This window comes from Salmo trutta, chromosome 6 (genome assembly GCF_901001165.1).
Source record: "Salmo trutta chromosome 6, fSalTru1.1, whole genome shotgun sequence".
NCBI classification, from domain to species: domain Eukaryota; kingdom Metazoa; phylum Chordata; class Actinopteri; order Salmoniformes; family Salmonidae; genus Salmo; species Salmo trutta.
Genome location: NC_042962.1, coordinates 54,860,253 through 54,930,924, shown reverse-complemented (window position 1 = coordinate 54,930,924; position 70,672 = coordinate 54,860,253). Strand labels below are relative to the sequence as shown.

General features: G+C 44.1%; 5 protein-coding genes and 1 long non-coding RNA gene across 12 annotated transcripts in view; 3 read left to right on the top strand and 3 right to left on the bottom strand.

Annotated features, from left to right (window-relative positions):
• Positions 1-5,593, bottom strand: part of LOC115195160 (histone deacetylase 4-like) — a 67,146-nt gene extending 61,553 nt beyond the window's left edge. The window contains exons 1-2 of the mRNA XM_029754959.1: positions 5,453-5,593; positions 3,703-4,047 (exon numbers count right to left, since the gene is read on the bottom strand). Of these exons, the coding sequence (XP_029610819.1) occupies positions 3,703-3,724 (22 nt within the window). The 5' untranslated portion in view covers positions 3,725-4,047; positions 5,453-5,593. The remainder of the gene's footprint in view (positions 1-3,702; positions 4,048-5,452) is intronic.
• Positions 5,594-15,012: 9,419 nt separating this feature from the next.
• On the bottom strand, positions 15,013-15,918 carry LOC115196339 (late histone H2A.2.2). Its single transcript, XM_029757080.1, has 2 exons — positions 15,809-15,918; positions 15,013-15,517 (listed from the first exon to the last, which is right to left on the bottom strand). Exon 2 carries the CDS (start codon positions 15,505-15,507, stop codon positions 15,088-15,090), a length of 420 nt encoding a protein of 139 aa, XP_029612940.1. The 5' UTR covers positions 15,508-15,517; positions 15,809-15,918; the 3' UTR covers positions 15,013-15,087.
• Positions 15,919-16,545: 627 nt separating this feature from the next.
• On the top strand, positions 16,546-23,885 carry LOC115196338 (angio-associated migratory cell protein). Its single transcript, XM_029757079.1, has 11 exons — positions 16,546-16,896; positions 17,151-17,294; positions 17,558-17,677; positions 17,850-17,989; positions 18,139-18,283; positions 18,392-18,475; positions 18,774-18,889; positions 22,146-22,243; positions 22,364-22,454; positions 22,600-22,754; positions 22,930-23,885. The coding sequence occupies exons 1-11, from the start codon at positions 16,806-16,808 to the stop codon at positions 23,003-23,005; spliced, it is 1,260 nt and encodes a 419-aa protein (XP_029612939.1). The 5' UTR covers positions 16,546-16,805; the 3' UTR covers positions 23,006-23,885.
• Positions 23,886-29,294: 5,409 nt separating this feature from the next.
• LOC115196336 (intermediate filament protein ON3) lies at positions 29,295-46,490 on the bottom strand. 6 transcript variants are annotated; one of them, XM_029757071.1, is made up of 9 exons: positions 46,195-46,490; positions 44,748-44,956; positions 43,415-43,571; positions 42,529-42,693; positions 41,363-41,488; positions 40,682-40,902; positions 40,450-40,475; positions 39,537-39,587; positions 38,770-39,472 (listed from the first exon to the last, which is right to left on the bottom strand). In XM_029757071.1, exons 1-9 carry the CDS (start codon positions 46,393-46,395, stop codon positions 39,117-39,119), a joined length of 1,512 nt encoding a protein of 503 aa, XP_029612931.1. In that variant the 5' UTR covers positions 46,396-46,490; the 3' UTR covers positions 38,770-39,116. The 6 variants fall into 6 exon arrangements, with proteins under 6 accessions (XP_029612935.1, XP_029612931.1, XP_029612933.1 ...); XM_029757073.1 differs by having other exon boundaries at positions 38,770-39,409; XM_029757075.1 differs by lacking the exons at positions 38,770-39,472; positions 39,537-39,587 and adding an exon at positions 29,295-29,502.
• Positions 46,491-46,711: 221 nt separating this feature from the next.
• On the top strand, positions 46,712-53,397 carry LOC115196337 (keratin, type I cytoskeletal 18). 2 transcript variants are annotated; one of them, XM_029757077.1, is made up of 8 exons: positions 46,712-47,146; positions 47,351-47,433; positions 47,714-47,870; positions 48,030-48,191; positions 50,752-50,877; positions 51,758-51,984; positions 52,220-52,254; positions 52,891-53,397. In XM_029757077.1, the coding sequence occupies exons 1-8, from the start codon at positions 46,811-46,813 to the stop codon at positions 53,118-53,120; spliced, it is 1,356 nt and encodes a 451-aa protein (XP_029612937.1). In that variant the 5' UTR covers positions 46,712-46,810; the 3' UTR covers positions 53,121-53,397. The 2 variants fall into 2 exon arrangements, with proteins under 2 accessions (XP_029612937.1, XP_029612938.1); XM_029757078.1 differs by lacking the exon at positions 52,220-52,254.
• Positions 53,398-57,812: 4,415 nt separating this feature from the next.
• LOC115195234 (uncharacterized) lies at positions 57,813-59,076 on the top strand. The gene is made up of 2 exons (XR_003878623.1): positions 57,813-58,138; positions 58,272-59,076. It is a non-coding gene; the product is annotated as an uncharacterized LOC115195234 (long non-coding RNA).
• The last annotated feature ends 11,596 nt before the right edge of the window (positions 59,077-70,672 follow it).

Below are 70,672 nucleotides of genomic sequence, written 5' to 3'. Positions count from 1 at the left end.
TGGATTGGATAGTGTGGTTTAACCCCTTCACCTCTAGTTGGATTGGATAGTGTGTGGTGGGAGGAGAGAGATCTTCATAATGGACAGAGAGGGGATGACAGGAGGGTAAGGAGACAAAAACAGTGTTCCGCCGTCACACATGCACACTCACTCTTGTGAACACACACACTCACGTTCACACACACAAGCTCAAATTGACACACACACACACACACACACACACACACACACACACACACACACACACAAGCTCACATTTAGACACACACGGTCAGTCTACTCGTTTCACCACTTATTCTCTGAGGAAGAAGAGAACATGAAGATCAAACCCTCTGTAGCCTAGACCAGTCTACTCTGATCTGAAGCAGTAAGCCACAACCAGGTGTGCTGCTGTAAACCATATGCCTTTTATCAGAGAGCCAATCAGCACCTTAAAGTTGTATAATACTTGAAACCATTTCCTCTCCGAACCCACATCAACAGGACAAGGAGTAGCATGTTGAGTTCACTGGTTCAACCACATAAAAACCCCATAGAAACAGAGATAGGAGAGAATTGAATTACAGTAGGTTAAAGTCCTTTGTCAACGTGAATACACTGGACCAGCTTCACTTGTCATCTGCTGGGCCAAAGATGTATTAGCTCAAAAAACGACATCTTTCCCAGTTAAAGATCAAGCTAAAAAAAAAACACCGCCCAATCACTTACCGACCGTGCCTCTGCTCTGAATGGAACAGTGTGTGTGTGTCATGACTCAGTGCTGGGCCAGCGCTAGCTATGGTAAACATGTTTGCGGTGGTTCCAGGAAACCCTTAGAATCACTGAGTGGGACAACGTAAAACCTTGCCGGCTAGAGCCCACTGCTATCATTTCCCAACACTATCAATGTGCTGCTTCCTACTCTGCTGAAATATTAAGCCTATTTATGAGGTCCGGTGGGATACTCGTTCAATATCTCTTCACGACCGCAAAAACAACATTAGTCTGTGTGCTTAGACATTACGTTCAGTAGATGGTTAAGCAATCTCTGCACTGCAGGCATCCAACTGTTCCACGAGGAAGCTCTAAAACCTAGGAACAACACAGGATGTAAGGGCTAGGGCAGGGGTACAAATCGGTACCAGATTAGAGGGAAACAATGACAATATGCAGTGGAACTAGCTTCGAGGTCCAGAGTTGAGTTTGAAAGGCTTAGGGCCTATGTTTTCCGAATGCGCGTACATGCTTGCTTTGTGTATGACGAGTATTCAGACTTTTGTCAAAGTAAATCATTAGAAGACAAAATCTCGGATATGTTCTTCCTAACAAATGGAAGAATGGAGGAAGAGAAAACCAATGGGACAGCTAGAGCGCTAAGGGAGTGACACCCACACAGAGTTGTGATTGTGGGCAGGCAGGTCTCTTATCTACTGCAGCTAAACTGACAGGCACTGCATCGCCATGGGAACTGATGATAAGCGTGCCTGTGTGGCCAGTGACCACAACCACAGAGGGGCCGCCGCCGAGGATCATGGGAAAACCACAGGACCGTGACGGAGAATACTGACAGGTGCTGGCAGAGAACCACTGGGCAGTTTTTTATGTGGGAGAACCTGCAGCAACAGTCTGAAATACCTGGTAACCCCACTGTTTACACTAGGCCTGCAGATCCATTTCAGAGGCCTGCAGATCCATTTCAGAGGCCTGCAGATCCATTTCAGAGGTCTGCAGATCCATTTCAGAGGCCTACATGTCATATTCAGCTGTGTGAAGAAGGTGTGCTCACCATGTGTATTAGTAGCTCTAGTCTAGCGAAGAGCCACAAATCACGTTGTTGAATGGGTATGGACTGACTTTTAATGTGTGAGGACACACAAATGGATCTCTGTGTCACTCGTCACCATCTGCATCAGCTGATGGTCACCAGGCCAGGCTAAGTAGATGTGCATATTGTTAACTCTTTTTTTTCGAATGTAGCACTAAGCATCTTTCAATAAAACTAGGCTACTGTAGCCTGTGTGCGTTAGTGCAAGTGCAATGTTGAGCAGATGTCAACAGCTAATAAGCTAAGCTCTCCGAGCAGATAATCACTTCTATGCAAACAGTCATATTTGTTTTCAGATATACACTCATACAGACTGCACAGTGAACCAACTATCTGGCTGATCCTATTCCTGAGAACTAGCCTATAGCCCAACTTGTAGAGAGATTGGGGGGGTTTCTTAGAAAAGATTTAGAGGAAGTATAATATTTAAACTGAAGAGCCTGCAATTCCACAAATGATCGACAAAAAGGAGCAGTTATGGTAGGTACGAGCAAACGCTTGAGTGTTTGATCAAATCAAATGTTATTTGTCACAAGAGCCGAATACAACAGGTGTAGACATTACAGTGAAATGCGTACTTACAAGCCCTTAACCAACAATGCAGTTAAGAAAAAAAGTTAAGTATTTACTAAAATAAACTGAAGTAAAAAAAGCAGCTGGAAGTAAGCTCATAATGGACTCAATGTCCATGCAGATCATAGACATGGGTACAATCACACACACACACACACACATCTACAGTAGTTGAGTTTAAAGTGAAAGAAGAATGGAGAGAGAAAAAGAAAGGGTTGGTATCACACTATATTCACAGAGAAAAAGATGGAGAATCTCCAACAAGCATTAGACTGGATTTAAAACTAAGTGTTGAGGCTAACTAATCCAGGCATCAACTAACGATGTAATGTGCTTACTTTGGCTTGGCTTCAGCTCGGCTGGGGAGTGGGGACTACCTAGTATGGTGTAGACCTACCTCAAGGTTTCTCACAACTTAGGACAATCCTATAATGGCACCCTATTCCCTATATAGTGACTGTCAAAAGCTAGTGCACAAGGCCTATATAAGGAATTGGGTGTCACTTAGTACGCAGACCAGTACATATTCAGGTCAAATTTAAACATCATGGACGCCACATGAATTAAGTCCAGCTAACAAGACTCTTGAAATAAAATGGCCGATATCATAATATTTGAAGTACTCCAGGTACTGTAAGCCTGCCTTGGGCTCCTAGCAGATGTGGTATAGGTGTGATTCCTGTATGAAACATTATGGAGTCTTAAAAGGAAGCCTGTGTAAGGCAAAAATGTCATAAATATGCCAACTTTGATTAATTATTTCTCAATTATGCTTTTATATACAAATGTCAAATATGTATCAGCAATCCTTCCTCCAAAGGACCATCCTATGAATACAAGTTTGAGAAAATCATAATATTTTCTTGTCCTGGTACCTTCTGGAATCATTCATAAGATATACTTTATGGGGTTACCTCTGAGCCTTTGCAGGGGCACTCCAGTTGTTACCTGGGCGATGATATTTATAGTGCACACATCCCCCAGTGTGTTAGGTAAACACGGCCAATCGCACCATCCACAACAGTAGAGACCTTTAGTTAGCCTAACTGTTTAACGTGGACGCAATCTGACGAACACAGGCGGAACAGTAGGACACTTCACAGCATCATACTGTATAGTCAATCATGTGCACAAATGACGTTTTCTACAGGACAAGCCAAAGAAACAGAAAAGAACCGAAAATATTATTTTGGGTAAGTCCACGTCATGGTTTCTTATTGACTTCAAGAAGATTTGACAGGGAGGTATTCTGAGATGGCACAGCTATACAAAGCACACATTAGGCCTACGTGAGATGGATCTAGTGAGCATGGTAAAGGGCTTACCTTGGTGACTGTGTGATGTCATTGTTGACAGGATGGTCCTTGGAGAATCCACAGTGAAGTTTTAAAATATACGGCCTGGAGAGGAGGAGGACAGAACAGGTGGAGTGTGTGGGGGTCAGGGGGGTTATAGTGTGTGTGTGGGTCGGGGAGGGGTTAGTGTGTGTGTGTGTGTGTGTGTGTAGGGGGCTGGTCTGATGTGTACCAAGATCAGGGCCACAGTACTCCTCAGCAGGAAACACAATCACCCACAGGTCTCTTCACTGGTCAGCAACAGGAAACAGTACTCCACCGGACAGCCTACTGTTCAGGTAATCCAATCAGAGACACCCGCTCACTTGTACCAGCCTTTCAGAGAGAGAGAGGTAGAGAGAGGGGCGGTAAGTCAGGATGACGCATCAGCAACATAAATCTGAGCTGGATTCAGAAACAATCATTATTCATTCTGAATCCCCCTACACTAACACATCATTAAGTGTACAGATGGAATGAATACCCACAACAAACAGACTACTAGACCACCCATCATGTGTAGGGCTAATGGCCTGGAGGGAGGGAGGACCATGTGTGTTGAGAGAGGTGGGGTGGAGGGTTGTGGTGAGGGCTTCTCAAGACAGAGGGGCAGAGAGTGGAGATGCGGGACAAACCTCCAAAAGTCGGTCACGGCTGGCACGCATTCACGCTTTGTGATGGAAAGAGGTTTGTGTGCGTGTGTGTCTGTGAAGAGGAGGGGGTAAACCCCTGGGGCGCTATGCCCCTGCTCTCTCTCTATGGGCTTTGCTTGGTGTGTGTGTGTGTGTGTGTGTGTGTGTGTGTGTGTGTGTGTGTGTGTGTGTGTGTGTGTATCCATGCTTGTCTGGCCCCATTGTCCCCAAACTGGTTGTGTGATACAGGGTGACAGATTTGGAGAGACAGTCCCTCTAGCTCAGAGAAAGTGACCCAGGGCGTATAGCTCTACGACCAATCTACAATATCATTTTGTTACTGATCTTCAGTACCTGGTAGATTTTTAACACGCTACATACACATCTACACATTCTATAATTATGTTTACATTTGGCATGAATGTAAAAAAAACTTTTCTGGTGAATAAATAAAACGTAGGCATACTACAGTATTCAGTGGGATGTTGTATTAAAACACAATAGCTAAAATGCACTCCGTCTTTCCCCCTCTCTGACCACAATTTCACCAGCACGCCCCCCATTCACAAAAAAAGGTTGACGCATACAGCTACTTCACCACCGCCCATTGACAGACACAGCTGACTTTCACACTCATTTCTCCTTTAACATTGCGTAACATTACGATCTAGAACGGCAAAAAAATAAAAAAATGTGCTGATACACTATCCCTATCAACATTTATGTGTATAGCACTATCCACCGCCATGTTCTAAAAATAGAACACAGGAACAAATCAAGGCAAGTCAGAGACGGTGCGTAGATAAATATGTAGCGCGCCAGAGGCATTTAGCGATCTAACGTACATATTGTTCCCGCATGCAGCACGTCGGACAATAATAATAAGCACTCTTTCTATATCCAACATATTGTGCTAATTCTATTTATTTTTGTGAGAATAAGTGTATTATTAGCGCGAGCAGCTCAACTGGAAAGTTCAGGCAGCAGACATTGTTTTGATAGGATTGTCCCCGCGCCCGTAATCGATGCATCATTGCCTAAGCAACATCCTGAATATTTCCCGCACTTCAACAAGCTAAATTTGTCGAAAAGATAAACGATATGCTCACCTAGAAGCTCCAAGAGGCGGCCCCGTCCCGAGAAAGATGCAGAATAAATATATTGACTTTATCACTCGGGAAGTCTACAGGCGAAAGAACCGTTTTGTGACAGATTCCGCCATACTTGGTTTTGGTTACGGAGTCACGTGGCGCGGCCCTGCATTTATCCAACTATTGAGAGGCGTGGTTTGATATCAATATCAAATTGTTACAATGTTGCAATAGTGAGCATTTAGAACTGTTCTAATGATATTATATTGAAATTGTTTATATCTTTAATGTTATGGATTCACTGCGTAGTGAGTCTCATACCCTAAAAGCCTACTTGTGTTATGGGTTGATACGAGAAAGGGCGTGTCGTGTGCCATTGACCACGTATTGTTATGGTGCCAAAATAGCTAGGCCCCTACATATCATCTATTGATCTATGGAATTGTAGCCTTTCTATACAATTACGTTTATTCATACTTTGTCATTAGATTCATATAATCGATATGTATTCAATATGCCGACTAAACCAGTAGCATAACGACGTTTGTATGACAGCATTGTTTAACAATATTAGGCTATAACAGCTGGCTACCGGGAAAGTCTAGTACACCCCCCTTCCTCTAATATATAATACGGGAGTTTGTTTTATTGCAATAAAGGTTCCATAACCTACATGGAACCTTACTCTTGACGATAACACATCTCTCCGTCTACCTCTGGGATATTGTGTACAACAACATTGTGCCGCATTTGACAGCATGAGCAATATGAGTTGGATGATTTATCCAATTCTGGCTCATTGCCAGATGAAAACTCTTTCTCTCTGTAGCTGTGTAATCTAATAGTGTTTATTTCCATTACTTAATTCTATTTAGCGTCTCATCCACCCACAGACACAACACAAGGAGCAGTCAGCAGAGTTAACCACATTGCTGTTTGACTGTTAAGGCGGCTGCTACTGAAACTGCCAACTTGAATCGGTCTATTACCCATCATCAGACAATTGAGATATAGGACTGCTCAATCAGTATCTGTTTCCAGGTCAGTTTTTATGAGATGGGGAATAACAGCCTATAATCCTTATTTTCCAGATTAGTTGATTTTGTTTAACCATTTAGGTGCAGTCCATATAATGTGCATATTTAAATAACCCTTGTCTACGAAATATTTACAGTTGTTGGGCTCACTAACATGATTATATCATATTCTTCAAAATAATCAAAGGTTGGGCATATTATAACTAATTTCAAAACACTATCAACAATCAGCAGATGGAAATCGAACAGATTGTACCTTTAAAAAAATAATCCAAACCATATCCATTCTTTCATGAAGACACATTGTGTTATTCCATCTTTAACCCCACATTTCCGAACACCAGTGATTGAATAGAATAGGACCCCTTTAGTTCAAGTAATTTCTCCCGCCCAGCACAAATGAAGGCCTGTTGGGAGGGCTGTATCCATAGTAACAGAGGATTATAATTTCTCTGGATGAGCTACAGTGCATCAGTTATGTAACTGAGCGGTCTTGGAGACATGTCTCATGTTGGCGAGCCTGAGAAAGATAAGCTCTTTAGGGGAAAGCCACAGGGATATTTTCCCCAGCCTGAGAAAGTAGATATACCAAAAGGGTTCTCCTTGGAACCAACAAGGGTTCTTCTATGGGGACAGCTTATGAATCCTTTTTGAATCCTCTTTTCTAAGAGTTTATGCTAGTCAATACTAGCCATCTGGTGGCATTTTACTCACAATTTGCAAGGCTTGAGTACTATTAGCAGGCCTAATAAAAATAGATTCTTCATGCACCTATCATTGTTTATCTGTCATCGATGGCTGCACTGGGTAAGGTTAATCATTGTCCTGCTACTGGTTTACCTCAACATCGTTCACATATCTATGCTGGGCATTCTCCACATGGTAAATCAGGTATTTCAAGCAAAACAAGACCTACATGTGAGAACATTTACAATAGCATTATCTTTCAGCACTATCTCTGTGAGATGTATGGAGGCAAGCTGTACTGTATCCAACCCATGTGACAGTGTTTTCCCTATCTGATCATGAGCTCAATCTTATCCTTTCAGAGCACTGGCATTAACATTACTGGCAGTAGTAGCCCTGCTTCCTGGAACACACTGGTGAAGAATGAAGTGTGTGGAATTAAGTGTGTGTGTGTGTATATATGTGTGTGTGCCTGTGGAACTACCTATACATGTGTGCCGTTTTGTAAGTGAGTGAGTGCATGCGCGTGTAAGTATATGTGTGCACGTGTGTGTGTCTGGGGTAATGCCTCCCAGGTGTGTTGGAGACGTACAGATTGAGAGCAATGACGTCAAAGGAGCATCAAGATTGGTGTATACTATCCGGGGCTCCCTAAACTCAATGAACATCTGATTAGCATTTTGGTTATTAGCGCATTAGCTGCTGTAACTGGGACTGCATGGACAACTCCAGCTCTCACCTGGGAGTTGATTGTCTACAATCTTCTTGTTCAGTGGTCCCTTAAAAAGAGATCAGCTGTGCACGTTATTCATATAGATTGTGTAAATGCCTTGGAGGAAGATGCGTGGACTCATTTGCAAGTTCAGTGACATGCTAGAATTATTATAACATATTCTTACACAAAGTCTGTCAACATGAGAATATTTGTGAATACGAATCTTTGTATAACAAGCTTTCCATTGTTTTATCCAACGTCAACTTTGACATCTCTCTTTACACTGACACACACATACATTTGTAGGACCTTAATTTGAGCCAGTTTGCTAAAACAGGAAAATAGTCCTGCAGCAACAGGACATGTGAATTATTATGTGGATTATAATTAATGACATTTTTTGTAGGGGTTGATCCATTTTTCGTTAGGGCAAATCAAGTCTGACATTTTAAAGTGGAAATTGCTAACTTTAGAAGCCTTTTTTTTAACCCTCGAATAGACTACAAGATTGCATTCCCTGCTGTGCAGCAACAAAAGACTGATCAAATGAAGATACTACATCTGTAAACAACCTCCACTTAGACAACAGTGTAAAAGGATCTGCCATTTCTTCTGACAGCTAAATTACTGCATGACACAAAAAAGCAGACAGAGAGACACTCCCCAACATGTTCTCTGGCCCTGGAAACTAGGCACTCAGGAAAGCTTTACTGTTTACACGTGTGTGGGAGCCGAGGTTATAATAGTAAACTAAAACTGAAACTAAAAGTAATCATGAAAAAAGAATAATTAACAAACCCATTCGAAAAAAAAAAATTTGACTTCAAAACGAACAGAAATAAAATAAAAATCATCATGAATTATGTTCAGTTTTAGTTGTTTTTTTCTAAACTTTGGGCAAAAATTGAAGGGGGTTTTCAAGCGTTTCAAATCAAATCAAATTTATTTATATAGCCCTTCGTATATCAGCTGAAATCTCAAAGTGCTGTACAGAAACCCAGCCTAAAACCCCAAACAGCAAGCAATGCATGTGAAAGAAGCACGGTGGCTAGGAAAAACTCCCTAGGAAAAACTCCCTAGAAAGGCCAAAAACCTATGAAGAAACCTAGAGAGGAACCAGGCTATGAGGGGTGGCCAGTCCTCTTCTGGCTGTGCCGGGTGGATATTATAACAGAACATGGTCAAGATGTTCAAATGTTAATAAATGACCAGCATGGTCAAATAATAATAATCATAGTAGTTGTTGAGGGTGCAACAAGCACGTCCGGTGAACAGGTCAGGGTTCCGTAGCCGCAGGCAGAACAGTTGAAACTGGAGCAGCAGCATGGCCAGGTGGACTGGGGACAGCAAGGAGTCATCATGCCAGGTAGTCCCGAGGCATGGTCCTAGGGCTCAGGTCCTCCGAGAGAAAGAAAGAAAGAGAGAATTAGAGAGAGCATATTTATGGGGTGTTTTCAAGCTACTGAATCTGTCGGGTCGAGCCGGCAAGGAGATGGCGATGTTTCAAATAGGCTTAGCTTGTGCATCACTAGCTATCACCAAAGACAGTACAGTATGACGAAAGGCAGAAACTGCTTCTCCAATAAAAATCCCAGGTCACACTTGTAGGCGATGTCATGTGGACGTTAGCTAGCTAAGATCATGAGCAGAACCACACGGTCTAACGGTCATCTCGCGCCGAACTGTGCATATGCAGGCCGTCAAATCAAAGGCACTCCTTCAATATAAAGTCGTTTTTTGACGAAAATGAAAACGTTTCAGTTTGTCACTTTCATAAGGTCTGAGTCATAACATGTTTAACTACTGAAAACATTGGCTCGAATCTAGGCTGTGCCTTTAGATTTTGATATAATCAACAACTAAGGAAGATTATTTTTCACTTCCCTCATTTACTTCTCAAACCCCAAACCCATGCCTGTTCTGCTTGGTCTGTTTCACAAGCATTCCCGGAAGTCTCACGATGTTGCGCCTCTGGGTTTAAAGAAACTCTGTGCTTTTTACTGTGATGAGATTTGTCCTACAGGCAGAACTGAGCGATTTCCCCTTAGGCCAAGCTGCTAAGTCAAAATTGGCTATATTGTAAAACATTTATGAAAACAGAAATGCATTTTTTGGTCATCATTTAAGGTTAGGTTTAGGCATTTGGGTTAGCAGTGTGGTTAAGGTTAGGTTTAAAATCAGATTTTATAACTGTGTGGCTTTGCTAGCTAGTGACCACTCCACAGATCTGCATCCAGAACAAGATTCATGACGAAAAATGCTAACCTGTGAAAAACACGGCTTGGTAGCTAACTTGATTCTTCTTACATACTGTATATGTACCACTTAAGTTAAAAAGCATTGGACTGGTGGCAGGTAGCCTAGCGGTTAAGAGTGTTGGGCCAGAGCGACTAGGTGAAAAATCTGCCGATGTGCCCCTGAGCAAGGCACTTAACCCTATTTGGTCCTCAAAGTCGCTCTGGATAAGAGCGTCTGCCAAATGACTAAAATGTGTAAACATGGGCGAGAGAGTTTCCTCCCATCATATTTATTGCATCAGTCTCTGCACTATTCCTTTAAATTCCAAGTCACAAAAAAAAACTGTACAACACAAATGGCTCCTAGCCTCCCACACTTGCTTTCTGACCATAACACTAAGACTAAATAATATAAAAACTAAATACAAATATTTTTATACAACTTAAACTAGAAGAAAATGAGCAAATCAGGTCTGACAACTAACTGAAATTAAACAGAATTTAAAATCATTTAAAAACAATTAGAAAAATTCTAACTAATATAAAAACAGAACTATAATAACCTTGGTGGGAGCTATAGAATTAGCTATCAAAGTTAAGAACGACCAGCGCTGGTACAGTGGTAGACACATTTCAACTTGGCTGTTTCTGTCATGGGAGTTGAGGCCATACTCCTATTCAGTTAAATGTTGATTTTACAGACACGACCGTAGGCACTTTGAAAAGTTTTAGAGACCTTTTTATTTGGAAGAAAATGCGTTCTAAATGCATTAGAAACTCTCAGCTCTTATTAAATATAACAACTGACTTGGGATCAGTTCTTCCCACCACAGCTACGCCAAACCACACTGAGTGAATAGACCCACAGTGTTCCTGGACCTGTGGTTATGGCTTTAGCAGTTAACCACAGCACTGAGAGCAGAGTGTATGGAGAACACAAGGCCCCGTTTTAGTCTAACTGGCTATAAGTGGTTGCAAAGGGAAGTCTGTTCCTCACCCAACATCAGCCACAAATCACTGTCCCACTGCACACAGACCTCACTGACACTACAAAGGAGTTTACAGCTGAAAAAAATACCTGTTTACATACCCTGTTAATATGTCAACTTGTCTTGTTTTACAGAGTATGTTTGGCCCAGGAAATGAATGTTGAATGAGTATAGTGGATCTCCAAAATACCTATGTCTAGCATTGATGGGCCGGTCAGAGTCATACAGACCCATATACACTATGTAAGACTGGTGTGAATATGTTTCACACCAACTAAGACAAGGGTTCTAAATTCCACCAACAACTCTCAACACCAGCTTCTGGCCTGTTCACTGGCAAAATGTTTTCTGTCCAGACATCAACTTGGCTATGACAGCAGTGAAGCAAAGAAGCCACAGTTTGTGAACTAGGCCATGCTCATTATTTGTAGCATGTGTCATACAGAACTTCATGTGAGTGAAAAAAAGGTGCCCTACATCAGTGGTGGTCAAACCTCTCCTCAGGGACCCCCAGCCGTTCCATGGATTTGATCTATTCCAGAGCTAGCACACCTGATTCAACTTGTCAACTAATCATCAAATCCTTCCTTAGATGAATCAGGTGAGCTAATACAGGGCTAAAACAAAATTGTGAAACGTCTGTGGGTCCCCAAGGAGAGGGTTGAGAACCACTGCCCTACATAACAAGAGAAAATGAAAAAATCTATCACCTATATGTTTGCAAATGGAAACTAGGTTTAGGGAGAATGAAAGGGAAATGGGGGGCTGTAATGTGTTGAAACGGCCATAAAGTGTTCTCGTTAAACGAAAGCAGAGCAAGGCTTTTACAGTAGAGCCAACTAGTCCACAAGTTTCCACCAAAGGGTCCCAGACCTGCAAACTCATTATGTTTCCCTCCCTCTCTAACAGCTTCCAGGCCCAAGAAAATGAGTCTGGAATTACAGTGTGTGTGTGTGTGTGTGCGCGCGCTAACTTGTGTGCATTTGTGTGAGTGTGTAAGTACACTACCAGTCAAAAGTTTTAGAACACCTACTCATTCAAGGGTTTTTCTTTATTTTTACTATTTTCTACATTGTATTATAGTGAAGACATCAACCCTATGAAATAACACATGTGGAATCATGTAGTAACCACAAATGTGTTAAACAAATCCAAATATATTTGACATTTTTCAAATAGCCACCCTTTGCCTTGATGACAGCTTTGCACACTCTTGGCATTCTCTCAACCAGCTTCATGAGGTAGTCACCTGGAATGCATTTCAATTAACAGGTGTGCCTTGTTAAAAGTTCATTTGTGGAATTTCTTACCTTCTTAATGCGTTCGAACAAATCAGTTGTGTTGTGACAAGGTAGGGGGGTATACAGAAGATAAGACATGAAGGTCAGTCAATACGGAACATTTCAAGAACTTTGAAAGTTTCTTCAAGTGCAGTCGCAAAAACCATCAAGCGCTATGATGAAACTGTCTCTCATGAGGACCGCCACAGGAATGGAAGGCTAAGAGTTACCTCTGCTGCAGAGGATAAGTTCATTATTTACCAGCCTCAGAAATTGCAGCCTAAATAAATGCTTCACAGAGTTCAAGTAACAGACACATCTCAACATCAACTGTTCAGAGGAGACTGTGTGAATCAGGCCTTCATGCTTGAATTGCTGCAAAGAAACCACTACTAAAGGACCCCAATAAGAAGAGACTTGCCTGGGCCAAGAAACATGAGCAATAGACATTAGACCGGTGGAAATTTGTCCTTTGGTCTGGAGTCCAAATTGGCGATTTTTGGTTGCAACCGCCGTGTCTTTGTGAGACGCAGTGTGGGTGAACGGATGATCTCCGCAATGTGTATTTCCCACCGTAAAGCATGGAGGAGGTGGTGTGATGGTGTGGGGGTGCTTTGCTGGTGACACTGTTTGTGATTTATTTAGAATTCAAGACAAACTTAACCAGCATGGCTACCACAGCATTCTGCAGCAATACACCATCCCATCTGGTTTGGGCTTAGTGTGACTATCATTTGTTTTTCAACAGGACAATGACCCAACACACCTTCAGGCTGTGTAAGAGCTATTTGCCCAAGAAAGAGAGTGATGGAGTGCTACATCAGATGACCTGGCCTCCACAATTCCGCGACCTCAACCAAATTGAGATGGTTTGGGATGAGTCGGACCGCAGAGTGAAGGAAAAGCAGGTAACAAGTGCTCAGCATATGTGGGAACTCCTTCAAGACTGTTGGAAAAGCATTCCAGGTGAAGCAGGTTGAGAGAATGCAAAGTGTGTGCCATGCTGTCATCAAGTCAAAGGATGGCCATTTGAAGAATCTCCAATATAAAATATATTTTGATTTGTTTAACACTTTCTTGGTTACTACATGATTTCATGTGCTATTTCATAGTTTATGTCTTCACTATTATTCTACAATGTAGAAAATAGTAAAAATAAAGAAAAACACTTAAATGAGTAGGAGTTCTAAAACTTTTGACCGGTAGTGTATGTGTGCGCTCTTTCTTATGTGCATGTACAGTATGTATGAGTGTGTGTGTGTGTACACCATCCCAGAGTGTCAATATTAAACAGGCTTATTTTTGTGATAAACTGACATCAATTATGACTGATTCTGGTGTCTGACTGTTTTGTCATCCCTATGACAGTTTAAAGAAGCCCACCCACAGTTCAGTTATCACATATGTCTGAGCGAGTAGGACAAAAGTAGAGACCTGAAAAACATTGTTTCATGTGACTTCTAGACAAATTGGGTATTTAGATGGATTGAGAAAGAGGAAGGAGAAACCATGGACACAATACATCATGTTGCCTATATTTCTTTTGCAATAGGAAATCCTCTCATTATCATACACAAACATATCACATCTGACATAACTATTGATAAACATTGTACTGAACCATTCTACCCAGGTTACCTGGAATGCTTTTCCTTATCATGGTGCAGTACTGTAGTGTTTGTCCACGCTGAAGGTCTGCCCATCAGTGAAACCCTCCCGGGCACAATGCCCGCAGGCAACCCCATGCCAGGCCTGCTCCCTAGGATCAAAGACTCAGGAGCACAGAGAAGTAAGCCCAGACAAAGTACACAGACACAGCCTTGAACAGTGAACAGACAATAGTGCTTTCATTTATAATAATAGTCAATGGCAGCCACTCTTAGATATGAAAAGGAGCTCAATATAAAGTTTAAAAGGTCTGGCTAGTATGCGCAGGGAGAGAATCAAGCCAGGGCCAGTTACTCAATATTGATGCAAATTTCTCCCATGTAATTCTAAATTCTGCTTCCCCCCCATCCCAGTGTAACAGGGGTCAGTGTGCTGTTGAGCTTTGTCCATTGTCTGACTGGCCAGTGGTCCTCTGCATCACAACCCCTCTAACAGGTCAAACAGGTTGAGCCACACAAAGGATACAAAATTGGATGGCTCCCGACACATTTCAAGCTAGCTGAGGGGTGCGCTCAAGCTGCTACACCGGCTTTTGGATGGAAAATAAGCCATTAAGATTCAGTTGTGCAATGTCCTAGTTTTTAAACTCAATCACTAGAACCCAGTTATGCACATGTGTTGGAGCAGTCAGACCCCCACACAATCCCAGGGTATTGGTTTTAGCTCATGAAACCAGTAGGCCTACCTCATTCCTCAAAGTCAATTCAAATTGAAGTCAGTCAATTCAGGAAGTACATTGAAATTCATATTCCAGTGAACTGGCATTATTTCTGTAACAACTTCTCAAACTGAGAAGCATTTTTTTGGCAAAAGTGTCAATGAGTGAATTGAAAGCACTTCCTGAATTGACCCCAGCCCTGATTTATGAATTTCATAAATGAATTTCAATGAATTAAATATTTAAATAAGGCTTAACATAGGCCATGTCTGGACATTGCAGTGCATCAGCTGGCCAACACTAGACATTCTTTAAATGAGTTATTTTATTAAGGAAAACGGTGAAAGGGACAAGTTTGCGGTAAAAGCTTGTAAGGTACATTTTAAAACTCTTGAGACTGGACGTCTTTGGCATTGCTGCCGCCGTCTTTAGGTAGCTTGGTCTTCTTGGGGAGTAACGTGGCTTGGATGTTTGGAAGGACACCACCCTCCGATATGGTGACCGCACCCAGCAGGGTGTTCAGCTCCTCATCGTTCCGCACAGCTAGTTGGATGTGCCGTGGAGCAATGCGCGACTTCTTATTGTCACGGGCCGCGTTGTCCGACAGCTCCAGGACTTCAGCGCAGAGATACTCCAGTATGGCAGCGAGGTAGACTGCAGCTCCTGTACCAATGCGGGTAGCGTAATGTCCCTTCTTCAGCAGACGGTGAATTCTGCCTACAGGAAACTGGAGACCTGCCCTGACTGAGCGACTTGTAGGAGTCTTCGATTTGGAGACAGCTTTCTTTCCACGACCAGACATCTTTCCGCTTCTGAGATACAAAGTACATGTTTTAGTGGCTGTTGAAATTATTCAAACATTGACTCAAGTGCATCGCCAACATGCAAGCCCTCCTGGGAAGAGTTGTGGATGCAAAGAAGCTAATGCACCTGCCCTTCAGCTGGTGCCCACTCAATCACTACAATTCCACAGGCACACTATTTACACAGTTAACAGAACTACCAGAACACTTGCACTTTAAGTCAAAATATAGAAAGGTAAGAGGACAAGGCATTACACACAAAGGAGAAATTAGGAAAAAACGAAACATGTCTATACTCACGGCGATAGGCTGTTTGCAAGAACTAGAAGAAGCCTAAACTGGGAATAACAGCAGCCATAGAGCGTTTTTTATGAAGGGAATAACAAGTTGCATTATTGAGGGACCCGTTTTCCAAAGTCACATGTCGTGAATACTTACGTCTGATTGGATAGCCAATTAGATTAGAGGAAATTCACATGGAGCCCAATTCCAAATCGAGCCCTAGGGCCTACTCTTTACTACTCTGGATATATACAGTACGTTAGCAGATCCGATAGGGTAGGTGGAAGTTGTGAAATCTATCTTTCACCTATTCTGTGTTCAGATCATTTCACATTAGTCTACCAGAAAATATTATATTAGAAGAGTGTTTCCCAACTCCGGTCCTGAGTACTACAACAGTACATTTGTTTGTTGTACCCGGAAAAGCGCAGCCGATTGTACTTGCCAACTAATCATCAAGCCCTTGACAAGTTAAATCAGGTGCTTTTTTTTCCGGCGCTACAACAAAATTGTGTGCTGTTGGAGGTACTCGAGGACCGGAGTTGGGAAACGCAATATCAGAAGAGGGGAAGGATGAAAGCCAGCATGATGATAATGGTGTTATTGTGCCATCTAGTGAATAAGGTTCAGGATGTTACTCTCCGATGTCATGTTGAAGAAGTCCCGCCCACTTTGGCATGGATTGGTTGTTACTATGAAGGGGGCGTGTGAAGCTTCAGGGTGAAACACCAATAGTATTAAATGTTTAATTGACGTCATCACGGAGTGCCAGATAATTCCGGAGACTTTCCCACATGTGAAAAAAACATGGGGACACTATTTAGATGTTTTTCTTTCTAGCTAGAATTTGTTCTTCGGTCAGCACCAATAAATAACAATCTTTAGCGTTTTCTGTGATTGACTTAACATAGTATCTTGACCTGTTTTCAACATTTGTCGCGCTAGCAAACTTTTCAGCTCTCAAATTAGGCAGCTAATTTAAGTTAGCCACCTTGGTAACATCTAGCTAGCTATCATGGATTACTCGGACGAAAATTCGGTACAATTCCACGGGGATGAAGAGATTATAGAAGTCATCGACCTTAACGAAACAGAGCAAAACCCAGGTAATGATGGTTGCATGTTTAGCTAGATAACGTTAGTTGGTCAGAATCAGATGCTTCAAGGGGTGGGATTTAGTTAATGTCCTTATAACTGTATGAGGACTTGCCACATGGACTGTCATTGATTGAGCAAAATAAATTGTCTCTTGGACGCTGGTGGCATTGTCTTGGTTAGACTTTCTATGAGTTAATGTCGTGATATAAAACAAAGAGAGGTACATGTGTCAAGTACAGTAATACCTCACTCTGACGGACAGATGATTTGGCGGATGAGTTCGAGGACGTGGACGTCGGAGAGACTGAGGACGGAGACGATGAACAGGAAGACTGGGATACCGACGACGAGATGGAGCAGGAAAAGGAGCAAGATGACAGCGAACTGACCTTTTCCAAACACACGGGTACTAGCTAGCTAACTATATCACCTGACTAGTGCTTTTCTTCAGTCTCTTCACAACTCAGTGGCAGTTGCCGGTAGTTGGTCCATCTCGTTATCTTGTCCATCACCACCACCGCTATATTGATAGGATTTGACAGTAAAGGGTGGATGACTTTACAGTCATTTCATGTATTGAAGGGAAGGAGACAGGTGGAAGCTATTGGATAGGCCAGGGACATGTATGGGTCTTTTTTTTCTGTTGTCACATTGACTTGTGTTTTCCAGGCTCCGTGTTCTGTGTGAGTCTGGACCCAGCCACAAACAGCTTGGCTGTGACCGGAGGAGAGGACGACAAGGCCTATGTCTGGAGAGTGAGTGATGGGGAAGTGCTGTTTGAATGTACAGGTGAGTCTCCTTACTCTCCAAGCTGTCATCAATTAGTTGTTGTGGTTTAAATTTAGCTTTGACATCCCAATAGGACATTTCTTTATGCTACAGGATAGTTGAGCTCAGAATAAACAAATATTTGTGTTGCTCCCAATATTAAACCCCAGTCCTTCTTTTTCCACAACCGTAGGCCATAAGGACTCCGTGACGAGTGTTTTATTCAGCCATGATTCTTCCCTGGTGGCCACGGGGGACATGAGCGGGCTGATCAAGGTGTGGAAGGTGGAGACCAAGCAGGAGGTGTGGTCCTTCGAGGTGGGAGACCTGGAGGTGAGGAAGAACGCAGCCAGGCCCAAAACAGGGTGCGCATATTTGTTGTAGCCCAGCAGGAACACACAGCCACACCTGATTCAGCCTGATTAAGCTAGGTAGTTAAATCAAGTTTTGGCATCTGAAGTTGCTGTGTGTGTGTTTGTTAGTGGATGGAGTGGCATCCCTGCGCCCCGGTGCTGCTGGCGGGCATGGCGGACGGTAACGTTTGGATGTGGAAGATCCCAGGGGGTGACTGTAAGACCCTGCAGGGCCCCGGCTGCCAGTCGACCAGTGGAAAGGTCCTGCCAGACGGTGAGACTGTCTCCCCAGCCAAGAGTAAAGGACAATTCAGCACAGAACACTCTACCATGATCTGTGCTGCCAGGTTGAACATGTAACAACTTAGTCTTTTCTCCACAGGGAAGAGAGCTGTGGTGGGTTATGAAGATGGGAACGTACGACTTTGGGACCTCAAGCAGGGAAACGCCACCCATGTGATTAAAGGTGAGTTTGGCCAAGTTGTCGCACGCCTGAACAGAGTATGTGACAATCCCCACTACTGCCAGACGGCAGGATGTGTGTCATGGTCACTGGGATTAAGTGTGGAATAGCTCATGAAAATCAGTGTGGAATGTGTTTATTAGTGTACATGGCTTACTTTATATCTAGAGCAGATGACCAAACCCCAAATCCTAATCTTGACTATTCTGAGGATAGAACAATAATAACTGCCACTGGACCAGCGATAAGGGACAACTTCTATCCCCACTCAACTGTCTCCGCACTTCTCTGGCCACCTCAGGTCATGATGGGCACCAGGGGGCGCTGACGTGCCTGGCCTGTAACAAGGACGGCTCTCTGGTGCTGACGGGCTCCGTGGACGGCCGCGCCAAGCTCATCAACACTGCCACTGGCAAGGTGGGCAGCGGGCACTACTGCATGATGGAGAACACATCACATACTGTATACTAGAGAACACATCACATACTGTATACTAGAGAACACATCACATACTGTATAATAGAGAACACATCACATATAGAGAACACATCACATACTGTATAATAGAGAACACATCACATACTGTATAATAGAGAACACATCACATACTGTATAATAGAGAACACGTAGCTACTGTAGGATAGAGGACACGTAGCTACTGTAGGATAGAGGACACGTAGCTACTGTAGGATAGAGGACACGTAGCTACTGTAGGATAGAGGACACGTAGCTACTGTAGGATAGAGGACACGTAGCTACTGTAGGATAGAGGACACGTAGCTACTGTAGGATACGTAGCTACTGTAGGATACGTAGCTACTGTAGGATAGAGGACACGTAGCTACTGTAGGATAGAGGACACGTAGCTACTGTAGGATAGAGGACACGTAGCTACTGTAGGATAGAGGACACGTAGCTACTGTAGGATAGAGGACACGTACAATTGAAGTCGGAAGTTTACATACACTTAGGTTGGAGTCATTGAAACTCTTTTTTTCAACCACTCCACAAATTTCTTGTTAACAAACTATAGTTTTGGCAAGTCGGTTAGGACATCTACTTTGTACATGACACAAGACATTTTTCCAACAATTGTTTACAGACAGATTATTTCACTTATAATTTACTGTATCACAATTCCAGTGGGTCAGAAGTTTACATACACTAAGTTGACTGTGCCTTTAAACAGCTTGGAAAATTCCAGAAAATGATGTCATGGCTTTAGAAGCTTCTGATAGGCTAATTGACATCATTTGAGTCAATTGGAAGTGTACCTGTGGATCTATTTCAAGGCTTTCCTTCAAACTCAGTGCCTCTTTGCTTGACATCATGGGAAAATCAAAAGAAATTAGCCAAGACCTCAGAAAAAAAATTGTAGACCTCCGCAAGTCTGGTTCATCCTTGGGAGCAATTACCAAACGCCTGAAGGTACCACATTCATCTGTACAAACAATAGTACGCAAGTATAAACACCATGGGACCACACAGCCGTCATACCGCTCAGGAAGGAGACGCATTCTGTCTCCTAGAGATGAACGTACTTTGGTGCGAAAAGTACAAATCAATCCCAGAACAAAAGCAAAGGACCATGCGAAGGTGCTGGAGGAAACGGGTACAAAAGTATCTATATCCACAGTAAAACGAGTCCTATATCGACATAACCTGAAAGGCCGCTCAGCAAGGAAGAACCACTGCTCCAAAACCACCATAAAAAAGCCAGACTACGGTTTGCAACTGCACATGGGGGCAAAGATTGTACTTTTTGGAGAAATGTCCTCTGGTCTGATAAAACAAAAGAACACCATCCCAACTGTGAGGCACGGGGGTGGCATCATCATGTTGTGGGGGTGCTTTGCTGCAGGAGGGACTGGTGCACTTCACAAAATATATGGCATCATGAGGCAGGAAAATTGTGTGGATATATTGAAGCAACATCTCAAGACATCAGTCAGGAAGTTAAAGCTTGGTTGCAAATGGGTCTTCCAAATGGACAATGACCCCAAGCATACTTCCAAAGTTGTGGCAAAATGGCTTAAGGATAACAAAGTCAAGGTATTGGAGTGGCCATCATAAAGCCTTGACCTCAATCCTATAGAAAATTCTGTGGGCTGAACTGAAAAAGCGTGTGCGAGCAAGGAGGCCTACAAACCTGACTCAGTTACACCAGCTCTGTCAGGAGGAATGGGCCAAAATTCACCCAACTTATTGTGGAAGGCTACCCGACACGTTTGACCCAAGTTAAACAATTTAAAGGCAATGCTACCAAATACTAATTGAGTGTATGTAAACTTCTGACCCACTGGGAATGTGATGAAAGAAATAAAAGCTGAAATAAATCATTCTCTCTCTTATTATTCTGACATTTCACATTCTCTTAAAATAAAGTGGTGATCCTAACTGACCTTAGACAGGGAATTTTTACCAGGATTAAATGTCAGGAATTGTGAAACACTGAGTTTAAATGTATTTGGCTAAGGTGTATGTAAACTTCCGACTTCAACTGTAACTACTGTAGGATAGAGACCACTACTACTAACTACTGGAGCTACGGTAGAGACCACGTAACTACTGGAGCTACGGTAGAGACCACGTAACTACTGGAGCTACGGTAGAGGCCACGTAACTACTGGAGCTACGGTAGAGGCCACGTAACTACTGGAGCTACGGTAGAGGCCACGTAACTACTGGAGCTACGGTAGAGGCCACGTAACTACTGGAGCTACGGTAGAGGCCACGTAACTACTGGAGCTACGGTAGAGGCCACGTAACTACTGGAGCTACGGTAGAGGCCACGTAACTACTGGAGCTACGGTAGAGGCCACGTAACTACTGGAGCTACGGTAGAGGCCACGTAACTACTGGAGCTACGGTAGAGGCCACGTAACTACTGGAGCTACGGTAGAGGCCACGTAACTACTGGAGCTACGGTAGAGGCCACGTAACTACTGGAGCTACGGTAAGGCCACGTAACTACTGGAGCTACGGTAGGCCACGTAACTACTGGAGCTACGGTAGAGGCCACGTAACTACTGGAGCTACGGTAGAGGCCACGTAACTACTGGAGCTACGGTAGAGGCCACGTAACTACTGGAGCTACGGTAGAGGCCACGTAACTACTGGAGCTACGGTAGAGGCCACGTAACTACTGGAGCTACGGTAGAGGCCACGTATCTACTGGAGCTACGGTAGAGGCCACGTAACTACTGGAGCTACGGTAGAGGCCACGTAACTACTGGAGCTACGGTAGAGGCCACGTAACTACTGGAGCTACGGTAGAGGCCACGTAACTACTGGAGCTACGGTAGAGGCCACGTAACTACTGGAGCTACGGTAGAGGCCACGTAACTACTGGAGCTACGGTAGAGGCCACGTAACTACTGGAGCTACGGTAGAGGCCACGTATCTACTGGAGCTACGGTAGAGGCCACGTAACTACTGGAGCTACGGTAGAGGCTATGTACAGAGGATAGTGGGAATGAAAACAGTACTTCTGGGTTTACATGGTGGGACAGATGACGTGATGACATGGGGAGATTGACATGCATTATTCACAAGGAAAAGGTTCTGTCGTGTTCAATAGACCAACATGTTATGGGTTTTAGAGATGTGCTGTCCTGCTACTTATCCGTTGGTATATGCTGTATAACTGGAATGTATCTAACGGGGTGTGTAGGTGTTGGGTGTGTTCTCTGTGGACGGGGCCAAAGCCAAAGCCTCGCAGGAGGATGCTGAGGAGACCAACTCGGTGGAGTCAGTGGGGTTCTGCAATGTGTAAGACTTCATGTTTTCAACATAAGACCAGAATCACAAGTTAACCTTAAATGAACTACATGGCATAAGGTGTGTAACAGTTGCCATGTTTTGAACGATGCCGTGTTCTCTGTTGTCCAGGTTGCCCCTGATAGCGGTGGCGTATCTGTATGGGACCCTGGCTATCTATGACCTCTCCTCACAGGTCCTCAGACACAAGTGTCAGCACCAGGTAAGAAACCAGCCATCCAACAGGCTCCCAACTCACAACCAAACCCCCAATAATCCTCCGATCATGGATTGTAGAGACGTGTTGCTCTGCTATTTTCATATGCCTTGATATATGCTCTATAACCGACTGTGTGTGTGTGTGTCAGGCTGGCATTGTTAAACTGCAGTGGGAGGAGTCATCCTCTGTGGTGTCCACCTGTAGTCTGGACGGGGCGGTGAGGCTGTGGGATGCCCGCTCGGGAACCATGGTGTCAGAGTACCGTGGTCACCAGGCGGAGATCCTCGACTTCACACTGAACAGGTACACACACACACACCAACACACACACACACGCTAGTCACAGATCCTAACCTTTTCAATTAGGCGTATGAACAAAAAGTCTGACCCTGTGTCAGTGGTTATGGGGAACTTATATTCTACTTACTTGAGCCAGAAAGGCTCCTATTCTCATCTGACTATCTCTCCTCCCTCACAGAGAAGCCTCTATGGCAGTCACTGCCTCTGGAGACCACCGGGCTAAAGTCTTCTGCCTCCAACGACCAGACCGTTAACAAGAGGAGCAGAGGGAGAAAGAGCGAGAGAAATGGGGATGGACTCAGCCCCGATCGCGCTTTGTCGACAATGCACCTTAAAGGCAATGTTCCCGTTTTTTGTGGAGACCATTTTAACGGTGGACACGGCATATATCGGCTCAATCCGACGTTGTCCTTTAAATGGCACATTGTCAACAAAGCGCGATCGGATTGAATCCCAGCCTTTCATTGTGTTTTCTCACAACTGAGGGTTTTTGAAGTGTCTTGTATCGATTGTGGTCTGTCTGATCTATAGTAGACCTGCAGTGTCCTAGAACTGCCAGCCATTCTACTCAGGTTTCTCAAGTAGAACCCACACAAAATATATGCATTCTAAGTAGTGTGGTAGTGTAGATGTTGGAACATGTCAACCTAGAGGCAATGAAGCATCTAACAGTAGACCAATGGGGTTACGTCATGTGGTCCTTGATTTATCACTACTCTTACATCCACACGTTGGTTTTCACTGCCATTTGGTTTGACGACAATTCTGAATACACATTAAGTTAATAGAGCTACGTAGAGATGGAGATCTTGATGATTTCCCCATGATATCTGGTGATTTGTGGAGTGTAATCCTCACTTTCCCCCTAAATCACCCCAAATTATGTCAACTCAACCTTATGTAAATATATTGGGCCCTGTTGAAATACTTTAGAAATGCATCCGTCCTTTTCTGAAGTAATCACGAATCTGAGTTAGTTGGATGGGGGAAATAATGTGATAACTTTGCTTTCCCCTACCCCATCACTGACCTTAAGGAAACATGGAAGGAAGGGTCCATCTCTGAAGTATTGGGACAGAGCCATGGGCTTTGTTCTGCTGTTTGTTGGAACCATTAAAGACGTTTACAACCCAAGTCTCTAGGTTGTCCAGGTTCTTTCCCAGCATCAGCTCTGCCTGAGAAGGCTTTGTGCAGACCGTCATTGAGTCACATATTGTCTCAAATGGCACCCTATTCTCTATAGTGGCCTTCTTTTGACTATGGGCTGTGGTCCAAAGTAGTGCACTATATAGGGTGTGATTTGTTACACAGTGTAGGGACCAGATCACTGCTGTGATTAGAGGTATGATAAGCATATTACAAAGTCAACTGCATCATCAAGAGATGACCTAATTTGTTGTAAGCTTGGATCTGTGTGCTTGATCTAATGCATTCATCCACGCTACAGGGTGCCCTAGCCAAAATAGCTTCTAGGCTAATTTTAAATTATACAGATATGACTCAGATACAGTGCATTTGGAAAGTATTCAGACCCCTTGACTTTCCCCACATTTTACGTTACAGCCCTTATTCAAAAATGTATTAAGTAAAAATGTTCCTCAATCTACACACTACCCCATAATGACAAAGCGAAACAAATTTTGGGGTGAAAATATTAAAGTAAAAACTGATACCGTATTTACATAAGTATTCAGACCCTTTGCTATGAGACTCGAAATTGAGCTCCGGTGCATCCTGTTTCCATTGATCATCCTTGAGCTGTTTCTACAATGTGATTGGAGTCCACCTGTGGTAAATTCAATTGATTGGACATGATTTGGAAAGGCACACCTGTCTATATAAGGTCCCAAAGTTGACAGTGCATGTCAGAGCAAAAACCAAGCCATGAGGTCGAAGGAATTGTCTGTAGAGCTCCGAGACAGGATTGTGTCGAGCCACAGATCTGGGGAAGGGTACCAAAGAATGTATGCAGCATTGAAGGTCCCCAAGAGATGCTAAGCTACAGGACTGATTTGCTAGCACAGACTGGAACATGTTCCGGGATTCTTCCGATGGCATTGAGGAGTACACCACATCAGTCACTGGCTTCATCAATAAGTGCATCGACGATGTCGGCCCAACAGTGACTGTACGTACATACCCCAACCAGAAGCCATGGATTACAGGCAACATCTGCACTGAGAGAGAGGGTAGAGCTTCCGCTTTCAATAAGCGGGATTCTAACCCGGAAGCTTACAAAAATCCCGCTATGCCCTGCGACGAACCATCAAACAGGGAAAACGTCAATACAGGACTAGGATCGAATCATACTACACCGGCTCCGACGCTCGTTGGAGGTGACAGGGCTTGCAAACTATTACAGACTACAAAGGGAAGCACAGCCAAGAGCTGCCCAGTGACATGAGCCTACCAGACAAGCTAAATTACATCTATGCTCGCTTCGAGGCAAGTAACACTGAAACATGCATGAGAGCATCAGCTGTTCCAGGCGACTGTGTGGTTACGCTCTCTGCAGCCGATGTGAGTAAGACCTTTAAACTAGTCAACATTCACAAGGCTGCAGGGCCAGACGGATTACCAGGATGTGTACTCCGAACATGCACTGACCAACTGGCAAGCGTCTTCACTGACACTTTCAACCTCTCCCTGTCTGAGTCTGTAATACCAACATGTTTCAAGCAGACCACCATAGTCCCTGTGCCCATGAACACTAAGGTAACCTGCCTAAATGACTACCGACACGTAGCACTCACGTCTGTAGCCATGAAGTGCTTTGAAAGGCTGGTAATGGATCACATCAACACCATTATCCCAGAAACCCTAGACCCACTCCAATTTGCATACCGCCCCAACAGATCCACAGATGATGCAATCTCTATTGAACTCCACACTGCCCTTTCCAACCTGAACCGCCCCAAGGTAGTAACGGTAGGTAACAACACAACCGCCACGCTGATCTTCAACATGGGGGCCCCTCAGGGGTGCGTGCTCAGTCCCCTCCTGTACTCCCTGTTCACTCATGACTGCACGGCCAGGCACGACTCCAACACCTTTAAGTTTGCCGATGACACAACAGTGGTAGGCCTGATCCCCGACAACAATGAGCCTATAGGGAAGAGGTCAGAGACCTGGCCGTGTGGTGCCAGGACAACAACTTCTCCCTCAACATGATCAAGACAAAGGAGGTGATTGTGGACTACAGGAAAAGGAGGACCGAGCAGGTTGAGAACTTCAAGTTCCTTGGTGTCCACATCACCAACAAACTAACATGGTCCAAACACAGCAAGACAGTCGGAAGAGGGCACGACAAAACCTATTCCCCCTCAGGAGGCGATTTGGAAAGATTTGGCATTGGTCCTCAGATCCTCAAAAGGTTCAACAGCTGCACCATCGAGAGCATCCTGACTGGTTGCATCACTGCCTGGTATGGCAACTGCTCAGCCTCCAACCGCAAGGCACTACAGAGGGTAGTGCGTACGGCCAAGTAAATCACTGGGGCCAAGCTTCCTGCCATCCAGGACCTCTATACCAGGCGGTGTCAGAGGATGGCCCTAAAAATTGTCAAAGACTCCAGTCACCCTAGTCATAGACCATTCTCTCTGCTACCACACGGCAAACGGTACCGGAGCGCCAAGTCTAGGTCAAAGAGGCTTCTAAACAGCTTCTACCCCCAAGCCATAAGACTCCTGAACATCTAATCAAATGGCTACCCAGAATATTTGCATTGCCCCCCCCCCTTTTACGCTGCTGCTACTCTCTGTTATTATCTATGCATAGTCACTTTAATAACTCTACCTACATGTACATATTACCTCAATTACCTCGACAAACCGGTGCCCCCCAACCTTTTGACTCTGTACCGGTACCCCCTGTATATAGCCTCGCTATTGTTATTTTACCGCTGCACTTTAATTATTTGTTACTTTTCTTTCATTTTTTTATTTTTTTAAATTTTTTTTACTGCGTTGTCAGTTAAGGGCTTGTAAGTAAGCATTTCACTGTAAGGTGAAATGCCAAATACCTGCTGTATTTGGCACATGTGACATTTCAAATTTGATTTGAACACAGTGGCCTCCATCATTCTTAATTGGAAGAAGTTTGGAACCACCAAGACACTTCCTAGAGCTTGCCGCCTGGCCAAACTGAGCAATCGGGGGAGAAGGGCCTTGGTCAGGTGACCAAGAACCCGATGGTCACTCTGACAGAGCTCCAGAGTTCTTCTATGGAGATAGGAGAACCTTCCAGAAGGACAACCATCTCTGCAGCACTCCACCAATCAGGCCTTTACGGTAGTGGCCAGATAGAAGCCACTGAAAGACACATGACAGCCCGCTTGGAGTTTGCCAAACAGCACCTAAAGGACTCTCAGACCATAAGAAACAAGATTCTCTGGCCTGAATGCCAATTGCCACGTCTAGAGGAAACCAGGCACCGCTCATCACCTGGCCAATACCATCCCTACAGTGAAGCATGGTGGTTGCAGCATCATGCTATGGGGATGTTTTTCAGCGGCAGGGACTGGGAGACTAGTCAGGATCGAAGGAAAGATGAACAGAGGAAAGTACAGCAATATATTTGATAAAAACCTGCTCCAGAGCACTCAGGACCTCAGACTGGGGCGACGGTTCACCTTCCAACAGGACAATGACCCTAAGCACACAGCCAAGACAACGCAGGATTGGCTTCGGGATAAGTCTCTGAATGTTCTTGAGTGGCCCAGCCAGAGCCCATACTTGAACCCGATCGAGCATCTCTGGAAAGACCTGATAATGTGTGCAGCGACGCTCCCCATCCAGAGCCTTACAGAGCTTGAGAGGATCTGAAGAGGAGAATGGGAGTAAAACATGTTTATGTTTTGGGTTCTAATGGGGGTACAACAGTAGAACTAAGCTAATGGGGCATTTTAAGTTATATTCTTCAAGAATCAGTGGCTATATATCTTGATTTTATTCGTCAAATTTATTCTAGCTTTAAAAGGGGAAAGCACAAACATAAAGTGTAGGAAAATCAAATCAAATCAAATGTATTTATATAGCCCTTCTTACATCAGCTGATGCCACAAAGTGCTGTACAGAAACCCAGCCTAAAACCCCAAACAGCAAGCAATGCAGGTGTAGAAGCACGGTGGCTAGGAAAAACTCCCTAGAAAGGCCAAAACCTAGGAAGAAACCTAGAGAGGAACCAGGCTATGAGGGGTGGCCAGTCCTTTTCTGGCTGTGCCGGGTGGAGATTATAACAGAACATGGCCAAGATGTTCAAATGTTCATAAATGACCAGCAGGGTCAAATAATAATAATCACAGTGGTTGTTGAGGGTGCAACAGGTCAGCACCTCAGGAGTAAATGTCAGTTGGCTTTTCATAGCCGATCATTCAGAGTATCTCTACAGCTTCTGCTGTCTCTAGAGAGTTGAAAACAGCAGGCCTGGGACAGGTAGCACATCCGGTGAACAGGTCAGGGTTCCATAGCCGCAGGCAGAACAGTTGAAACTGGAGCAGCAGCACGGCCAGGTGGACTGGGGACAGCAAGGAGTCATCATGCCAGGTAGTCCGGAGGCATGGTCCTAGGGCTCAGGTCCTCCGAGAGAGAGAAAGAAAGAAAGAAAGAAAGAAAGAAAGAGAGAATTAGAGAGAGCATACTAGGTGAGGATACCCTCCTTTCTAGGAAGAGGCAGTGGCCACTAGTCCAGTGTTTCCCAACTCCATTCGTCCAGTACCCCCAAGTAACAGTATACATTTTTGTTGTAGTACACCTGATTCAACTTGTAAACTAATCATAAAGCCCTTAATGAGTTGAATCAGGTGAGGTTTTGGGGGGGTGGGGGGGCTGCTGGAGGTTCTGGAGGACTGGAGTTGAGAAAGATAGGCTACCATATTTTCCTGTGAACCCGAGGGGCTAAAATGATCTCCTGTGTCATGACAAGCCCTTTCCTCTAGGAAAAGCCTCATAAGCAGATGTTTATGTCCTGTAAGAATGTAATGATATTGCTGTTTTATTGCAGTGGCCTATATATTCTACCCAGCAGGAAATGCATTAGCCAAGTAGCTACTGTTTTGTTGCTATGCCAATGCTTGTGAAATGTCTACCTCTTTACCAAACTGGTCTTTAGAGAGAGTGTGTGGGAGGGACAGAGCTACTATAACAGAAAGACCAAGGCATTATCACATTTTATAGGTGTGTTTAGTAGTTGTTTGTCAGGGTTTGCAAAGGCCCAAGTACAGTAACACTTACTATCCTCATCTAATTCCTATTTAATCATGTGTGGGTTTTAATATAGCTGAAGGATAGTGCTTTATCCTCTGTTGTAGTTGGTTGCCAGGCTCCAATGAGACTGTGTATGATTGGTCACGGATATGGTGATGAAACCCAGACAGGGACGACACAGGTCTGGAGAACTCTACAGTCAGATGCACAGGAAGCTACTGGGTTTAACGTATGGCTTCCACCGCCATCACTCTTCTCCTCTCATCCCTCTATAGTCTATACTATATCCTCCTGCATCATTCCACTCTCCTCCCAATCCTCCCATTTTATCTGTCTATTCTTCGCTATTGCTGCCATCACTCCCTCCTCTTCTCATGTCTGAATTCTCCCCCTCCTCCTTCCATCACTCCATTCCATCCATAGCCCTCCTCCTCCCCAATCCCTCCTTTTACCACTCACCTGCTTTCTTATCTCTCTATTCCATCCATCACCTTCTTCCTCTCCTTTCTCTATTCCCCCTCTTCCACACCTCCGTTTCTCAGCTCCATCTGAGAGGAAACAAAACAACTGTCTCCCAGGGCAGTGTGCCCCAGAGCTTATTTCCTACATCTGCATTTCTCAAACCAGCCCAACTGTAATGCTGTTGACACACTCGTTCTGTGTGCACCTGCACGCGCCGTGTGCCAATGCGCTTTAAATACCTAGTGTGGCATGACCTTCATATTTTATGTCAGTCACACAACAGAGACCCCTTTTGCTACATACATACAAACGTTCACACAACATCCTCTCAACGTTACCTCAGCTTATGGGCATGGCTGGGGTTGGTTGGAGCTGGCCTGGCGACCTGGCAAAAGTAACACCTGCGATGCGTGTAATTGGTCTTAGAGCGATATGAGGGTTTTTATGTTAGTCTGTCGCAGTGCCACTGCTAACGTTAGTGTTTTTGGCCTCAAAGGTTAATGTGTGTGTGTGTGTTTATCACAAAAGGAGCTGCCCAGGGATTTAGCACCGGCCTGTCTCTAAGGATTTACAGCCTGTGAGAGATAGTTAGTGGAATTCAATAGGGGTCGACCACAAAGAGAGTATAGGCTACAGTAGCAAACCGATTCAGTGAGAAAGAGGTGGTTATATTACATGTAAAAGTCAACACATTTATTATTACAGCTTGTTTATTACCCTTTACTAAGTCAGTTGACTGAGAACACATTGATTCGTGGGAGATATGGGCAGAGTTGTGGCTGAGATTCTCCAAAGAGCTTTGGAGAACCATATTATTTATAGAAGTTTCTAGAGAACTAGATAAAAGGAGAATAATTTCAATTGTCTTTTTGCTGTTCTCTATAAATAGCTTTGCAGAACCATATCATTTCTAGAAGTTTCTAGAGAACTAGATAAAAGGAGAATCATTTCTACTATTTTTGTTTTTTGCTCTTGTATTTCCTAGAAGACAGATTCCTAAAAGTGAGGGAGCCTTTGGTTTATGTCTGAGTGTTCTCTGTCATCTTCCTCTTTCAACTGACTGATAACCCTCCATATTGTATTATGTGTGTGTGTGTGTGTGTGTGTGTGTGCTTGTGCATGTTTGTATTGTGTGTGTGTGTGTCGTCCCTGCACAATGTCTCGTTAGCTAGCAGGCTTCGGAGAAGAGTTGTGTTTAAAAGCGTTATCACATTGGAAGCTACGGGCCCCCAATGCTACGGACCAATCCGTCTCATTGCCAAGTCCAAACTATTGCTGAGGGAGTCTGTGTTTATACAGCATAACTGGCCGACTGGAAGCCCTGCCGTCCAACTACAGACATGTTTAAAGATGATGCTTATTTGACCAGCTCTATGGATTAATATACTGTATATACCATTAGGTGTAAATGTTTGAAAAGGACACACATTCATAGGAATCTTGTGTTGGATACAGGAGCATCTGGGGTTGTGTATTGAGAAGTAAGGAATGTGTGCGTTGGGGGCCAGGTGGAAAAGGAACATACCGAAGAGGATAGTTGTAGACATGTAGTTCATCACATGATCTTCATTCATAATGGCCAATCATTTCTTCATTTAAGATGGCCAATAAGGCATCATTTTATATACACATCCGCAGTCCACCCATTTCCCAAATGTATAAGGTGAACACTCCCTTTATCGCTGTTGTGGCACCTGACTCTGACAGCAACTCACTGCTTACAGGCACTGCTCCCACTTCCCCTCTCTGAGTGTACTTCCCCTTTAAGACCCAGCATCTGTTAGGAAGCCCCTGCACTCAGCTCCTCTCTGCCTCACCACAAGGTCTTTCTGAGGGGCAGCAGGACAGTTCTCTGTAGCGTTGGCTAGATTCACCACAGGGAGTGTGTGCAGTGTGGCAAGTCATTTAGAGAGTGTGGAAGGTCACAGAGGAGAACGGGTGTTATTTGGGATCTAAAGGGTGTTGATATTAGCAATACCTGTCTGTGGCATACACCTGTTCTCTAATCAAATGATGATAAGGCGTTTCTCCTTCACAGGGAACCGACGACTGAATCTCTTGTCCTACAAAGGTGAGCTTTGTCTTCAACACCATTTTCTTGTAATGGACATATGAATCAAGATATATGAATCACATGAGCATTTAGGGTTCTTCAACCTCTGAGGAGTTGGAGCTCAGTTAAAAGTAGACTTGACTAAACCTTAATTATAATTATAAAATGACTGTAAAATGAAAATGTACCTTTGCCTTTTTTACTGTAAAATGATCAAAAGTAAACGAGTATTTTGTTATAGGAGGATTTTCTAATAGGAGAAACACAGTTACATCTGGCTGTAACCCAGTGTTTCGTAATCCTGGTCCTGTTTTAGCACTACACACCTGATTCAAACGATCAACTCATCATCAAGCTTTGGTGATTTTAATCAGGTGTGTTAGTGCTAAGGCATAAACTAAAATGTGCACTCCTTTGGATCCACAGGACCAGGATTAAGAAACACTCCTCTCTAACCTACCATTTCTCTGAGCAATGCATCTTATTCAGGGGTGGGCAACTCCAGTCCTCGGGGGTCGGAGTAGTGTCACACTTTATCCACATCCCTAGCAAACACAGCTGATTTAAACTCTTTCCATTCTAAAGTGAAGATCATGATTAGGGGATTATTGGAGTCAGGTGTGTTAGATGGGGCAAAAGTGTGACACCAATCAGGCCCCCGAGGACTGGAGTTGCCCATCCCTGATCTAAATGAACACTCCATTTTGAAAGAATGGAAGCCATTCATTTAACCCCTTTGTAAAGGGTTGACAGGATGTAACGGGTTAACAAGGGAGCACAGGTTATGCGTTAGTCCATGGGAGAATCCTGTATGTTACAGTTCAGCCATAAAATGACATTAACCCACCTGTGTCTCTAACAAGGACATCTGTTACCACGCCACTGTCAAACTGCATGGAGTCTTTCTCTGTCTGTGTTCTAAAGCAGTTTTTTACTGATTCCTTTAAGACAAGGAGTCAAAAGGTTGGCTTTGTACAAATCAAATGAAATGTTATTGGTCACATACACGTGGTTAGCAGATGTTATTGCGAGTGTAGCGAAAAGCTTCTACATCCGACAGTGTAGCAGTATCTAACAAGTAATATCTAAAAATTCCACAACAAAACCTAATACACACAATCTAGGGAAGGAATGGGATGAGAATATATCAGTATAAAATATATGGATGAGCAGTGACAGAGCGGCTAAGATGCAATAGAGAGTAAAGAATAGATAGTGAAGGATACAGTATATACATATGAGATGAGTAATGCGAGATATGTAAACATTCTTAAAGGGGCAATATTAAAGTGACTAGTGGTAATGATAATAGTATATGGCATTAAGCAGATGCTTCTATCCAAAGCGACTTAGAGTCATGCATGTATACATATTACTCACGGGTCGTCCCGGGAATCAACATGTATTCAGGCATGTTGGTTTATTACCTTTAGGCACATTACAACACATCATTAAGAACAGCTTCAACTCGTAAAATAGGGCTACAGATGTAGGATCTTAATCTGAGCCAATTTTCTACAGCAGGAGGATAATCCTAAAGCAACAGGAAATGTGAATTATGTGGACTATAATTTCATGAAAAAATTAAATAATTGTAGAGGTTAGTATGTTTTTCGTTAGTATTTTATTAGGGTCCATGTTAGCTACAGCCAAAGCTGCAGCTACTCTTCCTGGGGTCCACACAAAACATGACATAATATAGAACACCAACAGACAATTACAGCTGAAGGACAGAGCTACATAAAATGACAATACATAGCAATAATAGACAGGTACAGAGCTACATGTTTAAAATAAGAATACACACTCATATTATTATGCCTTAGCAATCCATGTACACACAATAGCGGCTACGCTGCAGTCATCCATTTTGTTACGACTGCAGCTCCTGATCCTAATCTCTCAGAACCAGTCGTTCTGTAAACACTAGTGAGAATCTCACAACATTAGAAACCATCCGTGTACAATATGAGTCATAGATGCTACTGAATGCAAGTGCAACGAAAAAACAACAATGGAAAAGCAACGTTTCTTCTACCTAAGGCTTCAACCACTGTTTTCACCATAGCAGCCGGGCCATTCAGCTCATAAATGAGCTGCAAATTAAGTTTTCTCCCCGCTAAGGCTTCAATTTAATCCTTCACTTCAGCAATCGTGTTGGGGTTTTCTCCAGCTAAAGTTTCAATTTAGTCCTTCACTTTAGCTACATATGTGGTCTTTTTAGAGAGCCATCTGTTCAAATCTGTTCAAATCAAGTCTGACATTTTAAAGTGGAAATTACATACTTTAGAAGCCGTTATAAACCTTGAATACACTAGAGGTTTGCATTTCCTGCTTTGCAAGAAAATTCTCAGCAAACAAAGAGTGATCAAATTAATATCCTACATATGTACATGAAAGTGTTACTGTATGTGAGACAATGTATCTCACATAGAAATGTGTCTAGGAACGCTTAGCTTTTTCGAGTGTGGTGTCACTTTCTACAATCCTGCATTAATTGTGCTAGTCTAGATACTGAACCCTCAGCCAGCTGGGTCCACAAATTACAGAAGCATAAAAGAAGGTGTATAGTAATAAACCACAGAGTCTGACCTGATGGGGTCTGTTCAGTACACTCTTGGAAAAAAGGGTTCCAAAAGGGTTCTTTAGTTGTCCTCATAGGAGAACCCTTATTGGTTCCAGGGAGAAACCTTTTTGGTTCCACGTAGAACCCTTTTGGGTTCCATGTAGAACCCTCTGTGGAAAGGGTCCTACATGGAACTCAAAAGGGTTCTACCTGGAAGCAAAAGGGTTCTTCAAAGGGTTCTCCTATGGGGACAGTCCAATAACCCTTTTAGGTTCTAGACAGCACATTTCTTTCTAAGAGTGAAGTGCGCAAGCTAACAAAACAAATACATTTAGATAGAAATATAATGGCTATATTCTATATGACAAGCAATTGCATATAATCTATCAAAACATTCAGATAGAAATGTATCGCATATACATGCGGGCTATCATTGTGTCAACTCTACCCCCCCATATGATTGCCTGTCATATACAGTAATATAGGGCTTTCATTTTGTCAACTCCACCCCCCCCCCAAATATGATTGCCTGTCATATACAGTAATATAGGGCTTTCATTTTGTCAACTCTACCCCCCCCCCCCCAAATATGATTGCCTGTCATATACAGTAATATAGGGCTTTCATTTTGTCAACTCTACCCCCCCCCAAATATGATTGCCTGTCATATACAGTAACATAGGGCTTTCATTGTGTCAACTCCCCCCCCCCGCCCAGTCGTTGTCCCTCTCTCTTCCTGCCTATTCAGACCAATGGCTTGATATTACATTTCCTTTGTGATCAATCTACGTGAACCACAGCAGTCTGCAGGAAGAAAACAAAGACACTCGTCTTTTAAACATTCCTCTCTCTTACGCTGGGGCAATGGAGAGGAAACAGCAATCCTGCTACCATGATGACTGTTGTAATTGTGTTTAAAGAGATAACATCTACGTGCATCTATCTACAAGTGGAGAGACAGAACACGAAGACACTGTGTTTTACTTAAATAGGCCATTTAACCAATAAACTAGGGTTATTCAATTACAGACCCTCAAGCCCTGATGAACTGCTGGGAATCTTTTCTGCCTGATTTGTTGATCAATTAATACCATTGATACGTGATGCTAGAGATAGAGGCTATTTCAGGGGTCCAAGCCTGTCTTGCTTGACACACTGGGTTTACAGCATCATATGGTCTCTAGACTAGAGAGTAGTTTGCGTTTACATTTACATGTCGGTCATTTAGCCAACATTCTTATCCAGAGCGACTAACAGGCAGTTTGTTTTTGAGCTCTGAATACATCATGCTCCATGACCTCTGGTCTCACTGTATTCTGTCTGTCTTCACCCAGGCTTCCTGCAGTTTAATGGGAGCTGTGGAAGTCTCCGTAGCAGTGGGGGCGCAGGTCTGGCACACTAAGGACAACTGTGGAGGAACACAACCACCGCAGCCATGGACGACCTGGCCAATGACTCTGCTGTGCGGCCGCTGCTGTCGGAGGCACGTCTCATCTACGCCATCACCGTGCCCCTGTCCACCGCCATCATCCTGGCCAACCTGGTCATCATCCTGGGCATCTCCTGTAACCGTCAGCTCTACAACACCCCAAACTACTTCTTCCTGAGCCTGCTAGTGGCTGACCTGTGTACGGGCGTGGCCCTGCCGTTCATCCCCTGGATGGGACTCAACCGCCCGCTGAGTTTTAGCTCCTGTCTCCTGGTTCATATTTTTCCAAATTTCTTGTTTCTGGCGTTCCTCTTTAACCTGGTCATAGTTCATTATGAGAGGTACATGTGCATCGTGAGTCCGTTACATTATAGTAGCTTCTGGGTTCACCGCCGCTTCCCGCTGGCGCTGCTCGCCGTGTGGGCGCCGCCACTGCTCTACGCCTCCCTGCCTGCCTTCGGCTGGAACAACCGGGCCGGTCCAGGGTGGAACGGCTGCTGCTCGTTTAACGACACGGGTGCGCCGGTGAACTGTTCGACCGTGGTGGCAGCGGTAGCGGCGCCGGTCGGCTCCGAGTGCTGCTCTTACAGACGAGTCTTCCCCAATGCCTTCATCTACCTGGAGGTGTACGGGCTGCTGGCGCCTGCCATCCTGTCCATCGCGGGCATGACAGGACGTGTGCTGTGGATCACCCGGGGCCAGATGAAGGAAATCTGCCGGCTGCACCGCTCCGTGGCGACCAGGGGTGGTGGTCAGACCTCGGAACGGGAGCAGAGGCTCAACCTCCGCTACACGCGCTGCGTTGCCGCCGTGTCGCTGACCTTCCTGGCCTGCTGGGTGCCCTACATCATCTACATACACGTCTGCGTGGCGTTTCTGCTCAGCAAGGAGACGCGCGGGAACTCCACCACACACATCGTGCTGTCGTGCACGGGGATCGGGAGCATGGCAGTGATGCCACTGGTCCTGGGGCTGGCCAACAGGCAGTATACGGACCCGGTGAGGAAACTCCTCCATAAACTCCGAGACAGATGGAGGAGGAGACAGGACTCTGAGGATATGGCTCTCTGAGTAGCCAGGACAGGACTGCTCTCACTTTGGGGATGGACGTGTGGGATTATAAATGGGGATTATAGCATATGGATGATGAAGCATCCTCTACTCCTGGATGATGTTTGAGTGCACTGGCGCGAAGTTGCAGAAAGACCCCATTCGATGTGCAGGACTGGTAGGGTTGCCCCACCTCTCCCATGTCTGTCAACTTATAGTCACAGCATTGAAAGCATGTGTGACTCTTGCCATTGGGGCCATTGAGCATGTTATGTTTAAAGCCATCATGTGTACACTATTAGGGTAGTCATAATAAATTCAAAACAATCACTGTAAAAGTCACCAATCTTTTTATTTTTCGAGTCAAGTTGATTCAATCCATTAGAGATAAACATAATGTTATGATTTATCAACAGAGGCCTCTATTATGATGAGCTGGACTCATGTGGATATGAAAGAGCAGATGGGTCGAATTAAGATGGATCTAATTGACTACTCTATCAATCACTACAGCATCTCATCTCCTCCCCCTCTCTTTCTCTCTCTCCCTCTTTCTTTCTTTCTCTCTCTCTCTCTCTCTCTCTCTCTCTCTCTCTTTCCCATCTCTCTCTCTCCCTCTCTCTGTTTCTCTCCCTCCCTCTACTTATCTTTCTCTCTCTCTCTTTCTCTCTCTCTCTCTCTTTCTCATCTCTGTCTCCTTTCTCTCTCTCTCACACACGCTCTCTCCCTCCCTAGTCTTTATCTGGTGCTGGTATGTGCTCTGAACAGAGGAGAGAGGGGTGTGCTCTGTGCTCCGTCGCAGTCCAAAATACATCTGGAACACAGGGGAGTGATTAGAACTCTGAGATTCTAACATTTAGATCACATTTGAAAAGAGCCAGACAGGAACTGAAGTTCTTTAGGTTACACCATATCTGGGAAGATAATCATCTTTCCAAAATTGAAATGATCTTTCCAAAATTGAAGTGAAAACAAGAATGGTTCTTTCATTGTCTGCCTATTTGTAAGTCTGTATCAGTGTGCTAAGAATCCTTGAAGCAAGACTGTTTTATCTACTGATTTCTAATAGCCTCTAACAGGGTTGGTCATATTCACAGTTTAATGTGCAAACTTTATAACGCTTCTTTATTGCCTACTCGGCAAATCAAGTATACATTTTCTATGTCTTTGTTGAAACTATAACTCGTGCACATGGGGAAAACAAGAGAACTTTAGTGTGACTATTCACACTAACTATTTGACATGTAGACGTATTTTTAAATAGACTAGAGAGTGAGAGAGAGTTAAGTCCGGGTAAGAGCCAGCCATGTGTAACTATAAAAGGTCTGAATTTTTACATGACATTGAGAGAGACAGATTATTAACATGTGGTCAGAATTTTTTATGCACAATACTGTGTGTGTATAAGCCTTTTTGTTAGTGTGTGTGTGTTGCATTTGACTGAGTGTGTGTGCAAGAAAGAGAGAGAGGGAGGAGTGATGGAGTGAAATATGGTAAGAGACCGGGCAGTCTCCCAGACATCCTGCTATCCATCATATCCCTATCTCATCATCAGCTGGTGTTCCCAACAAGCCTCTCTCTCTTTCTTTCTTTGTCTCTCTGTGTCTCTCTGTGTCTGTTAGTCTGTCTCTCTCTATGTGTGTCTCTCTGTGTGTGTCTCTCTCTGCGTGTCTCTCTCTGTGTCGCTCTCTCTCTCTCTCTCTCTCTGTGTGTGTCTCTCTCTCTCTCTGTCTCTGTGTCTGTCTGTCTCTCTGTGTGTCTCTCTGTGTGTGTGTGTGTCTCTCTCTCTGTATCGCTCTCTCTCTCTCTCTGTGTGTCTCTCTCTCTCTCTCTGTCTCTGTGTGTGTGTCTCTCTCTCTCTGTGTGTGTGTGTGTCTCTCTCTCTGTTTCTTTCTTTCGCTCTCTTATCTCCATCCATCCAGAACAGTCTGTATACCACATGAAACTACAGTCTCTACATTGAACACTAAATGAGAAAGGTTCCTCATGATAGTGTTTAACATTACCGTTGTCAAATTAGACAGTTGTGTTTAACATTACCGTTGTCAAATTAGACAGTTGTGTTTAACATTACCGTTGTCAAATTAGACAGTTGTTTTCATCAAAAGGAGATACTGAATGTATGTAGTTATATGACGACACTGGTGGCCCCGGGTTCTCTGTCTGTGTGGTGACAATAGGCCCATGTATACCTTGAGTTCAGGGCTGAGTTGTATAGGGTGACAGACATACTCCTTAAACAAACCATACACATATTTGGTACATTAATATTTTATCTTTTTATTTTGGACCTGGTTCAGTGACATTCAAGCTTTGGAGGACATGGCCTTCCCAGTCACACGAGCACAAGAGAACACAGATAAATTCTCCCACCACAAACATAATGAAAAACATAACATAATGAAAAAGAGCACAGGACACATTTTGTAAGAGCTCCTGTTACACATGGTCTTCCAAACTGCAGTTGAAAACAAAGTTTAACACCTTAGCTTATTAAATAATGACCTTAACGTAAAACAAAAGACTCTGCAATGTTTTTTAGATGAGAAAGAGGTGCAACACAGTGTTACTATAGCGAACAGCAGAGTGACGGTGGGCTTGGTTAATTGTCGGAGTAGTGTAAGCTCTTGGACATGACCCTGCCAGCCTCCACCTCAATTCGGATCAGCAGACGCTTCCTGGGGCTGGTTGGGGGGGCAACGGCATCTAATGGGAGGGACTTCAGAGTCAGGAGGGGCTTCCTGGGGCTGGTTGGGGGGGCAACGGCATCTAATGGGAGGGGCTTCAGAGTCAGGAGGGGCTTCCTGGGGCTGGTTGGGGGGGCAACGGCATCTAATGGGAGGGGCTTCAGAGTCAGGAGGGGCTTCCTGGGGCTGGTTGGGGGGGCAACGGCATCTAATGGGAGGGGCTTCAGAGTCAGGAGGGGCTTCCTGGGGCTGGTTGGGGGGGCAACGGCATCTAATGGGAGGGACTTCAGAGTCAAGAGGGGCTTCCTGGGGCTGGTTGGGGGGGGCAACGGCATCTAATGGGAGGGGCTTCAGAGTCAGGAGGGGCTTCGACGGCAAATCAATGTCTGCGTGCATGCAAGAACTGTGATTGGTTGGTTTGTTTTAGTAATCTGAGCAAACGAGATATGATTTGATTTTAGTAGGACACACAGATCATGACACAACACAGGTCACAGTTCCTTCCTATCGGATCTTTCTCTTCTTACTCACCTTCTACACATTTACTGAGGATGGGAAAGAACTACTCGGCAGTGGTGTAAAGTACTTAAGTAAAAATACTTTTAAGTACTACTTAAATAGTTGTTTGGGGTATCTGTACATTACTATAATTTTTACAACTTTTACATTTACTCAACTACATTCCTAAAGAAAATAATGTATTTTTTACTCCTTACATTTTCCCTGATACCCTAAAGTACTTGTTACGTGTTTAATGCTTAGCAGGACAGGAAAATTGTCTAATTCACCTAATTCACGCCCTTATCAAGAGAACATCCCTGGTCATCCCTATTGCCTCTGATCTGGCAGACTCACTAAACAGAAATGCTTTGTTTGGAAATGATGTCTGAGTGTTGGAGTGTGTGTCTGGCTATCCGTAAATTTTAAAAACATGAAAATCGTGTTGTCTGGTTTGCTAAATATAAGGAATTTTAAATGATTTATACTTTTACTATTGATACTTAAGTACATTTAAAACCATATACTTTTAGACTTTTACTCAAGTAGTATTTTACTGGGTGACTTTTACTTTAGTTATTTTCTTTTAAGGTATCTTTACTTTTACTCAAGTATGAAAATTGGGTACTTTTTCCTCCACTGCTACTCTGAAGTGGAAAGTATCATGTAGATGCCACCTAGAGGCTCTAAGGTTAAATAAACTAATGAAGAAGAGAGTGAATCACTGGAGGGAATAAGAAGAGCTCTTACCTTGCTGACGTAGATGGTCATTCATTCTGAAATGACAGAGAGAATACGGGCTAAGTATAGGCAGTATACTACAGTATTTCTCCATTTCAATCTCTCTCTCTCTCTCTCCCTCTCTCTCACACAGACACAAACACACCCCTGACCCCACCCATTCACACATAACCCCCCTACATCCCCCGTCACCACACACGCTTCTCTCCCCCGGTCCCCCCCGCTCCACTGTGCCACTCACCTCATCTCCTCTCCCTCCAGTAGCTTCCTGTAGGTGGCGATCTCGATGTCCAGGGCCAGTTTGAGGTCCATCAGTTCCTGGTACTCCCTGACTTGACGGGCCATATCCTGCTTGGCCCTGCGGAGAGCGTCCTCCAGCAAAACAATATTATCCCTGGCCTGCTCCAACGCATTCTGCCCATCCACCTCCACATCCTCAATGTCCTTCTCAAGAACTATTTTCTGAACAGGGGAAGAGAGGGAGGGAGGGTCAGAGTGAGAGGGTCGGAGGGAGAGGGAGAGAGGGTCAGAGAGAGAGAGGGGGGGAGGGAGAGTGTCAGAGGGAGAGGGGGAGAGAGAGGGGTAAAGGGAGGGGGTGAAGAGGGTCAAAGGGAGAGTGTCAGAGGGAGAGGGTCAAAGGGGAGGGAGAGGGTCAGAGGGAGGGGGGAGAGAGGGTCAAAGGGGTGGGAGAGGGTCAGAGGGAGGGGAGAGGGTCAAAGCGAGGGGGGAGGGAGAGGGTCAAAGGGAGGCGGGGAGAGGGTCAGAGGGAGGGGGGAGGGAGAGGGTCAAAGGGAGGGGGGAGGGAGAGGGTCAAAGGGAGGGCGGGAGAGAGTCAGAGGGAGAGAGGGTCAGAGGGATAACGGAAGTGGAGAAGGGTATAGAAATATAGGAAACAGTATGTGTGCGTGAAAGAGCATTTCACCTGCTTCTTCAGGGTCTCCAGCTCTGCCTTCAGTCTCTGTGTTAGACGGAGCATGTCAGCAATCTCCTTCTTCACATCACGTACATCCTGCTCATACTGTCTTGCTGTCAGCACTATGTCATCCATCTGAGGGAGGGAGGGAGGGAGAGAGAGAGAGGGAGGAGAGTGGAGGGAGGGAGAAAGAGAGAAGGGGAGAAGAGGGAGGGAGGGAGAAAAAGAGAGGGGGAGAAAGGATAGAGGGGAATCAGTGAATATATTTAGGATAGTCATCACTCTTGTTGCATCGTCAACATCATTTACTGTGATATGTAATGTTGGTGTGTGTGGCTCTGATGTGTAACTGTGATTAAGTTGCGAAACAAAAGTTATTCTTGACAGACAATAGATTCCACTCACCACCACTCACCCCCACCACCACCACCACTCACCCCCACCAACACCACTCACCACCACCACTCACCACTCACCACCACCACTCACCACCACCACCACCACTCACCCCCACCACCACCACTCACCACACCACCACTCACTCCCACCACCACCACTCACCCCACCACACACCACAACTCACCACCACTCACCCCCACCACCACCACTCACCCCCACCACCAACACTCACCACCACCACCACTCACCCCACCCCGCCACCACTTAACACTCACCCCCACCACCACTCACCACTCACCCCCACCACCACTCACCCCCACCACCACTCACCACTCCCACCACCACCCCTCAACACTCACCACCACCGCTCACCCCCACCACCACTCACCATTCACTCCCACTACCACTCACCGCCACTCATCCCCACCACCACTCACCCCTCACCCCCACCACCCCTCACCACTGCTCACCCCCACCACCACTCACCCCCACTCACCACTCACCCCCACCACCACTCACCCCCACCACCCCTCACCACTGCTCACCACCACCACCACTCACCCTCACCACCACCACTCACCCCCACCACCACCACCACCACAGCGATTGAGAGCGTTGGGCCAGTTACCGAAAGGTCGCTGGTTCAAATCCCAGAGCCGACCAGGTGAAAAATCTGTCAATGTGCCCTTGAGCAAGGCAATTAACCTTAATTGCTCCTGTAAGTCTCTCTGAATTAGAGTGTCTGCTAAATGACCTAAAATTTTAAAAATCCTCACCTTTTTCTGGTTCCACAGCTCTGCCTCCTCTCTGGCACGGGAGGCCATGTCCGCGTACTGTTTGTTGAAGCTGTCGATGATCTCGTCCATGTCTAGAGATCTCTTGTTGCTCTCCTTCACGACCACCGTCTCATTCTGGATATGAGACTCCAGCTCCTTCAGCTCCTGTCATGCCACAGCCAGGACAACAATACTACATTAGAGAAGGAGATCTGGGCCTCCCGAGTGGCGCACTGGTCTAAGGCACTGCATTGCAATGCTAGCTGTGCCTCTAGAGATCCTGGCTCGAGTCCAGGCTCTGTCGCAGCCGGCCGGGATCGGGAGAGCCATGGGGCAGCGCACAATTAGGGGAGGGTTTGGCTGGCAGGGATGTTCTTGTCCTATCGCGCACTAGCATGTCTTGTGGCGGGCTGGGCGCAATGCACGGTGACACGGTCGCCAGGTGTACGGTGTTTCCTTTAACACATTGGTGCGGCTGGCTTCCGGGTTAAGTGGGCATTGTGTCAAGAAGCAGTGCGGCTTGGCAGGGTTGTATTTCGGAGGACGCACGGCTCTCGACCTTCGCCTCTCCCGAGTCCGTACGGGAGTTGCAGCGATGGGAGAAGACTAACTACCAATTGGATACCACGGAATTGGGGAGAAAAAGGGGTAAAGAGAAGGAGATCTGGGCTGCGTCTCATTCCAGATAACTGCCTCCTTCGCTCTGCCCTAGTTGGCAGATTTGAGATGGTTTGTGCACTGGGTAGGTGTAAGTTGCAATAGTTCCACACAGCGCCATGCAGTAAAGAGAGTTTGGCAAACTTTTACACTGGACGCCATGTTAGCTATTTATGGTTCTGGTTCCACCTAGCCTCTGATTGGCCGATGGGTGTGTCAGTCAGCCTACCTCATCATAGCCCCGCCTCAGGAAGTCCAGTTCTCCCATCAGGTCCTCCAGTTCCAGAGCCAGAGCCACGGCTGCCAGGTGGCCCTCATCCACATCCTTCTTGTTGATCACAAAGTCATTCTCCAGATCTGACTTCTTCCGGATCTCATCCTGGTACCTGGAGGACCACAGAGTGGATAATGAAGAGGACGTTGTTGTTTTGATATGTTACATTTTAGTCATTTAGCAGATGCTCTTATCCAGAGCCACTTACAGGAGAAATTAGGGTTAAGTGCCTTGCTCAAGGGCACAGACAGATTTTTCACCTAATTGGCTTGGAGATTCAAACCAGCAACCTTTTGGTTACAAGCCCAATGCTCTTAACCTCTAGGCTATCTGCCGCCCAGGTATGATATGACTGAGATGGGAGCTCAGGTAAGCGCACACACCCGCGCGCACGACACACCACGACACGACACAACACACCACAACACACCACAACACACCACGACACACCACAACACAACACACCACACCACACGCATCCCCAAACCCCTTTCCCTGACATGTCAATTTATCATCCTACTGTCAGACCATCTACAGCTTTGTTCCCCTCTCACCCCCCCAAGTCAGACAGACACCCTAGCATAGCGTGCTTGTATTGAGCTGATCCAGACTGGGTAAGAGCCCAGGATGGATGGGATGAATGGGCCCAGGTCCCTAAGGGTTCCACATTTTCTCCACTCTCAGAGCCATGTCTGTGGGTACTGTGCAACACAGAGGTCCATGGTTAGGGGGTAGAGTGGAGTAGAGGGGCTGGGGAGTGTACACTGACTACAGTACATTTACCTCTCCCCACAGACATAGTGCAGGGCACACCAGAGCCTCCCTGTACATACTTAACTCAACCCAGTGGACAGAGGCTTATGTAAGGATAAAGAATTAGCACCTCCGACTCTTGAGGCCTGGGGACCCAGGTGGAAAAATGCTCCGTAGCTTAGCGTGAGAAAACGCTGTTTGTCACTTTAGACTGATGAGGTTCCTGTTATGGACTGTGGCATTTCCTGGAGGCCTGGTGACCTGTACAATATCTAAACTATGATTTATATTATACAATTGACTGTCCTAGTTTTCTCCCTAGGAATCAGGAATCAGGTGTTGGGTGGTTTATTAGGGCTTTCTGAAATGGTAAATAAATTCATAATTTACATCTTTTGCAGTGCATGTTGTCCAATTCAATGCCATTCAATTCTATTGCACTGTACTATTTTGTATTGTATTCCATTCTATTCTGTTCTATTCGATTCTATTAAGATTATTACTTAACTACAAAAGGCTCTGTGATGTCACTGACTTGTTGTGTGTCTGGTCCACTTCGTCCTGGCAGCGGGCCACCTCCTGCTTCAGTTTCTGTTTGTCCCGGGCCAGCTTCTCGATCTGCCGCTGCAACTCGTTGCCCAGCTGTTGGACCACAGCGTCCACGTTGCCTTTGTAGTCCTCCTGCTCCTTCAGGATCTTCAGACGCGTGTCCAGGACCTTGTTCTGCTGCTCCAGGTTTTGCACCTAGAGGGAGAGAGAGAGTATATTGGATTAGACACTAAATCAAGGTTGTTGCATCTGAAACCAGTCAGAGTAAACTACAATGAGTTATAGAAGGAAAAAACTCCTATCTGTTTTTATTCATGTCACTGGGGGATTGTGGGTTAAGATTTGTAAGCCTCCACTTCTCTGCTAGCAGGAATTGAATAGATATTGAAAAAGTGACTCTACAACCTGTTAGTCTTGTGGGATGCCATTGTGTGTGTGTGTGCGTGTGCCTGTGTGTGTGTGCACATATGTGGAGCCTCAGTGATGAAGGGTCTCATTACACTAACTGGGCAACACCAGATCTGCCCGCACACGATTCCACTGTGTGTGTGTGGCAAGCACACTGTCTGGCTGCTTGGTGGCTGCAACATGCATTAGGTTTACACCCAGACTCTCATGGCTGTTAAATATAGAACTAATGTGTGATTCACTACAACATACTCACATTATGGTCTGTTAACAACAAATAGGCCCCCACACTCACAAATATAACCCAACAAAAATATTATATAATATTCACTAAATCCAAGTCCAAAAATCTATATAAGAAAATAGATTTGGAAAATTTGCAAGAGATTAAACATAATTCCATTTTGAAATGGTATTCTGTTATTGGCCACAAGGTGGCACCTCAGCAGTTGAAAACGCCCTATGATCGACAGAAAGAGAGAGAGAAGAGAAAGAAAGTGAGAGAAAGAATGAGAGAGAGAGAGAGAGGCTCAGAACGCGGAGCAGAGAGCAGGAGACTCTATGTCTGACAGGTTTTCTCTACAGGTGTGAGTGATGGTGATGAGACCGCTAGAACACCTCTCTCTGGGTAGAATGTTTTGGCTACATGAACCACGCTGCTGGGATGATTTCAGAGCCTCTTATTTTAGTGAAGGTAGACTTCTAATTATGTAAAGGTGGTCATGAAGTATAATGACAGTTAAGTAGAATGTATAAAAACGTAGGCCTGTAGATAATTAGAAATATATGTTTGTTTATCTCAAGATGTGTTTTGGGTCTATCTAATGGAATTATTACACAAAGAATTGGAAGAAAATCAAATCAAATATCATATGGCTGAAATAATTATGTAGGAGTGCCATACAGGTGTTTGTCTATTACCAGCAGACTTCAGACAGACCTAGTGCATCAATGTATTGATTTTGTAAAATTATCAATCCAATCAATAATAATAATAATAATAATAGAATAATAAAATAACACACCTTGTCAATGAATGCTATAAACTTGTCGTTGAGTCCAACCATTTGGTCCTTCTCCTGGCTCTTGGCTGACTGGTCCTTCGGGTCCACCTTCGGTTTGTTGGGCTCTAGAAGGTCCTTGTTAGTGGCGACGTTCGGGTAGCTTTTGGGCTTGTTACCGGAGGGAGTGTCGGACTGGCTGCTGTAGCCGCCTGGTTTGGACATCTTGTCTTTGTGTTCTTGTCAGAATGACAAACAGAGAAGGAGTCTCAAGTATCAGACTCAGAGTTTAGGGAAAGGCACGTCTTCTCAGGTTATCACCTGATTTTAAGGTGGGCAAGGACCAACCCTCACCACTCAGGTGTCTGCCTCTGTCCAATCAGCTGAGGTGGAACTCTAAATTTCATAGTAAAAACAACAGTTACAAAGGAAAACTTGAATGTTTACTCTAAACCTGTTTGCCTGGGGGTATGCTGGACGTACTACAGCCAATCGTATCTTTGGGGCCGGTTTCAGGTGTTGAGCAGCGGTATAAAAACAGTCCCTCGCATCTCTCAATCACTACCTGTACAAGTGACTATCGGTTCTACACTGCCTCTCTATTTTCTTTCTCAACTCACCCATTCAACCAACTCCTGCCATGTCTAAAAACAGAGCCCTTAGCATGTTCGGTGGGGCCGGGGGAAGAGGCTCCAAGGTGTCCGTGGCCAGTCTGGAGGGGCTACGGAACGCGATGCGTTCTGACCCGGAGAATTCAAAGGAGGTCTCTCCTGCCCCCGGGCCCGCCCCGGATGATAAGAAGACCATGAAGGGTCTCAACGACCGTCTGTCCGGCTACCTGGGCAGGGTGAGGAACCTGGAGGAAGCCAACAAAGATCTGGAGGACCAGATTCAGGACATCTTGGGCAAGAGAGGAGACCCCAACGGCCGCGACTGGGATGTGGTTGAGAAACCGTTGAATGACCTCAGGAAGAAGGTGATTTTTCACTCAGTTCATTATTTAATATGATTAATTAGACTGATTTATTCTGCATTTTTGCCTGTTAAATTATCAATGTACAGTACTGTATGTCTATGTCAGCTGAGCTCATTCACCTGATAGTCACTTGATCTCTGTCTGTGAATCATTTGGTGTGTTTATTGAATTCTCAATAACTGGCCCATGTTCTCTCGGTTTCAGCTCCGTGATATGACCATGGATAATGCATGTTTGTTACTGCAAATTGACAACACCAAACTGGCCAATGATGACTTCAAAAACAAGTGAGACATGACATGCTATCAATTTATTATAGAAGAAGACCTGGAGATGTATTTAACGTACTTAGTAGTACCCTCAATGAATAAAAAAAAACTTGGACAAAAATACACAAAATAAAATAAATATTATTGGATTATTACTATTATTATCTCATTATAATAACATTTTTGATGAAAATGGTGCTCATTTACATATAGCAGTCTTTGCTAAAACCCAATGAGTCTTTTTACATTGTATGGGGCTAAGAGAGACTGATACATGCTCCTGTCCTCTCCTCTGCAGGCTGGACAACGAGAAGCAGGCCAGGAAGACTGTAGAGCGGGACTTGATTGGTCTGAAGAAGATGATTGACGACAACAACCTGAACCGCATGCAGCTGGAGAGTCAGATCGAGTCTGTGAAGGAAGAGCTCGCCTTCCTCAAGAGGGACCATAAGGCTGTAAGGGCACACACTCATTCACCCACTGTTCCCGGAACAGTTTTGAGATTTACCTCATAATGGTTATGTTTATAGCTGGGAATGGGAGAGATGATCCTAGCGCAGCTTTTACTTGAAATAGCCCATAATAACTACTGTATTCTCCCCTGCTGCATGCAGGATGTTGATGAGCTGCGTAAGAAGATCAAGGACTCCAACGTCCTCGTGGAGTTCGACTCCCAGGACAATAACCTGAGTGATACACTCAACAAGATCCGCTCCCAGTATGAGAAACTGGCCAAGAAGAACCTCAAGGATACCGACGACTGGTACCAGAGCAAGGTATGAAGATTTACTTCCTTATCAATGAACCACACTATATTAGTTTGTTTGTTCATTAATTATCTAATTATTTTGCTTGTTTGTTTGTTCATTCCTTAATTAATTAATCTCGCTTGCTCTATCTCTCTCTGTCTCTCTCTCAATTCAATGTAATTAAATTTCCTTTATTGGCATGATGTAACAATGTACATATTGCCAAAGATTTACAATATTAACATAATTCAAATAATAATAATCAATATTGTCAATGGGACAGCAGTAACTACAATAATCAAGGGTCAAAATAATCATACATTGAACAATTACAATAATAATAAGCATAGAGGTTATGTGCAGGGTGGTTGGTATGTCAGACACTGACTCATCTTATGGCAGGCAGCAATGTACTGTAGTGCGCTGCCAATCCACAGCTCTCTGCGTCCTCCCCCAACAGGACGGGCAGCCTATCCTCATCAGAGAGGTCTTTGAAACCTTGGATAAGGGTTTCAAATTTGGGGAAATGACACTCTCTAATTGTTTTATATTTATTTACATTTTGTCAGGAAATGCAGCTCCGTCTCAGGTTCTGCTGTTGTGCAGTGGTTGCACAGCCTTTCCTCTACACGGAGCCAGGTTTTCCTGGGTCTACCCTTCTCAATGGCAAGGCTGTGCTCACTGAGCTTGTACTTTGTCAAGTTTTTTCTAAGGTTTTGATCAGTAACCATGGTCAAATAGTTTGCCATGGTGTACTGTCGATTTAGGGCTCGGTAGCACTGCATTTTGCTTTGTGCTTGTGTTTCCCCAATAAGTCATGTAGTTTTGTTTTGACTGTGTTGTAATTTGGTTTATTCTGATTGATTGGATGTTCAGGTTCTGAGGCTTCAGTGTGTTAGTAGAACAGGTTTGTGAACTCAGTCCCAGGACCAGCTGGATGAGGGGACTCTTTTCTTTGCTCAGCTCTTGGCATTGCAGGGCTTGGTAATGATATGAGAGGGGGTCACTGTATTTTACATGTTTCCAAAACTTAATTGCTCTTTTTTGAGTTTTTATTATTAGTGGATATTGGCCTAATTCTGCCCTGCATGCATTGTTTGTAGTTTTCCTCTAGACATGTAGGAGAATCATACAGAACTCTGCATGCAGTGTTTCAATGGGGTGTTTGTCCCATTGGGTGAAATCTTGTTTTGCAAGTGGACCCCACACCTCACTGCCATAAAGTGCAATTGGTTCAATGACACATTCAATTAGTTTTAGCCAAATTTTATATTTGTAATTTGAATTTGTTTTTTAATGGCGTAGAATGCTCTGCGTGCTTTCTCTCTGTTCATTCACTGCCTCATTAAGGTGTCCAGTTTAGTTTATTTTAAAACCTAAGTAATTGTAGTGTGTGCAGTACTCTATACATTTTGCACCAATTGAGAACTTTTGTCTAATTCCCTGAAATCTGGATCTTCTCTGGAAAATCATTATTTTTGTATTTTTGGGGTTTACTGCCAGGGCCAAGGTCTGTGCCTGCTGTTGGTGACAGCAGGCACAGGTAATCTGCGAAGAGCAGGCATTTAACCTCTGAATTGTGGAGACTAACACCAGGGGCTGAGGATTTTTATAGAATAGTGGCCAATTTGTCTATTTAAATATTGAAGAGCGCAGGGCTCAGATTGCAACCCTGGCGAAGGCCCCCCCCCCCCCCCGTTTAAAGAATTAAGTTATTTTCTTGCTAATTTTGAATCTCAATGTATTGCCAGTATACATTGAACTAATTATGTAATATGTTTAACCCATTACACCACTTTCAACAACTTCGTAGAACAGTCCTGTATGCCAAATAGAATCAAATGCTTTTTGGAAGTCGATAAAGCAAGCGTACATTTTGGTATTATTTTGGTAGACATGTTTATCTATCAGGGTGTGTAGGGTGTAAATATGATCAGTCGTGCGATGTTTTGGTATAAATTCAATTTGGGTTTTACTCAAGACGTGCTTCTTAAGGAAGTTTAGAACTCTTACATTTATAATACTACAGAAAACCTTCCCCAGGTTACTGTTACACACAAATGCCTCTGTAATTGTTAGGGTCAAATTTCTTAAAAATTGGGGTTATGAGTCCTTGATTCCAAATGTCAGGGAAATAACCTACACTCAGGATCAAATTAAACAGTTTAATATAGCCAGTTGACATTTTGCACTACTGAGTTTGAGCATCTCATTTAGGATGCCATCAGGTCTGCATGCTTTTTAAATTTGAGGGCCTGAAGTTTCTTATACAGCTCCTGGTCAGTAATTGGGGAGTCCAATGGATTTTGATTGTCTTTTATAGGTTTTTCTAATCCATTCAATTTCTCATGAATTTGGTGTTCTGCATTTGCATGAATTTGAACGGTGTTGTAGAATGTTTTAAAATGGGTTGTCCATATGTCACCATTTTGTATTGCTAATTCCTGTCTTTTTTTTTCTTTTTTTTCCTGTTTTTCCAATTTTGCCAGAAGTTGTTGTGTTTATGGACTGTTTATGGACACTCACTTAGTGTCAGCATCTTGCTGTTGTACTGTTTTTTTTTAGTTTGGTTCTCTCTCTCTGACAGTTTGACAGCATCAAGGTAGAGGTGGTTCAGAATACTGAGGCTCTGCATTCAGGCAAGAATGAGCTCAAAGACCTGCGCAGACAGAGACACCTCCTGGAGATAGACATACAGTCTATAACGAGCATGGTAAAACATACCTACCTGCACCATCTCTCACTCACTCACTCACTCACTCACTCACTCACTCACTCACACACGCACACACACGCACACACACGAATTCCCGGCTGAAAAGACTCCATTCTGTCCCCCTGTGTTGGTTTTGGTATGTCATCATATTGTAGCCCATGTAAATGATGTTATAGTAAAACGCTCACATCACCTGACCAGTGACATCACACACACCAGACCATACCCAACATAGGCAACCCCCATACACCACCTGTACTGTCCTACACGCTAGAAAAAAGAGTTCAGCTATTCCCATAGGAGAACCATTATTGGTTCCAGGTTGAACCATTTTGTGGTCAATGTAGAACCCTCTTTAGAAAGGGTTCTACCTGCAACCGAAAAGGTTCTTCAAAGGGTTCTCCTATGGGGACCGCCGAATAACCCTAAATAGCACCTTTTTATCTAAGAGTGTAGGTCAACTGTAAACTGGGTCAAGGTAAAGCTGACCATGCTAAACAGGGGTCAACTATGCACACACACATCCCCCTAACCTACAGAGAATGCAACACCTCTATATAGGGATGTAACATAGCTGTGTTGTCGACACATTCCAGCCAACCTGGTTATTACATTGAACTCTGTCATTAAGAACCAGACTGAACTTCATGACCTGTCATCAACATGGTCGTCACCTGGAACATATGTGAACTTGATTTATCAACAACTAATACAAAACAGTCCAACATCCGATAGCATTTCACAATGCCTTGCTGGGTGTCTTAATAGTCAAGAAATACAAATAAAAATAGTGAGTTCAAATGGATTTGATTGGTCCCTGTGCCTGTCCATCACATCTGCTCACAAATTGATTGGTCTCTTTCCTTGTCCGTCACAGGTCTACTCCCACGAGGAATCTCTGAAGGACACGGATGGGCGGTACAACCGTGAGATGACCCGCCTCAATAAGATCCTGGTGCAGTTGGAGGGAGAGCTGGTCCAGGTGAGGACGCAGGTGGAGAGGCATGTGGATGACTACCAGGAGCTGCTCCATGTCAAGATGAAGCTGGAGGCCGAGATCGAGAACTACCGCAGCCTAATGCACGACATCGCCCCCGACGACAGGTGAGCTAACGATGCACAAACCCTGAGGGAATGGGGGCTCAGTAATCATGACTTGATGTGGGTTGTCATAGCCGGTATTCCCAGTTAGCCCATGGCTTATAATGAGGTACCTATACATAGGATCAAACAACATTCCGTTTCTATAGGATCTGTAGCTGCAACACATTTGCAGTAAACCTGGTATTACATTTCAAGTTGCCGGTTAAGTGGTGTAATTTTTCCTCTTCCCCAATAGCGTGGACTTTTCTTTAGAGCAGGCAGTGAATTGTGGTAAGTACTGGACACCGGCTCTACTGAACCATCTGATCTGACGTATGGGGAGAAGACACCAGGGAAACCAACATACCATTATATCACTGTTCATCTAAGATGTCTCTGTTTCACGGACCAATCAATCACAGTGCGCTCTAACACCACTCCTGATTGCTGTTCATTCTCAGTTATGGCTAATATCACTCTGTCTGCACTACCTACCTATGTCACTGTATAACTGCATGAAGTCAAAGACATGTTATTAACATGTTGTAGACAGATCCAATGGTATTCTGATTGTGAGTTGTTCCTTGTACGATTGTAAGACCTTGATTCATTTGATCCCAATGTTATGTGGATGTGTCTATTCCCATTCAATTCATGCAAACCTCTGATTCAAGTAGGATGTGCAATTTGATTTGAACATGGCCAATGTACTATACATTTCCAATTCAAATTGTATGTCTTCTTCTATTATAGTCTGGTTGAACCGTCCTGGTCATGCAATAGCTCACATTCAGATTTAAACAGAAACATAATGGGGAGAGTAGCAATCAGGATGGTTCCACAAGGCTACTTCAATTTCTCAACTGAAAAGCATCCTGCAAAACCTTCAGACTGAGATCTTCTTCCTCTTTCCTGACTCCACATCAGAGCCGCCCCAGCCACCTAAGAAAGCCTTGATGAAGGATGAGGTTGATGGAAAGGAGGTCCCCAAAAAGACAGAAGCCCCGGCAACTCAGAAAAGTCTCCCTCCAATCCAAGAGGCCCCCACAAAGAAGACAGAAGCCCCTGCAACTCAAGAGAGCCTCCCTACAAAGGCAGAGGCCCCTACAAAGGCAGCTAAGGCTGAGACACCAACAACCGAAGCAGTTACCAGCTGAAGAGGATAAACCAAAGAAAGATTCCTCCTCTTGTTTCTTCTTCCTCCTCCGATGCAGACAACAATGACCATAAAGAGAAACCCATAAAGAAGTCTGCCACCCTGAAACCCCCTCCTCACCTCAACCCCCATCCCTCTAGTCTTTTCTCTTCGTGTTTTGAAGCCCAGCATCGTAACTAATGATGTTGTGTATGGTTTGAAGTAGATTTGGTGTTGTTATTCCACTGCATTCCTTCTCAGAGATATTTCTCTTCAAAATAAATATGTTCAACACATTGTTCTTGACTCTGTATCATCAATGCCTTCCAGTTGTCTTGTTCAAGACATTGAAAATGGTTTTTATTACCACTGAGTTGTGCAATATTCCCTGGGTAGTAAGCGTAGTGTTGTAGCGGTGGGCCTAAAACTGTTGGACTGAAAACAGTGGCTGTGTGTTTACTGTTCACCCACAGAAACATTGACACTGATCTGAGGAAGTGAGGACTGGAGTTCTGAGGAATTGGATCTAAATCAAACAGCGCTGTTTTCACAGAGAAGCTAAAGTGAAACCAGAGACAATGCAACAGAAAACATGTCGTCTCCCATGAATGACAACTATGGATGATGACATGTAGATTAGATTCTGTGGAACAAGGAGTGGAGCTGTAAGGAATTGTGACTATAGCATGAGGCCAGGTATCAGCAGGTAGTCTAGTCAAGCCAGACGTGTATAGCCATAACAGACATGTTGGTGACCTTATTCAGTGGTGTAAAGTACTTAAGTAAAAAAGACTTTAAAGTACTACTTAAGTCGTTTTTTGGGGTATCTGTACTTTACTATTTCAATTTTTGACAACTTTTACTTCACTACATTCCTAAAGAAAATAAGGTAATTTTTACTCAAAACATTTTCCCTCACACCCAAAATTACTCATTACATTTTGAATGCTTAGCAGGATAGGAAGATGGTCCAATTTATGCATTTATCAACAGAACATCCCTGTTCATCCCTAATGCCTCTGATCTGGCGGACTCACTTAACACAAATGCTTTGTTTGTAAATTATGTCTGAGTGTTAGAAAACATGAAAATAGTGGCATCTGGTTTGCTTAATGTAAGCCGTTTTAAATGATTCATACTTTTACTTTTGATACTTAAGTATATTTAAAACCAAACACTTTTTAACTTTTACTCAAGTAGTATTTTACTGGGTGACTTTCACTTTTACTTGAGTCATTTTCTATTCCAGTTTTTGCCTATTGCTTCCACACTGAAAGTGAATGCTTAGACAAAAACATCAAAACCTTAACTTTTGTAAACATGCCTTAAACAAAGGCACCAAAAGTACAAACCCATTTTCTGCTTTGCACTTTGTTTGCAACTCTGCAACACACTTTCAAAACACTACACACTGTTTTTTACATTAGACACTTCGTTCAAGAACAAAATCTCTTGCAATCATTAGGAAAACACTTCTATTCAAAATGCAAAACATACCTGAAATTGGCAACACCCACACACACACACACACACATGAAAACACTTTTACAGTAATTGAACACCAATTAGTCTGAGCCTTAGCACTACAGATTGTCGTGTCTTTGGGGTACCATTAAACTGAAGACATGTTTATCAATTAACTCCCTGTAATTATTATCACGCGATTAAACTGATTAATCGTTTAATTGTAATTAACTAGGAGATCGGAGCACCAAGGAAAATATTCAGATTACAAAGTTATCATTTTCCTAATATAACTTTCCTATATTATAATATTATAGTATAGGCCGATTATCTTCTGGTTTAAATGGTGTATTTTACCTCGCGTCCAGTCTCATTCCAAACGTCGTAAATTGTTGTATCTGCACGAACCCAGTCTTTACTAAAATCATCCATACATCAATTGTCTTAAAATCATTTATTTACTACACTAAGTAATTAACAGAAAACATACAAACAGTAATTATCGTCACAAATAATTGGTAGAGGAATGTGCCCTTGTGGGCTAAACAGGCAGGTCGGCCTGTTGAACAATGGATCATAAAAGGTCAGCTGTGGCACACAGAGTTCATTAATATTAACAATTGATATGCTAATCCTTTGCACATGAACGCTCACTCATTCGGGAACAATTGCAATCAATTTATATTTATGCTCAGGGTGTCCTCGGGATCCTTGTTGGAGAGTTCTGTTCTGTTGGAGAGTTTTGTCCGCGTTCTCTCTCTCTCTCTCTCTCTCTCTCGGTTAGAATGGATCTTTCAGAGCGACATTCATTAATGTCGTCATAGAATGAATGTTTCGTCGGTCTTCACGTTCAATGATATAATTTCTAGCTGCAGACTATTAATTAATATCAAAGACTTGTTCTTATTCTGTCGATATCGATAGTCTAAAAGTTAACCACGTGGTATAGTTCACTTTCAGTAGAGGAATTGGATGGTAAAACCTATTGGCCAACTCACTAATGGAGTGGAGGCCTGGTCTGAAGAAAGTAAATCAGGGTATAGTTTTATAGTGAACATGTCACATGACGCCTGGTCCTGTCTGTGTCCCTGGGGGGCGTGCCGATGACTGAGTTAAGCTTGGTACAGAAATACAATTCTATCACATTAACATCAGTACATAGCATCTCAATGTATTACAAATAGCTTTATCCTTATTAATACATTTTATACAACCATGTGGATGCAAGTCTCATCGCTGAGGCTATTATATAAACAGTTTTATGGTAATATGGCTATATTGTCTCTTCTGAGTATCACAAAATTGTACCAAGCGGACCAGTTCGTAGCTGGATTCTTCACCAGTCTTCCATACCTTCTCCAGAACACAAATGTCACTCGGTTCCCCAATTCTGTGAGTTGGAAGAATTTCCTGTGTCTCTCTATGGGCCATGTGGCCAGAGATTCTTCTCTTAGAGTTTTTACAACCCCTTCACACAGGGCCTGGGTGGGGGGAGGTAGGTTGGGGGATGGTGCAAGGGGGGAGGGGGTCAACTGTCCTCCCTGTACTCAAAGAGGCCAACGTCATGACAAGATAGACCTCAGGTAAGCTCACCTCTTTTGTGAGAACTTTACAAACATGTAGGCAGTGAGAGCGAGAGAACAAAGAAGGGGACCAGGCAATAGACGGAGACATATTTCCGATGACATTAGGGCCACTTTGGTGGACCATGTCATAAATCATGGCCTGACGATGAGGGAGGCTGGGCAGAGAGTCCAGCCCAACCTGAGTTGCTACACGGTAGCATCCATAATACGCACATTTAGACTGGCGAACAGGTCTGTCTTCTACTTTCTACACTAGACTGTACCTATGTAATTGTTGCACATCATTCTGCATCACAGTACAATACAATGTAGTCCTACAATATTAGGTCTATGCTCAGTGAACCCCAAAAAATGGGTATAGAGCTGTGAAGTACATATAATACAGTTTTGATGTTACTGTGTACAGGATGTAAAAAAAAAAACTAACCAATGACATCACATTCTTGGATTTTCTACATAACTAACAGATGACTGTCACGTCTGCTCCTCCCCTCTGGCGCATGACGTCACCAGAATACTAACCACCGGTCCTGGAAATCATCTTTGCGCGCATCTGGCACCCGTTTTTATGGGCACCTGTTAATCATTATGATTCACACCTGGACTCCATTACCTTCATTTCATTTCCTCCCCTTTATGTCACTCTCCCATGTTCACTCACCAGTTGGTATTGTTCTTGTGTATCGGCGTTCTGCCTTATGTTAGTGTCGTGTTCTTGGTTTTGATTTATTAAAATGTTTCACCTGCTTCCGACTCACCGCCCCATCACAACGACCTGAGGGGTGGAAGGCAATGTCTGTTTACCCATGAACAGGAACTGGCCATTGTCAATCTAGTGTTGGCAAACACCATCCTCCTACATTCGTTTTTCCCAATTGTTAACACACTAAAATTGGAACTTGAAACGCAATCACCGAAACCTGAAACTCATGTACCAAATCCCTAAGCCAAGTCTGCAAAATTGCAAGAACAATTCCTGTTTTACACTCAGTTTTCAATTCTATATCTCACTTTTTGTAAAACACTACACACAGTTCTCTACATTAGGCACAACATTCAAAATTAACATCTCTTTAGTCCCTTTGGAAAGCAATGCCAATCACAATGCCAAGCTCTATACACCAATTGGCAACACCCACTCGTCACAGGTGTAAACACTAGTTGCTGAATTGTTCACTTAGAAATCAGAGCTTTAGCACTATAAAAGGCCACAGATGAGCTCTCCTGTTTTGGAAAAAAAATGGAAGTCAAAGGTGAAGCAAGAGCAAGAGCTAGAGCTAGAGCTAGAGCTAGAGCTAGAGCTAGAGCTAGAGCTAGAGCTAGGCTAGAGCTAGAGCTAGAGCTAGAGGTGAAGGAGAGGGAGGAAGAGGAAAGACTGTCTCTCAGATGAGATCAGGGCCACATTGGTTGACCATGTGCTCAACCATGGATTGAGTATGAGGGAGGCTGGGCAGAGAGTTCAGCCCAACCTGAGCCGCTACATGGTTGCATCTATCATCTGTACATTCAGAAATGACAACCGGTAAGTTACCTACCATCTACACTATGCTCTTTATGTATGTATATTGTAGTATACTGCAGTCTGACATATCAGTAGGCCTATGTTACTCAGTGATTGTTGGTCAATGTTACAGTAATTTCATATTGAAAGAAAACAGATTATTTTGTCTTACTCTAACCAATCATATATTTGTGGATCTTCTGCAGATCTGACAGCTGGACAGGCCATGGTGGAAGACACCAGCTGTTCACACCAGAACAGTAGACTGCTATTGTGAACATGGTGGTGGCAAACAACACCATTACACTACGGGAAATCCAGAACCACATAATTGCAGACAACACAATATTCAATAACATTCCCCAGGTGGGCTTGTCTACATTGGACCGTGTATTACAGCGGAACCGAATCCAGATTAAACATGTCTACAGGGTGCCATTTGAGTGAAACTCAGAGAGGGTTAAAGAACAGCGCTATGAATATGTGCAAGTAAGTACTATACTGTTAATTTACTATCATATTAGCACTGTATAGACACATTACAGTACTGTAATCCAGTGTATTGTGCCTCAACATATTGACTACTCTAGGTCTATGTCACATATTGTCTTGTCTGTTTCAGAGAGTCTTGGAGCTGGATGCCGCTGCAATTCAGTACGTTTGTATTTACATTGATGGGGCTGGCTTCAACCTAGCCAAAAGAAGGGAACGAAACATTATTGGCCACCGTGCCACTGTGAATGTCCCTGGACAGCGTGGAGGGAATATCACCATGTGCGCAGCCGTTAGCCAGCAAGGCGTCCTCCATCACCATGCCAACCTTGGTCCCTACAACACCGTCCTTCTCATCATGGCTTCCTCATTCCAGCCGATCAGAGGGTGGACCAGAGCAGCCCAGGTATGTTGTCATCTGGTACAACGTGAGTTTCCACCGGGCTGCTCTGGTCCGCAACTGGTTCATTGACCACCCACAATTTATTGTCCTAAACCCAAATGAAGAGGTTTTTTTCGGCATGGCAATGGAAAGTGTATGATCGCCATCCCCTCGCACACCTGCCTCTTCTCCAGGCAATGGAGGATGCATGTGGTGAAGTTGATGTGGGGGCTTTCGGCGGCTGGATCCGTCACTCCAGAAGATTCTTTCCCTGCTGTTTAGCCAGGGAGAACATGGCTTGTGATGTAGATGAGGTGCTGTGGCCAGACCAAAATAGGAGGCAGGATGCAGCCTAATGTCTTTTTTCTTACATTTTGCATCTGTTTTTGTGTTTAGAGTTTAAAGAATGAGCCACTTTCATTTTTTGTCCAGAAAACCCTTTATCTCGCAATGCTTTCCAGATTTTCTCCTGTTGGGTATGGAAAGTGTTACATACAAAACACAAGTGTTCAAAATACTGCATTTTGGAAATAAATGACTGTTTTTGTTACTGTATTGCATTTGTGTGTTTATTTATGTATATTTGATTAGGTATACATTACTGTAACAATCTTTTACAACTGGCTACAGTGTAACACTGAAAATGCAAGAGGCATAAACCTACTGATGGGATATTCATAGTGTTTTGTGTTGAGCACATCATAAACCTACTGATGGGATATTCATAGTAGTGTTTTGTGTTGAGCACATCAGTGTGTTGGTTGGTAGACGGATCTAGTCATATGACGTGTCATTTTGATGCAAAAAAACATTTAGGAGAGAAAACAGTTTTTAATGCAGTGTTTGCTTTTGCTAGAGATTTGTAGAGTTTAGCATTTTGTGTTCAGAGTTTGGGGAAAATGGGCCAAAGATTCAGCAAACGTGTGTAAAACTTTAACTGAGAGCAAATCATTGCAGATCACACAACATTCCATAATATCAACTGTGTCAGTATGTCAACACTGCCACATCTTGCGTCAACACCAACTTACAATGACGCAGCTGTACAGGGTTCCATTTGAGAGGAACAGCGTTAGCGTCAAAGACCTTCGCTATGACTACGTGCAAGTAAATGTCACTGAACTATACTGTAGTACAGTAATGGCAGTAGATTGTGTCCTATTGGCACTGTATAGATGCATTCAGACAAAGCAGTATGTGACCTAGGCAGGTGCCCCCATTCTGGATGTGGGGACACCTGCCTTATAGTTTTGACAATGTGTCTGACCCAAACCACCCCATCCTTGTGTGAAAATGTAGACATTGTAGTTTTGAGTTACGCCATATTCACGGTATACTGTATGCATGTTCTGTTACAGAGGGTCCTGGACTTTGATGCAGTTGCACAGCCTCATGAGTTCATTTTCATTGAAGCTGGATTCAATCTATCTAAAACCAGGCGTCGGGGCCGACATGTTATAGGACAAAGAGCCGTTGTGAATGTCCCTGGGCAGCGAGGGGGAAATATCACCTTGTGTGCTGCCATTAGTCTACAAGGAGTTCTCCACCATGCCCCCCTAGGTCCCTACAATACTACACACATAATCATATTTCTGGATGCACTACATAATGCAGTTGTACAGGACGGACCAGAGCAGCCCAGGTTTGTTATCATCTGGGATGTTAGTTTCCACCGGGCTGCTCTGGTCAGGCACTGGTTCACCAACCACAACTTCACAGTTGTGTACTTACTCCCCATTTCTCAATCCGATTGAGGAATTCTTTTCGGCTTGGCATTGGAAAGTGTATGACCACCAACCACATGCCCGCCTGCCTCTTCTGCAAGCGATGGAAGAAGCATTCGGAGTCATTGAGGTGGGGTCAGTCCATGGTTGGATATGGCACGCAAGGCGATTATTTTCCCCGTTGCCTAACCAGGGATGACATTGCTTGTGATGTGGATGAGGTGATGTGGCCAGGCCCTAACAGAAGGTGGGATCCATAAACCATCCACCCCATCCCTTACAATACTATTTTTTGTTTACCATTGCACTGTAATTTTACTGTAATCATTTGTTTCCGTGAGTTTACAGTAACATATTGTATTAATTACTGTACTGTAATTCTACTTTGTGTTTTTTGTTTTGTTTGTAAAAACCTGCAATGGCAAAAAATAAGCTGTAAAAATGTTTTCTGAAGCCTTTATATTGTTGTGTTCATTGAAATGTGAGTAGATGTACTGTATTGGAACAATCTTTCACAGAAGCCTGTATGAGAAAATTTAAAAGGTATACAAAGTACTAAAGACAGCAGTGTTTTGTATAAAGTACATCAGTGTGTTGCTGCTTTGAAAGAGTAATTCAAATGGTGCATGTGCGTACCATTTTGTTGCAAAAATGCCAGTTTGAAAAAGGATTGTTAGGTTTTGATTGCAGAGTTTCATTTTGACATAGTGAGATGTTTATCTCCAAGTGTTGTCTTAATTGGCTTGTGTGTATAGTTTTGACACAAAGAGCCATATTCCGTAAGCAATCACAAAAAAACTGTAAGGCACCTTTACTTTTACTCAAGTATGACAATACAGTACTTTTCCCACCATGACCTTATTTGACCTTTTCTGCTGCTTTTGAGACACGGTTCGATCCCTCCTTGGGGCTCTACTTATTGAGTAAATAAAACACTAAACAATCACAACACAGTCACTATTGGTCACTCTATTATGGATTATTATTGTAATATGTATTCATTATAGAATGTTGTCAGTCATTAAAGATATCTAGATATCTCCAATCCTAAAAGCATACATAAAATAAACAATTACAATTTATTTACATAGTGTGTGTGAGAGAGAGATAGGAGAGTGTGTGTGCATTTTGTGTTTAATGTTTCCTTGTCAGCCACCCATCTCTGCTTTTCTGCCTTATAAAAAGCTGAGGTCTGGAACTCCCTCCAGGTCACCTCTCTCTCCATTCCTTGGCCTTGGTTGCCTGATGACTCACCCTGAATGTAATTCCTCTGCTCTATCGATCACTACATAAATTCATTGTGGAGAAGAAACATCAGTTTGTCCAGGAACTATCTGGCCAGCTGGCCAGACCTATCAATCTGGCCAGCTGGACTTAGATATCTGGCTGGCCTGCCGGTGTCACGGCTGTCAAAAGGAGAGGACCAAGGTGCAGCATGTGTGTAGTTCCACATTTTATTTAATCTGTGACACTTTGTAATACAAAAATAAACTAAATTGACAAAACAACAAACCGTGACGCAGAGGAGAAAAAAACACTTCTCAAAAATAATCACCCACAAAACCCAGGAAGAAAAATCGTTACTTAAGTATGATCTCCAATTAGAGACAACGAAGACCAGCTGCCTCCAATTGGAGATCATCCCAAACAATCCAACATAGAAATACAAAAATTAGAACCTAAGAACATAGATATAGAAAACATAGAAAAACACAAAACACCCCCTGACCTACTCTACCATAGAAAATATCTTACTATGGTCAGGACGTGACAGTACCCCCCCCCCCCCCCCCGCAAAGGTGCGGACTCCGACCGCACCTAAACACAACAACAAACCCCCCCCCAAAAAAAAAAACAAAAGGGAGGGTAGGGTGGGTAACTCCTGTCTATGGTGGCTCTAGTGCAGTCCACATAACCTTATCCTCCAGCGGATCCTCCAGCAGAGGAGGCGGCTCCGGTTCGGGGCGTAACCCCCGCTCCACCCGCTGATCCCTCTGCTTTAGTACCACCGGACCGTGGATCGTCGGAGGAACCGGACTGCAGGCCGCCGCAGGAGGTTCCGGGCTGCAGGCCGTCGCCGGAAGCGCCGTACTGGGAACTGTCGCCGGAAGCGCCGGACTGGGAACTGTCGCCGGAAGCGCCGGACTGGGAACTGTCGCCGGAAGCGCCGGACTGGGAACTGTCGCCGGAAGCGCCGGACTGGGAATGCGCACTAGAGACCTGATGCGTGGGGCTGGCACAGGTGACGCCAGACTAGTAACACGCACCTCAGGGCGAGTGCGGGGAGCAGGAACAGGACATCCTGGACTGGGCAGGTGCACTGGAGGCCTGATGCGTGGGAGTGGCACAGGTGGCGCCAGACTGGTGACACGCACCTCAGGGCAAGTGCGAGGAGCAGGCACAGGACGTACCAGGCTGGATAGACTTACTGGAGGCCGGGTACATGGGTAAGGAACAGGATATACTGGGCCGTGGAGGCGCACTGGAGGTCTCGAGCATATAGCTGGCACAACCCGTCCTGGCTGGATGCTTACTTTCGCCCTGCAAACGCAGGGAGCTGGCACAGGACGAACTGGGCTGTGAACATGCAGTGGCGACACAGTGCGCAGCGCTGGCGCAGGATATCCTGGACCGAGAAGGCCAACTGGAGACCAGGAGCGTTGAGCTGGCACCTCCCATCCTGGCTGAATGCTCAACCTAACACAGCGAATGTTGGGCGCGGGCACCGGGCTGTGAATGCGCACTGGTGACACAGTGCGTGTCACCGCATAACACGGTGCTTGCTTCTACACTCGCTCCCCATGGTAAGCACGGGGAGTTGGCTCAGGTCTCCACCCTGACTCTGCCAAACTCCCAGTGTGCCCCCCCAAAAAACTTTTTGGGGGTGCCTCTCGCACTTGTCTCGTGGTTGGTATAGTGCCTCATAATAACGCCGCTCTGCTTTTGCTGCCTCAATCTCCTCCCTCGGGCGGCAATACTTCCCAGCCTGATTCCCGGGTCCTTTCCCCGTCCAGAATCTCCTCCCAAGTCCATTCCTGATCACGCTGCTTGGTCCTTTGAAGGTGGGTGATTCTGTCTATGCTGTCAAAAGGAGAGGACCAAGGTGCAGCGTGTGTCTCGTTCCACATTTTATTTAATCCGTGAAACTATGCAATACATAAAATAACTGAATAGAACAAAACAACAAACCGTGACGCAGAGGAGAAACAAACACTACTCAAAAATAATCACCCACAAAACCCAGGAAGAAAAACCCCTACTTAAGTATGATCTCCAATTAGAGACAACGAGGACCAGCTGCCTCCAATTGGAGATCATCCCAAACAATCCAACATAGAAATACAAAAACTAGAACCTAAGAACATAGAAATAGAAACATAGGAAAACACAAAACACCCCCTGTCACGCCCTGACATACTCTACCATAGAAAATAACATCTTACTATGGTCAGGACGTGACAGCCAGACCTACCTACTTGGCCGGACCTAGATACTTGGCCGGACCTAGCTGCCTTTCTGGCCGGCAGGCAGGATCTAGCAATCTGGCCGGCTGGCCAGACATAGCTGTCATGTTTTCTATTCATCGTAACTAATGATGCTGTGTACAGTGTGAAGTAGATTTGGTGTTGTTATTCCACTGCATTCCTTCTCAGAGATGTTTCTCTACAAAATAAATATGTTCAACACATTGTTCTTGACTCTGTATCATCAATGCCTTCCAGTTGTCTTGTTCAAGACATTGAATATTGTTTTTATTACCAATGAGTTGTGCAATATTCCCCGGGTAGTAAGCGTAGTGTTGTAGCGGTGGGCCTAAAACTGTTGGACTGAAAACAGTGGCTGTGTGTTTACTGTTCACCCACAGAAACATTGACACTGATCTGAGGAAGTGAGGACTGGAGTTCTGAGGAATTGGATCTAAATCAAACAGAGCTGTTTTCACAGAGAAGCTAAAGTGAAACCAGAGACAATGCAACAGAAAACATGTTGTCTCCCATGAATGACAACTATGGATGATGACATGTAGATTAGATTCTGTGGAACAAGGAGTGGAGCTGTAAGGAATTGTGACTATAGCATGAGGCCAGGTATCAGCAGGTAGTCTAGTCAAGCCAGACGTGTATAGCCGTAACATACATGTTGGTGACCTTTTCTGCTGCTTTTGAGACACGGTTGGATCCCACCCTGAAGCACTACTTGTGTACTAATTAAAACTCTAAACAATCACAACACAGTCACTATTGGTCACTCTATTATGGATTATTATTCTAATATGTATTCATTATAGAATGTTGTCAGTTATTAAAGAGCTAGACATCTCCAATCCTAAAAGCATACATAAAATAAACATTTACAATTTATTTACATAGTGTGTGTGAGAGAGAGATAGGAGAGTGTGTGTGCATTTTGTGTTTAATGTTTCCTTGTCAGCCACCCATCTCTGCTTTTCTGCCTTATAAAAAGCTGAGGTCTGGAACTCCCTCCAGGTCACCTCTCTCTCTCCATTCCTTGGCCTTGGTTGCCTGATGACTCACCCTGAATGTAATTCCTCTGCTCTATCGATCACTACATACATTCATTGTGGAGAAGAAACATCAGTTTGGCCAGGAACAATGTGGATGGTTAGCCAGGGAATGGCCTTGGTACATAAAACATATTTTTTCAGGACAATAAACATATCAGCCTGCCACTCCTGGGAACCCTGTTCATACAGTTGAAGTCGGAAGTTTACATACACTTAGGTTGGAGTCATTAAAACTCATTTTTCAACCACTCCACAAATTTCTTGTTAACAAACAATAGTTTTGGCAAGTCGGTTAGAACATCTACTTTGTGTATGACACAAGTAATTTTTCCAACAACTGTTTACAGACAGATTATTTCACTTATAACTCACTGGATCACAATTCCAGTGGGTCAGAAGTTTACATACACTAAGTTGACTGTGCCTTTAAACAGCTTGGAAAATTCCAGAAAATGATGTCATGGCTTTAGAAGCTTCTAAAGAAAGTCAGGGCACCAAGGAAAATTGGCATCATTTGAGTCAATTGGAGGTGTACCTGTGGATGTATTTCAAGGCCTACCTTCAAACTCAGTGCCTCTTTGCTTGTCATCATGGGAAAATCAAAAGAAATCAGCCAAGACCTCCAGCATCTTCCCCTAACTGTAAACTGAATATTTTCCTTGGTGCCCCGACTTCCTAGTTAATTACAGTTACATGATTAATCAGGTTAATTGCGTAATAATAATTACAGAGAGTTATTTGATAAATATGTCTTCAGTTTAAATGATGCCAAAGACACATGCACAAAGTAGATGTCCTAACCGACTTGCCAAAACTAGTTTGTTCACATATTTCTTGTTCAGTGGTTGAAAAACAAATTTTAATGACTCCAACCCAAGTGTATGTAAACTTCCGACTTCAACTGTATAGAGGGAAGAGTTAATTGAGAGCTACACATTTTATTTAAATGTATGATTTTATGCCCTGCTTTGTATGTACTGTATAGTGAGTTTCCAAGTGTATCTAAGACTTAGAAAGAGAGCTAAGATCCTCCCAGACCAAGGCATCCAGCTTCATCTGCCTTTTGGTCACTGGATGGGGCTCAGGGACAAGTCCAAGCACATGCTGTGGTCTGTACCATATGATGTCGTCTCTCATTGGCCCAAAAAAATGGTTGGGGCCAACGCGACTCATGGTTTTCACAAAAGCACCACTCTTTGCATGAACGTCTTGCACGATACCAGGGTAAACATTCTGATCATACTCCACCACACACCACTGGATAAACAGAGCTGTTTTCAGAGAAGCTAAAGTTAAATCAAAGACAATGCAACAGTAAAACATGTCGTCTCCCATGAATGACAACTACAGTTGCTGAAGTGCAAGATTAGGTTCTTTGTAAGACGTGTGGCATTACAGAGTTGGCAAGAGCACAAGCAAACAGATCTACCGGTTCTGCTGTACTGTACCTACGGTAAAATAAAGTAGGCAGGCCTCCTCATACTCTCCTCGGTATTACTCCACACCAGTTTGACAGCTATACATAACATTCCTGAGAAAGGATGTTGACAATGTGTCCATCATCCCCCAATCACTCAGTGGTGCCAACTTGTAACGAGTGGTACTTTACTCTTGACTGAACTCTCAAATCTCCACCATTGTCATGTTCCCTAGCAACAGGTAAAATGACATGTGTTTGTTATCTCAAGATAATGTGTTGCCAAAGGAGACGCAGCTATCCCTTGAAAAGAAACTCATGGCTGACAATGATCTAAGGAAATGAGGTCTGGAGTTCTAAGGAACGGTATCTAGATGAAACGGGAAAAAATAAACAAGAAAACAACTTTGGTTGATGACGTGAGATGAAGTTCTGTCAAACAAGGACTGAAGTTGTAAAGATACTAGGACATGATGGCAGGTATCGACAGGTAGCCTAGCGGTTAGAGAAGCCAGCAACCGGAGGGTTGCCAGGTCGAATCCCGGGTCTTAAGAGAAAAATCATGTGTGAAGTTAGCTGGCAACGAGAGGGTTGCTGGTATCAAATGCTAGATGCCGTCGCGCCCTTGAACAAGGCACTTAACCCCCACAATTGCGCCGTAGTATGGCAGCCCCCTTCTCCAACCTGTATGTGTACCTTTTTGTCTTTTGGAGGAGTTGGGATAAAGTGCAAGTCACATTTCTGTTGGACCTTGTACCTGTACAATTGGACAAATAAAGTAATGTTAATGTGAGATTAAGGTCTGTGAAACCACAACACAGAAAATAATGATTTTTATAAGACTGGTTTATTTTTCCAATGACAATGGTACAGACAACATGGAAGCATAGAGAGGAGGAAAGAGAAAGAGAGGGGTTCTGAAGTTATGGACACCACCAGGGAGGGAGAGAGAGGAGGGGTTCTGAAGTTATGGACACCACCAGGGAGGGAGAGAGAGGAGGGGTTCTGAAGTTATGGCCACCACCAGGGAGGGAGAGAGAGGAGGGGTTCTGAAGTTATGGCCACCACCAGGGAGGGAGAGAGAGGAGGGGTTCTGAAGTTATGGACACCAACAGGGAGGGAGAGAGGAGGGGTTCTGAAGTTATGGACACCACCAGGGAGGGAGAGAGAGGAGGGGTTCTGAAGTTATGGCCACCACCAGGGAGGGAGAGAGAGGAGGGGTTCTGAAGTTATGGACACCACCAGGGAGGGAGAGAGAGGAGGGGTTCTGAAGTTATGGACACCACCAGGGAGGGAGAGAGAGGAGGGGTTCTGAAGTTATGGACACCACCAGGGAGGGAGAGAGAGGAGGGGTTCTGAAGTTATGGACACCACCAGGGAGGGAGGGAGCAAGGTAAGAGTACCAAATGGAGTAAAATATATTGTATCAAAACATTTCATATTTTTTAGATATATATTTATATAGGACTAATAATTATCTTTTAACTATGCAAAGGAAGGAATGCCCTTTTTATTTGTTTAAGCCTCGATTTCTACTAAGAGACAACTTTATTCAAAGAGGAGACAACTTTATTTAAAAAAGACACAGGATAGACACGCGGGGCTTTAGGGGCCTGTGATCCTGTCCGATGTGGAGTCGAGTCTCAGTGTGGCACGATTGGGCGTCTCCAGGGGTCAGAGTGCGCGTGTGGACCAGCCTCAGCGGGAGAACGTCTTTCCCCTGAAAACAGACAAAAAAAAAAGTTAGCTAGAAATCAATTAAAAAGTCTTGCCACACAGACACTTTATTGGCAGCTCGCCCTAAAGCCTATTCTACTGAGGGATTGGGGCGGCAGGGTGGTTAGAGCATTGGACTAGAAGGTTGCAAGTTCAAATCCCCAAGCTGACAAGGTACAAATCTGTCGTTCTGCCCCTGAACAAGGCAGTTAACCCACTGTTCCTAGGCCGTCATTGTAAATAAGAACTTGTTCTTAACTGACTTGCCTAGTTAAATAAAGGTTAATAAAAAATGACTGCTTCTAGGTGTTTTTCCTTCAATGTTTTAAAGGAAAACCATCTCGCCCGCCACGAGGTCCAAGGTAGGCTCCTCGTTGGCGCTGACTAGGTGACAAACTTGTTGAAATATATAGTTGACAGCTGAAGGCAGATACAGTGCCTTCAGAAAGTATTTATACCCCTCGACTTATTCCACATTTGTTGTGTTACAGCCTGAATTCCAAATATATTTCCCCCCCCCATCCATCTACACACAATACCCCATAATGTCAAAAAGAAAACATGCTTATTTTACAAATGTTTGAAAATGTATTGAAAATGCCTCCCGAGTGGCGTAGTGGTCTAGGCACTGCATCACAGTGTTTGAAGCGTCACTACAGACCCGGGTTCAATCCCAGGCTGTGTTACAACCGGCCGTGACTCGGAGTCCCAAAGGGCGGCGCACAATTGGCCCAGTGTTGGCCGGGTTAGGGGAGGGTTTGGCCTGGGGAGCTTTACTTGGCTCATTGCGACTCCTTGTGGTGGCCTGGGCACCTGCAGGCTGACTGTCAGTTAAACAGTGTTTCCTCCAACACATGGGTGCAGCTGGCTTCCGGGTTAAGCGGGCGGGTGTTAAGAAGCGCAGTTGGGCGGGTCATGTTTCGGAGGACACATGACTCAACCTTCACCTCTCCCGAGCCCGTTGGTGAGAAAAGGGGGGTAAAATAAAGAAAAAACATATATACGGTACCAGTCAGAAGTTGGGACACCTACACATTCCATTTTTTTTATTTTTTATTTATTTGTACTATTTTTACATTGTAGAATAACACATGGAATCATGTAGTAACCCCCCCAAAAAATGTGTTAAATCAAAATATATTTTATATTTGAGATTCTTCAAAGTAGCCACCATTTGCCTTGACAGCTTTGCACACTCTTGGCATTCTCTCAACCAGCTTCATGAGGTAGTCACCTGGAATAATTTAATTAACAGGTGTGCCTTGTTTAAAGTTCATTTGTGGAATTTCTTTCCTTCTTAACCCTCCTGCTGTGTTCCTGCTCGAATTGGACCGATTTACAAGTTCTCTCTGAAAAATGTAGTTCATTTAACCTGATTCTCATAAGGTTACATGACTTTGTCCACACAGGGCATCTGAACACACCAAATACATGATGATTTTCATAACATTTTGGGTGTTTTATTTAACTTTTGTACACCTATGGTGTTCCCGGTCAAAAATGACCGGTCATCAGAAATGAATGGGTGAGACTACAATGTGTATAAAATTGAGTTCAGGCACATGCCCATTGATCAGATGGACACACTTCCTCTCCCAGACCCCACATACATGTGTGTTTGAGCACACACACACACACACACACACCCCTCACTCCCCTTCTTGGCTTCCATGGCAACCCCCACAGGAAACTTTCCTCAACAGATATCTTTCCCCCATGGGAACCACATTCTCACAAACAAAATCGCAACATTGTTTCAATAATATATAGAACTTCTCACAGCTCTGGTATACAAAGCTTTTTTGAGGCCTTGCTCACAGTCCATTCTGTGGCAGCACAATGACCAAACGATATACTGTATGTGAGGCTCTTGATCATATCTTTCATAATGACACTGGTGAGGAGGAGAGAGTCCTTGTTAAACTTTGACACAAAGTAGTCTGTGATAAATAGCACAATATGTTTCACCTGAGTATTTGTCATAGTCAAAATAATCCATACATTATGCTTTTTTTTACTCAAAAACAAGTTGTATGAGCTCAGGTCAATGAGGCCTACAGGCCATAAATAGCAAATAGAAGTTCAAAACGTCTAATGTTCACAAGAACTTAAGTTGATAAAAAGATCTAAACACAACATTAGGTGATAATAAATGTATTATGGATTCATAATCAGCTATAAAATGGGGACGGTCATTTTGGACCAGGAACACATAATTCATTCAATGAAACAAACACAACATGAAGGATAATGCGCTTGAGCCAATCAGTTGTGTTGTGACAAGGTAGGGGGATATACAGAAGATAGACCCATTATGGCAAGAACAGCTCAAATAAGCAAAGAGAAACGACAGTCCATCATTACTTTAAGACATGAAGGTCAGTCAGCACGGAACATTTCAAGAACTTTGAACGTTTCTTCAAGTGCAGTCGCAAAAACCATCAAGCGCTATGATGAAACTGGCTCTCATGAGGACCGCCACAGGAAAGGAAGACCCAGAGTTACCTCTGCTGCAGAGGATAAGTTCATTAGAGTTACCAGCCTCAGATTGCAGTCCAAATAAATGCTTCACAGAGTTAAAGTAACAGACACATCAACTGTTCAGAGACTGTGTGAACATGGTTGAATTGCTGCAAAGAAACCACTACTAAAGGACACCAATAAGAAGAGACTTGCTTGGGCCAAGAAACACGAGCAACGGACATTAGACATTAGGAAATCTGTCCTTTGGTCTGATTCGTCCAAATGTGAGTTTGTTTCCAACCGC

What these genes read in the sequence shown, in the direction of transcription:
- LOC115196339 (XM_029757080.1), bottom strand. Translation starts at nt 15,507, where the DNA reads ATGTCTGGTCGTGGAAAGAAAGCTGTCTCCAAATCGAAGACTCCTACA.
- LOC115196338 (XM_029757079.1), top strand. Translation starts at nt 16,806, where the DNA reads ATGGATTACTCGGACGAAAATTCGGTACAATTCCACGGGGATGAAGAG. An exon ending in AGTGCTGTTTGAATGTACAG is followed by an intron (nt 17,678 to 17,849) that starts GTGAGTCTCCTT and finishes CCACAACCGTAG; the next exon opens with GCCATAAGGACTCCGTGACG. An exon ending in TCAGTGGGGTTCTGCAATGT is followed by an intron (nt 22,244 to 22,363) that starts GTAAGACTTCAT and finishes TCTGTTGTCCAG; the next exon opens with GTTGCCCCTGATAGCGGTGG.
- LOC115196336 (XM_029757070.1), bottom strand. Translation starts at nt 46,395, where the DNA reads ATGTCCAAACCAGGCGGCTACAGCAGCCAGTCCGACACTCCCTCCGGT. An exon ending in AGCTGTGGAACCAGAAAAAG is followed by an intron (nt 41,489 to 42,528) that starts GTGAGGATTTTT and finishes TCCCTCCCTCAG; the next exon opens with ATGGATGACATAGTGCTGAC. An exon ending in TGACCATCTACGTCAGCAAG is followed by an intron (nt 39,588 to 40,449) that starts GTAAGAGCTCTT and finishes GCATGCACGCAG; the next exon opens with ACATTGATTTGCCGTCGAAG.
- LOC115196337 (XM_029757077.1), top strand. Translation starts at nt 46,811, where the DNA reads ATGTCTAAAAACAGAGCCCTTAGCATGTTCGGTGGGGCCGGGGGAAGA. An exon ending in TCAAGAGGGACCATAAGGCT is followed by an intron (nt 47,871 to 48,029) that starts GTAAGGGCACAC and finishes TGCTGCATGCAG; the next exon opens with GATGTTGATGAGCTGCGTAA. An exon ending in AGAGCAGGCAGTGAATTGTG is followed by an intron (nt 52,255 to 52,890) that starts GTAAGTACTGGA and finishes ACTCCACATCAG; the next exon opens with AGCCGCCCCAGCCACCTAAG.